A 72,089-nucleotide genomic window follows, 5' to 3' on the forward strand; every position below is an offset into this window, starting at 1 on the left:
ACACACTGACGGCAGGATCAGACAACACACAGTGCTTATTTGTAATCTGTTACAATGCGTACTCAAAGTTTCAATAAGAGTTTTATATTTAAAATTACATTATGCTATTTGAATATTCTGTGACTTGGTTACTTCATTTCATCTGGATGGTTCCATAACTAAGGGTCCATATGCATATGTGATGATCCTGCATAATCGTTGAACTGAGACAGCCTGGCAGGCCCAAAAATTAGTAACATAGTAACATAGTTTATGACTGAAAAAAGCCCTCTGTCCATCCAGTTCAGTCTGTTATCCTGCAAGTTGATCCAGAGGAAGGCAAAAAGAAACCTGTGAGGTAGAAGCCAATTTTCCTCACTTTAGGGGAAAAAAAATTTCTCCCTAACTCCAGTCAATCAGAATTACTCCCTGGATGAATGACCCATGTCTAGTAGCTATAACCTGTTGAGTTTCTGTACAAACTTGCTATAGCTTATTGTCTTCATGCTGGCATTGGTATCATGATACAGAAACTGTGTTATAGTCGTCCCTGACAATGAAGGGAGGAGAGTTTGTCAAGCAGTGCAGTGCATAAAATTTCAAGATTGTCCTGTCCTTTGTCCACCACCAAAGCTATTCTCTCCTGTCCTCTGCACTTCCCGCCACCTGCTCTCCTGTACTCTGCCCCACCCAAGGTGTTCTCTTCTGTCCTCTGAATCCCATTTCCAGATAATTTGATACCAACTGGTGGTGGAGATGTCTTGGTTTAGGGATAATTTGTTGCATCAGGGCAAAGGCAGCACATCATCATATAATAAAATATGAATTTTTTATACCATAGGTTGCTTGATTACCGTATATTGTGAAACAATCTGTTAAGAGTTTATCGCTCAGCTGAAAGAAGACCTTGCAATGTAACAAAAACCCTAAACTTATCAGTATTTCCACCAATAAATATTGTGTGGATTGTGGTGAAGCATAGAGGGTTCATAGAATCCATTAGACACAAGCTCTATGGCCTGAAAGGCTCTGGGGCTAAGGAGCTTCAAGTTACACTTTGGTGTGGGTTATGTGCATGCAGAAGATTCCATAAACATGTCAACTAAAAAAAAATGTCTAAAGAAACTGGGAAAGCAATTTCTGAGAAAGGTGGAAATTGATGGATCTGTCTTTGGTTTTTTTTCCTTTCTTTTTTTAAATTAAACTAAAATCTACTTATTCTGTACCATCTTGGACAGTATTGTGAATTGTCTTCTTCTAAACCTTCATGGTTAAATCTACCTCAGCCAGCTATACCCACAACATGCAGAGTGCAGCTGAATTCAACTAATCTGCATTATGAAAAAGTGTTGCCTCAAGGGATAAGCAAATCAATTCTAATTGAATCAAAGTCATTTACAATTTCACAAAAAATTCTGCATCTAAACCTTAGCAATTTGATTCTTGCAAATGGCTTAAAATGGTGTCTGCCGTTTTACTTATGAAATTCAGTATTCAGTAGTGAGCACTGCAGGGTAGATGGCCCTGTTCAGCTGGTTTGCCCATAATGCCTTGCATTTGGCTTACAACCAATAAGGAGGGACGATATAGACATGTGTAGGCACCAGAGACTGGGAAGATATATTTAGTTAGGTAAATTGAATTAATTGATAGAAAGCCAGGTTTTAACATTAGGGACAGGACAAGGTCAGTGTATTGTGGGTCTGTTACAGGGCTTTTGCTGTTAACATACATAAAGACTGTGCTGCACTGAACACCAGCATTTAAAGATACAGTAGTAGTCAATTTGTATGTGCAGGAGCCAGCCAGCAGTCCAATTAATACAAAACAAATCTACTGGCTGATGATGTTTGAACCCCTTAAGTACCGGGCTCGTTTTTAGTTTTGCATTTTTATTTTTTCCTGCCCATGTTCCAATAGCCATAACTTCTTTAATATTCTGTTCATATAGCCATATGAGACCTTTTTGCTGGATTTTTAAGGTCACCATGATGACATGACATCCTTATTCTGTGGTTCAATACGAAAAGAGAGATACTAAAGTTGTATAGTTTTTTTCGCATTGCTACTTTTTAAAAAAATATAACCCTATACCAATATAAATGTAAATTTTCTTTGCATCACCATTTTTTGAAGGCCATAACTTTTTTAGATTTCTCCACAGAGCTGTATGAGGGCTTGTTTTTTGCAAGATAAACTAGTTTTTTTTATACCATTTTTTTTATACGTACAACTTTTTGATCACTGTTATTCAATTTTTTTGGGGGGAAAGGTGACCAAAAAATTGAGAATTGTGTTTTTTTTCCGTTATGGCATTCACCACACAGAAAATGAAAAAATATTTTAATACTTCAGACATTTTGGAGCTGCATCCCTCTTCAGCGTCTGAGGGGTTAACCCCTTAAGGACCGGGCTCATTTTCACCTTAAGGACCAGGCTCATTTTCACCTTAAGGACCAGGCCATTTTTTGCAAATCTGACCAGTGTCACTTTAAGTGCTCATAACTTTAAAACGCTTTGACTTACCCAGGCCGTTCTGAGATTGTTTTTTCGTCACATATTGTACTTCATGACACTGCTAAAATTGGGTCAAAAAAGTTAATTTTTTTGCATAAAAAAATACAATTTTTACCGTAAATTTTGAAAAATTAGCAAATTTCAAAGTTTCAGTTTCTCTACCTCTGTAATACATAGTAATACCCCCAAAAATTGTGATGACTTTACATTCCCCATATGTCTACTTCATGCTTGAATTGTTTTGGGAATGATATTTTATTTTTTGGGGATGTTATAAGGCTTAGAAGTTTAGAAGCAAATCTTGAAATTTTTCAGAAATTTACAAAAACTCAATTTTTAGCGACCAGTTCAGGTCTGAAGTCACTTTGCGAGGCTTACATAATAGAAACCACCCAAAAATGACCCCATCTAAGAAACTACACCCCTCAAGGTATTCAAAACTGATTTTGCATACATTGTTAACCCTTTAGGTGTTGCACAAGAGTTATTGGCAAATGGGGAGGAAATTTGAGAATTTCATATTTTTGTCAAATTTTTCATTTTAACCCATTTTTTCCACTAACAAACCAAGGGTTAACAGCCAAACAAGACTGTATCTTTATTGCCCTGACTCTGCCGTTTACAGAAACACCCAATATGTGGCCGTAAACTACTGTACGGCCACACAGCGGGGCGTAGAGTGAAAGGTGCACCATATGGTTTTTGGAAGGCTGATTTTTATGGACTGGTTTTTTGACACCATGTCCCATTTGAAGCCCCCTGATGCACCCCAAGAGGAGAAACTCCCTAAAAGTGACCCCATCTAAGAAACTACACCCCTCAAGGTATTCAAAACTGATTTTACATACGTCGTTAACCCTTTAGGTGTTGCACAAGAGTTATTGGCAAATGGGGATGAAATTTGAGAATTTCATTTTTTTGCCTAATTTTCAATTTTAACCCATTTTTTCCACTAACAAAGCAAGGGTTAACAGCCAAACAAGATTGTATCTTTATTGCCCTGACTCTGCCGTTTACAGAAACACCCCATATGTGGCCGTAAACTACTGTACGGCCACACAGCGGGGCGTAGAGTGAAAGGTGCACCATATGGTTTTTGGAAGGCTGATTTTTATGGACTGGTTTTTTGACACCATGTCCCATTTGAAGCCCCCTGATGCACCCCAAGAGGAGAAACTCCCTAAAAGTGACCCCATCTAAGAAACTACACCCCTCAAGGTATTCAAAACTGATTTTACATACGTCGTTAACCCTTTAGGTGTTGCACAAGAGTTATTGGCAAATGGGGATGAAATTTGAGAATTTCATTTTTTTGCCTAATTTTCAATTTTAACCCATTTTTTCCACTATCAAAGCAAGGGTTAACAGCCAAACAAGATTGTATCTTTATTGCCCTGACTCTGCCGTTTACAGAAACACCCCATATGTGGCCGTAAACTACTGTACGGCCACACAGCGGGGCGTAGAGTGAAAGGTGCACCATATGGTTTTTGGAAGGCTGATTTTTATGGACTGGTTTTTTGACACCATGTCCCATTTGAAGCCCCCTGATGCACCCCAAGAGGAGAAACTCCCTAAAAGTGACCCCATCTAAGAAACTACACCCCTCAAGGTATTCAAAACTGATTTTACATACGTCGTTAACCCTTTAGGTGTTGCACAAGAGTTATTGGCAAATGGGGATGAAATTTGAGAATTTCATTTTTTTGCCTAATTTTCAATTTTAACCCATTTTTTCCACTAACAAAGCAAGGGTTAACAGCCAAACAAGATTGTATCTTTATTGCCCTGACTCTGCCGTTTACAGAAACACCCCATATGTGGCCGTAAACTACTGTACGGGCACACAGTAGGGCGTAGAGTGAAAGGTGCGCGGTTTGGTTTTTGGAAGCCAGATTTTGCTGGACTGGTTTTTTGACACCATGTCCCATTTGAAGCCCCCCTGATGCACCCCTAGAGTAGAAACTCCATAAAAGTGACCCCATCTAAGAAACTACACCCCTCAAGCTATTCAAAACTGATTTTACAAACTTTGTTAACCCTTTAGGTGTTGCACAAGATTTAATGAAAAATAGAGACACAATTTCAAAATTTCACATTTTTGGCAGATTTTCCATTTTAATATTTTTTTTCCAGTTACAAAGCAAGGGTTAACAGCCAAACAAAACTCAATATTTATGGCCCTAATTCTGTAGTTTACAGAAACACCCCATATGTGGTCGTAAACCGCTGTACGGGCACACGGCAGGGCGCAGAAGGAAAGGAATTCCATACGGTTTTTGGAAGGCAGGTTTTGCTGGACTGTTTTTTTTGACACCATGTCCCATTTGAAGCCCCCCTGATGCACCCCTAGAGTAGAAACTCCAAAAAAGTGACCCCATTTTAGAAACTACGGGATAGGGTGGCAGTTTTGTTGGTACTAGTTTAGGGTACATATGATTTTTGGTTGCTCTATATTACACTTTTTGTGCAGCAAGGTAACAAGAAATAGCTTTTTTGGCACGTTTTTTTTTTTTGTTATTTACAACATTCATCTGACAGGTTAGATTATGTGGTATTTTTATAGAGCAGGTTGTCGCGGACGCGGCGATACCTAATATGTATACATTTTTTTTTATTTATGTAAGTTTTATACAATAACTTCATTTTTAAAACCAAAAAAATGTTTTAGTGTCTCCATATTCTAAGAGCCATAGTTTTTTTCAGTTTTTGGGCGATTATCTTGAGTAGGGTCTCATTTTTTGCGGGATGAGATGACGGTTTGATTGGCACTATTTTGGGGTGCATATGATTTTTTGATCGCTTGCTATTACACTTTTTGTGACGTAAGATGGCAAAAAATGGCTTTTTTTACACTGTTTTTATTTTTATTTTTTTACGGTGGTCATCTGAGGGGTTAGGTCATGTGATATTTTTATAGAGCCGGTCGATACGGACGCGGCGATACCTAATATGTATACTTTTTTTTTATTTATGTAAGTTTTACAGAATGAGTTCATTTTTGAAAAAAAAAAAATCATGTTTTAGTGTCTCCATAGTCTAAGAGCCATAGTTTTTTCAGCTTTTGGGCGATTATCTTGAGTAGGGTCTCATTTTTTGCGGGATGAGATGACGGTTTGATTGGTACTATTTTGGCGTACATGCGACTTTTTTGATCACTTTTATTACTTTTTTTGGGAAGTAAGGTGGGCAAAATTTCAATTTTCTCATAGTTTTTATTTTTTTATTTTTATGGCGTTCACCGTGCGGGGAAAGTAACATGACCATTTTATAGATCAGGTCGTTACGGACGCGGCGATACCTAATATGTGTAGTTTATTTTATTTTTTTAATTTTTATTCAGTAATAAATGTTTTTTTTTTTATCTTAACTTTTTTCACTTTTTTTTACATTTTTGTGACCCAGACCCACTTGGTTCTTGAAGATCCAGTGGGTTTGGTGTCTGTATAATACAGTACAGAACAATATATATTGTTCTGTACTGTATTTTACTTACACTGAACAGATCTGTGCTTTTAGCATAGATCTGTTCAGCACCATGGACAGCAGGACGCCTGAGCAGGCGTCCTGTTGCCATGGGAACCCTCCCCGTCTGCTCAGAACTTCGCAGACGGGGAAGGGTAAGGACGGGGCTGAGGGGGGCTCTCTGGGGGCTCTCTCCCTCTCCATCGGGGGGCTGCAAAGGCACAGCAGCCCCCCGATGGAGAGGGAGGGAGCTCCCTGACCGATGACAGTTAACTTTTTCCATACAGCGGTCCGTACGGACTGCGGTATGGAAAGGGTTAAACGGCTGACATCTGCACAGATGTCAGCCGTTTATACCAGGGTGCCAGCAATGTGCTGGCACCCTGGTATACCCACTAGAAGCCAACGATCGTTCATGGGGAGGCGGGCGGGGGATCGCGATCCCGCCTGCCGCACCGCCCGCCTCCCGCAACGCCCCCACCGCCTGCGACACCCCCCCCGCACCACCCTCCGGCATAAAATCGTGCAGGGGTGCAGGGGGGGGTGAAAAATAATGATTTTAGCCACTCTAAAGTTTCTGATCCCCGCGGTCAGGGACCGCGGCGATCAGAAACTGCAAAAAGCGCAGCAAACCGCAGGTCTGAATTGACCTGCGGTTTGCTGCGATCGCCGATACGGGGGGGTCAAATGACCCCCCCCTGCATTGTTACGGGATGCCGGCTGAATGATTTCAGCCGAAATCCCGTTCCAATTAACCCCTGGGGCGCCGGAATACAGATTTTAAGTCAGGACGTACCGGTACGTCCTCGGTCCTTAAGGACTCGGGAAATAGGGCGTACCGGTACGTCCTAGGTCCTTAAGGACTCGGGAAATAGGGCGTACCGGTACGTCCTAGGTCCTTAAGGGGTTAAATGATGGGGTTCAGCGTGATCATCAGTCCCTGTCATTGCGGCTGGGTGCCTGTTGTGATACAGCCGTCACCCGCCGTGTATGGAGCAGGCTCGACTTTATCCAGTTTTATTATTTTCATATCTCCTTCTATCTTAAACAACCACTTGATTTCAACAGATATATAGAACATAAGCAAACATGGAGTATGAGATCAAACAAATTGGCAGATCTATTATTATTGCCTAAATAAAGACAGCATAAATCTAAAAGAGACAAACAGAAGATGCAGCCCATTTATCACAACAGTACACAAAGTGTAATAGATATTGTGCGTCATCATTAGAGATGAGCCAAGTTATAAAAAATTTGATTTGGCTGCTTTGCTGAATTTCACAAAAAATTTGATTTGTGATAAATTACTTTGTCACGAAGCGCATTACTTCGCATGTAGCGAGTGCAATAAAAGGAGCGGCGATTACGCCATTCCCGGTCATTGAACCCCTTAGATGCCGTGTTCATTGCTGATCCCTGAGGCTATAATTTAGACCTTTTTAGGGGTTGATCAGGGTAAAAATAAATACTGTATTTTTTGCCCCATAAGACGCATTTTCCCCCAAAAAAAAGTCGGAGGGAAATGCCCCTGTGTCTTATGCCCCTGTGTCTCATTAGTGGGGTAAATACTAATGAGCGCTTCCATTATTAGTACCGGAGGACCAAGGAAGCAGTGAAGGCTTTGTACTCATCGCTTCCTGGTCCTCAGCTCTCGGCTGTGCAGGGCTGCACACAGCGTGAGGGGGCACTGTGACCTCCCGCTGTGCATGCCAGTTCATAGCACAGCCAGCAGCACAAGGAAGAGGAATCCGTTGGAGGAGAGGGGCGGGTGGCGTCCGGAGCGGGAAAGGTAAGTGCTTTTTTATTTTATTACATATGAGGCTGATAGGGGCTAATTTAAGGATACTGATGCTGGGGGCTAATAAAACATTGCTGGGGGCATAATGACAGGCATTGGTGGCTAATATAACGCTGCTGGGGGCATGGTGACAGGCAATGGAGGCTAATATAAAGCTGCTGGGGCTGGTGACAGGAAATTGGGACTGATATGAGGATACTGGGGGCTAATGAGAGGTAATGGGGGCTGAAGAGAGGCTGCTGGGGGCTGGTAAGAGGCATATGGGGGGCTGATATGAGGCATGGGGCTCTCATCTGAGGTCTGATTGGGGGTCATTCACATTGGGAGTCTGATCTGAGGTCTTATTAACATTAGGGGTTTTATTTGGGCTGTCAGCTCAGGTCTGATTAACATTGGGGGTCTGATTGGTGGTCTGACCAGAGGTCTAATGAAAAAAAAAAAATCTTATTGTCCTCCTCTAAAACCTAGGTGCATCTTATGGGCCGGTGCGTCTTATAGGGCGAAAAATACGGTAAATAAATACTCACCTTATCCATTTGCTCCCCTAGAGGCCATCGCGGCCATCTTGATTGAAGACACAGTGCAAAATCTTGCGCAATGATGTCATCATGTCATCACGCTGGCCGGGTGTGGTGACATACTCACTGATAATATTTAAAATGAAGATGATGGCAGCATCTCCAATCCAACAAAGTTTATTCACAAGTGGTGCATGAGACAGTACAAAAGGTCCAAAAACAGCAACGTTTCGGCTACATAGTAGCCTTTATGTAGCCGAAACATTGCTGTTTTTGGACCTTTTGTACTGTCTCATGCACCATTTGTGAATAAACCTTGTTGGATTGGAGATGCTGCCATTACCTTCATTTTGAATATTGTCGCATTGACGCCTATAGATCTGGGGCCTTGGATTGGCTGATGCATTCCTAGAATTCCATGCAAAGCTACTGTTGTGCTGCTCTACATAATTTATTGTCATACTCATTGATAATGTCACTGTGCTGGCCAGTGCCCTGGTAAGGGGACGTCATACATCACCCTGTGTGTGATTTCACACGATTACTGCAATCGAGATGGCCTTTTCACTCACAAATGGATGAGGTGAGTAAGTATTTTTGTTTTACCACCATTTCAGGGAAAATTGATCCATTAACACGAAGCGCTAGGAAATCCGGCTTTGGGGCGAATCGAGTTTTTCCAGAAATTCGGATCGAAGGCAATCAAACTCAATCTTCATAGACATATAAGAGCATTTTTCTCTAAGTTATGCCTTCTCTTGGCTGACTTACTTTAGACCAGTATTTTGTGTCAATATTGTGCACAAATCATTAGGAAACATGGTGCATTGTAAGACTTCATTTAACCATGTACCCTTTTCTAGACACGATAAGAGTGTCTACAATGTCGAACAAATCTGGTATAGGGCACATGTGCTAGTTTTTCTGGTACAATTTGCACCAGAATAGTAAATTGTGCTAAATTAAATGAATAGAAGAGAGAGAACATGTGAGTATATGACTGTGGATCTTCATGCATACATGTTTCAAAGGGAGTCATTTATAAAAATATGTGTACTTACCAGCAAGAACAGCATAAACACATGATGATGTATCCTGCTACAAAAAGGGCTGCATATGCATATTTAAAAATCAAGATACCAAATGCAAATTTGTATAAAGTATCATTACAGTCTCTGGGGTCAGTCTGGTAGATTCTAAATACCCAAACACTTCCTAAAATTAAAAAAATTAAAAAAATTAAAAACTTCTGTCAACCAAGGAAACTTTTTATGTTTTCGAAGATGAATGTAAAGTGGGAGAAAAAGACTTTGTAAGTTTCAGGCAGCTTAAGATACAGCAGTTAAACTTTACTAAACTCAATTGCAAATACAATGGCACACACGCTTGTTGGTTTCTGTCACTTGAAAAGACAGTTCATATAGGTTACAATAAACAAGGTGGTGTAGTTTCTTAAACACAGAAAGCAAACAATAAAATGAATAGTTGTAGAACTTACCACACAGTCTTTTTCATGCCCACACACACAACACAGTCTTTCTTCGCCCTAACCACACCTCACATCACACCTTGGTCTCTTACTTCTTCTCGCCCTGTTCTCACTGGTTTTCCAACAGTTTCCCAAGTCTCAAGGGTCCTTTCCCTCATATGCTACTATCAATTACATCCAATGGGCAATCCCCTTACAGGACACACCAACTACATTTCAACTCTTCACCGTTCTATTGCTTGGGCGCACAGATCCCACCTGGTCACCTGGTTTTGAAGGGCTACAAATTTTATTTTTCTGTCGTGTCTCCCACTTAAAACTACACAGCAACTCTGTGCTCCTGTCAGCCTGATGTTACATATCAACCATTTCAGATGCAGCCCACATGAAATGCCATTAGGCAAATTGACAAGATTGCTCACAGGTAAACAGAAAGATCTGGAGGGCCAACACTCAGGAAAACTAGAATGGACTTTGAAATATTTTCTTTGTTGGTTATTGTTCCTACATTCAAAGCTAAGATCTGCCAAAATATACTGTAACAATGTAGCTGCGTATATATTTTATTTATCTTGTAAGGAGTATAGGGTATGTTTGACAGTTTTTTTTCCCAGCAGATGGTTTCTTTGAATGACCTGTGGATATTGGTCATAAGTGACCATTAAGGTTTCATGTTCTATAATTTTGGCTGATTATGTTTAATTATAAAAGGGAAAATGGCCATTGATGGTCTAGTGCTGGGTCAGTAGCCAATAATGTTTGTCAGTGCATATGTCCATGGAGAGTAGGAATAAAGTGGCACATGACAACACTCCTCCCATAAGGGTGGACCTTTGGTTAACAAAAGGAATGGAGGACACTGAATTGATAGGGGAAAGGACATGTGAGAATGTCATGTATCTCATCTGGGAGAAGTCCAGGTGATGTAATTTGGCTATTTGATGTTACTGATTGAGAGGTCCGGAAGGAGTTATAATGGCATTCTGGTCGTTACAAGTTACCCCCTATCCACAGGATAGAGGATAACTATTAGATCAGTGGGGGTCCTATTCTTTGGACTGCCACCGATCAAGAGAAAGGGGAACCTGTACTTTCGAGTCCCTCTAAATGAATGGCACTGCAGGTCAGGCACTGCCACTATTAATTTCTATGGGAGTTACGGAAATTGTCAAGTGCTCAGTGGAAGTTCCAGAGATAGGACCCACACCAATCCAATAGTTACCACCTATCCTGTGACTAGGGAATAACTTGTAACACTAATAACCAGAATGCTACTTTAAGGGGTTAGAACTTTTTGAAAGACACTGATACCTAAAAATCCAGAAGGACTCTCTTGTTTTCAGTTTCCGAATATTTCTTATCTCTGGTGTTTTCTCATTGGGGGCTAATGGTGATATTTGACAAATTGACAGCCAAGTGTTTTGAAACACTATGGGGAGAGATTTTTCAAACCTGTGTTTTTTACGGCAGATACACTTAACTTATGATGAGGTGCATGCCTCATCGTAAATTAGGTGCATCCTCCGGCAGCCATGCACCTAAGCTGCCGTTGATTTCTGGCTTTATCTAAGCCAGAAAACTGGTGTAAACGAAGATAGATTTGTCATGGTGGTTGGCCACACTCCTTTCTCGCCCTTGCCACACACACTTTTGAAAAAGTGGCGAGGGAGGCACTGGCAACTTTTTTCAAAAGGTCACCTTTAAAAAGTTGCACACACAGCTTGTGACGTAACCAGTTTTCTGGCGAAAGGGAGATGATAAATCTTTTTCTATGAGAGAGATTTTTGTTTAGTCTACTCTAGAGAGTTTTCTTTGTGCTGCACACATATGTAGGCCAGATTTACATCCAAATTTTTTTAATTATTGTACTACTGATTTCAAGTTCAAGGCTCTATGGAAGATCATATTGGGTTTTAAAGTAAGATTTTGTTTCAGATGAAGGTCAGCTTCTAAAGTATGCCAAAATCTAAAGATAATATTTTATTTTACTGTATCTTTGTTATGTGGCTCCGCAGACTTTATTGATTGCTCCACTCCCAAAAGCTTCTTCCAATCGGCTCAGACATTCTTCCTAAGGGCTCATGCACATGACTGTATGTATTTTGCGGTCTGCAAATAACGGATCCGCAAAAAATATGGATGACGACCGTGAGCATTCTGTAATTTGCGGACTGGAACAGCTGGCCCCTAATATAACAGTACTATCCTTGTCCGTAATGCGGACAATAATAGGACATGTTCTATTTTTTTGCAGAACAGAAATACAGACATACGGAAACAGAATGCACATGGAGTAACTTCCTTTTTTTTGTGGACCCATTGAAATGAATGGTTCTGCATACAGTCCGCAAAAAAAATGGAACGGACATGGAAAGAAAATACGTTCGTGTGCATGAGCCCATAACCTGTGAAATGGGCTATACAGAATATAAGCTAATGACTATTTATCTTTACGGACTTGTTTAAAGTAACTTTTCACAGTAAGCTGTTATATGTGTACATCTGTACTTTATCTGTCCATTATCCAATGGGTAACCTGTATTTTTCAGCAGTTTTACAATTTCTAGGCTTTCTGTCTCTTATTGTCAGCTTTCTGTGAGCTAGTGGGTAGAGGTTAGGAGGTATGAGGTTTCCCATACACAGCACTCAGAGAAGATTCTGCTCCCCTATTGCTCTGTAGCACATCCTGAGGTGGAGCAGCAGCGCATATTCTTGTCTAGAACAATGGCTGGTTTTGTAATAGAAACCAGGTACCATTACAGTCAGTGTGGTCCGTCAGGAGCCATTAATTTTATAGTCAGTGTGCAGACCCTTAGGGGGCTGGCTTTAGTGATAACAGTAGTGATAATGGTATAACAGTAATATGTGTGCCTTCTGTAGTGGCATCACTGGCAATATTGACTTTGCATATTGGGTTTCTCTATTATTCCTATTAGAAGTTTATGGAAAAATCGACAACTGGGTGATACCAGTTTGGGGGGAAGGGGGGTGTCCCTGCACAGTCTGAAGCTGTCCAATCAGTGTTGTCAGTGTCTCAGCACTGTGTAATGTATGTTCAGCTATATAATGACAAATGAAAATAATCTTTATTATATTTACCTGCAATGAACCAGGCCAGTGTAAAGAGGCCTAGTACTCCATCTATGGTATATGCTACTCTGGGAGCACATAGCATCAGAGGCCATAACACAACTAAAAGTAAACTAACTGCACCAGCCACTACTAGGTAAATTGGAATATTTGGCTCTATTGCACAGTCGTGAATATGAATGGATCCTGTAAAAACAAAACCATAAACATTTAGGATTAAATATAGCATATTTTATAATAACTACAAAGAATAATACACTTTCAAATAAAAAAATGTATGCGTTACCTATAACAATCATGGCTATGCCGAGAGCTGCCCATATTACTAGGTTAATAAGTTCTGATACTGCAATTAAATAATAAAAAAAGGTAAATTCTTGATGTTTTAGAAGACAGCAACAACATTATTATTTTTGGTAATAAGAATATTATTAATAGAAGTAATTAAATTACAACAATAAAAGCAATAGCTTAAATAAGTGTAAAGGAAATACATCAGGTTCTTATTAGAAATGTATTTTTAATTCCCTGGACTTTATGTGGCTGTCATGGCCCATAAACAGGTAGGAACAAGTGTTAGGGACCACTCCAATGAGACGACCTTGACGCGGTGAGTGGCTTATTACGCTTTGGCCAAAATGTACACCAATGTCTCATCCAGCATGGAGGCAGGGCAGAATGCTGAATGTAGTGTGCGATCACATTTGCATTTTCCGTTTGTATATGTATTTCGCCATAGTGATATGCACCTACATGCGGGTTGTGCGGACTCAACCCCCCACATTTTTTCTTTGTAGCTTATATTGGAGGCGTGGCGATCTCCTTTGAGTCATGCACACCTGACCAGTCAATCTGTCCTGGAGGCTGGTTTTAAAGTCAGTATAAAACTTAGTCTGCTTATATAGAACCTACCATTAGCCATCTGGCTCCAGGAGAAGTATATGGTGGGCTCAGCATGCATGTTGGTACTTGCATCCCTGGATCTGATGAAAGCTGTAATGGCACCGGACGGGGTTAAAAGCATAGTGTGCTTGGCTTGCATGCTGACCTGCATTCCCTGGACTTTATGTGGCTGTCATGGCCCATAAACAGGTAGGAACAAGTGTTAGGGACCACTCCAATGAGACGACCTTGACGCGGTGAGTGGCTTATTACGCTTTGGCCAAAATGTACACCAATGTCTCATCCAGCATGGAGGCAGGGCAGAATGCTGGATGTAGTGTGCGATCACATTTGCATTTTCCATTTGTATATGTATTTCGCCATAGTGATATGCACCTACATGCGGGTTGTGCGGACTCAACCCCCCACGTTTTTTTTTTCTGTCCACATAATTTTTCTATTCAAAGGGAATCTGACACCAGTTTTATGTTGCCTTGTCTGAGAACAGCATTAACTGGTTACAAATTTATTTTACAAAACTCTGGTTCATTAGAAATCTATGGAGTAAAAACAACAATAAAATACAAATAGCCACCAAATATAATGGACTCCACAGGACATGTTCTATTTTTTGTGGGGCTATGGAATGGGCATACAAATGCGGCCACACACAGTCTGCTGTCTGAATTTTTTACGGCCACATTGAAGTGAATGAATCTGCAACCAACCCGCAAAAAATGTACATTAGATGCAGAAATAAAAAAGTCTTGTGCATGAGCCCTAAGGGAAAAAGATTAGCCTGCAAATTAAAATGAGGTTGTTATTATGGAAGACTTCATCTAGCCAGATATAAATTGGGAAACTTAACTGGATTTAATATTAACCAACAGACCTGACAAAATAACAAAGGTTCCAGTTGGGAGACACCTGGGATTTAGCGACTGAAAATAATACATGGTTGATAAAAAAAAATGGCTGCACAACATTTCACATACAAACAATAGAGCTGAGAAATGGGGATCATTCTAAATTAAAGTGGTATTATGCCTACTATAAATGGAAAAAAAGAAGCTCTTTGCGCACATTTTTGATCAAACGTGTGTCGGGCCCATGACTGTGTATATGAATGTGCTAGTCTTAATTTTCTTGTAGTAATTAAAACTAAAACATGTCATATAACAGAGTGTTTTAAGGCGAAAATTGAGCAGCTTTAATTTCCCGATTTTCACCCAGGCAGCCCCCCTGATATAAGCCTTGGAGCATTTCGTAGTCCAATGCTCTCCTATGCCCTGAGATGAATTGTTTTTTCTGGATATCTGGTGACATCACCTGCACCAATGCGTGGGCTTTAGCGTTGCCCTAGCCTAGGGCATCACTAAAGGCCGCCCATCAGTGCTGGGTGACATCATTGACAATACTGCTAGGTTGAAGCTTCCGCCTAGAAGTGAGAAAATATAAACAAGCATGAACTGGGCATAAAATGCTCCAATGCTCATGTCAGAGGGGCCAGAGGGGTGAAAATGGGGATATGTCTGAAATCAGCTCTGAACCTGGACAACCCCTGTAAGGTTGATTTAGATGGCAAATTATCGTGAATGAACGTTCCTGTGAACGCTCATTGCTGACCATCTGCCATGTAAAGGTGCTGCCGATCACCTGATGAACAAGCGAAACATGCTGTCCAAACAGTACTCTGCTGCCTAGAAACAATACAGCTGTATGAGGACTAGTGATCACAACAACGACCGCTCGTCCTCTTCCTGTGGAGGTGATTGCTGCATGTAAATGCATCTCTTCACCTCCACTTAGCGAGCAGCTGACTGTTGGGAAGGAGCGCTTCCTTCCTGACAATCTGCTGCTCATTGGAGCGTGAAAATTCATCTTTAGAGAAACTCTTAACCTCATTAACTGGGACCATGTCCTCAACAATAATGCTTCATTTACACTGGCCAATTGTCAGGCAGATTATGCGGAATGAACATTCTTATGAATGTTCATTCCCCATAATCTACCTATGTAAAGGTGCAGCAGATCATCAGATGTATAAGCGAAACGCTCATTCATCAGAAGAAATGATCTTTGGTTCGGACACCTCGATCATCGTTTGTGGGCAGCGAATTGTGCTGTGTGAAGCTGTGTGGAGGAGAAGCAACAGAACATGTAAAAAAGAGATAAAGGCAGCAAACCGGAAGACAGACTCATTGCTAAAGAAAGAAAAAATAACCCTAAAATGTTCTTCAATTATATAAATCATAAAAAGGTTAAAATGAAAAGTGCTATCCCTTGAAATAGTGATGAGGGAGGAGTTTATTAAACATTTTTTCTCCTCCTGGCTGCTGAATGTAAGTGGTGTATATTTGAGACTGGTTATCACACAGGTATTCTGCCCAGACGCGTTTCGAGATAACTTATCTCTTCCTCAGTGGGGAAGAGATAAGTTATCTCGAAACGCGTCTGGACGGAATACCTGTGTGATAACCAGTCTCGAATATACATGGCCATGTACTAAAGTATATTGTTAAAGAAGCACAGTATCCTTCTACTCTACTCACGAAAGTAAGACACGAACGAACTCTCACGAGAACTGGGACGAGATCCCGGCGACGCTGCAAACCGAAACCAACGCCGCCGGAGCGAAGAGCGGCTGGAGTGTGTAGCTGTGGGACGCCACAGTAGGAATCTCCGCACACTGATTAAGGTGGACCAGTGAGGTATACCGTGAGTACAGAGTAAAACACAATCCGAAACAATTTATGTTCCATATACGGACAGACTGAATTGGGACTACATAGAGAACATATCTCCGATATAAAAGAACAAAAGTTCTGCACATGTGGGTTGACCACACTGACCATACTTTTTGAACCATATGTATGGTGTGCCCCGATTCCTGAGAGAGTCGAAACAGAAGTATTGTTTGAACATTGTTTAATATGGAGTTATACTTATACACAGTGATCCATTACCTGATGCACCGTATGAATTTAACTATTTTGAAGAAACAGTACGCCGCACGGGATTTGAACGTGTTAAATTTATACTATGTATATCACCTGCTAGTATAATGAGTATCGCAACCTAAAATACACCGGTGTATACGTCATCCAAGGTGGGATCTCACTCTATCACATTAGCTGTGATCCACGAGAACCATCCCCACCGGGAGGAAACGGATACAGCTTTTTTGATACAGAGAACCTTGGCCACGACGTTTTCATATTATTGCAAAATTCAGGTCTTGGATATATCCATACTCCCTTTTTTATATACTTTTATATATTTTTATAATTTCTGGTGAATTTTATTTAATGTATACATGTTTGATGTAGAGATATATATTTTATGACAATAATAAATCCATTTTATACTATTCCACGTGATCTCCAACTGTTCTGAGTGCCGGTTCAACTTCTTAACTATTACATACCTATTAGGGCCTGCTACATACAGTATGTGTTAAGGTGTTGGTTAAAAACTGACAGTTACACTGCAATATTACAGTGGATTGCAATCTGACTACAGTCCCCTAAAAGGACATTTTTAAAAATAAAAGTTTTTTTTTTTTTTTTTATCTAAATTTCAAGTAAAAAAAAAATCATCCTCTTCACTTATCCAGACTTTTTATTATTAATAAAACCTGAAAAAATATAATAATAAAGTAAACATAACTGGTATTGTTGCATCAGAAACTAAAAAAGATTATGTTGCTTATCCCACATGCCATAAAAATGAAAAACTGATTGAATAGCTGTTTTTGATCACCTTATCACCTTAACACCCAAAAAAGTAGCGAGGGACTCAGAAAAAGGGAAAAGTTGCAATTAATTTGAGACTTGAAACAATAAAATTAATGTTATACATAATGTAATATTATTGCCCAGAAAATAGAAACATCAGTCGGCTGACACTAACCCACCACTGTCACACAGTCCATACATGCATATTTCTGGAACTGAAGACATGAAGTTGATTTCTAAATATATATATTTTGGCTCAAACATCTACAAGCACTACTTATATTTTTGGACGTATCAGTGTCTTACATTTATATGTCACGTATAGGGCATATGAACTGTAGTTTTCATAGTGAGAAACAAACCCCTTAATGCAACCAGCATTAGACTGGCTCATGAGAGTACCAGAGGATCTCCGGTGGGTCCAGACTCAGATATCATAGTGGGCCCCTAAGATGCAGGAGAAAAACCTATTTGGAGCTGCTTTGGAGCCAGTCACTTGTCACTAGGGTCTATTTCTTTTAAGCAAAACCTATTAAACATTACTGATAATATGGGAATTCAGCCACAAGAATAATGTCCTCTGCTGGGCACAAGGAACCCCAGTCTGACACTGATTTCAAGTTCTGTGTGGAGACACGCCAGTTCTACGCTATAGAAAAGTCACACATTTTGGTGCAGTTTTTCCCTGAAAAATTGCATCTATTCCCTTTTTCCGACTTCCTCACCACTGTTGTGGGCTGTTTATTCCATCTGATTGTATACAAGCTGTCTGGATTGTGAAGTCATTGTATTGCTGATGTGAGTCAATTATAGTCTATTACCCATTCAGTAGACATGGATATTCCAGGGGAGCAGTGAGGCTTCTATTCAATTTTTTCTTCCTAGTAAATTCCTTTATCTTGGTGCTCCGCTATCACATTAGGGTGTACTAGCGTGTACCAGGCACAGTATTGGCATGTGAAGCCCCTTTGGGGGTGATCACTCTGTCCTTTAGGGTGTATTAGGTGGTTTATTAGGATGAGTTACTACAGTATTTGGCTTTTTTAGGGTAGATTTAGATGGAAAGTCTATCTGCCGTATGTTTCATTTATGGAGTCCCTGGGGTTCAATCAAATTGGAAAACATCAAGAAGTGACCCCTAAAGAAATGTATTTTTGGGGGTAGTGAATGTTTTACCCCACATGTGTTTGATAGAATGTTTTAACATGCTGGGCATGTACTGTAGTTTTAGCCCTGAGGTGAAATGAGAAAAGTCCAGAAGAAGTGACCCCATTTTAAAAACCACACCCTCAAGCAATTTATAAAGGTATGTAGTAAGAATTTTTACCACACAGTTTTTTTTTGCAGAAGTTAACCACCTCAGCCCCCCTAGCTTAAACACCCCCACTTTTTACACTTCTGACCTACACTACTTTAACCGTTTATTGCTCGGTCATGCAACTTACCACCCAAATGAATTTTACCTCCTTTTCTTCTCACTAATAGAGCTTTCATTTGGTGGTATTTCATTGCTGCTGACATTTTTCACTTTCAGTTGTAAAATTTTGCAAAAAAACCGACATCCATATATAAATTTTTCTCTAAATGTATTGTTCTACATGTCTTTGATAAAAAAAAAATGTTTGGGTAAAAAAAAAAAAATGGTTTGGGTAAAAGTTATAGCGTTTACAAACTATGGTACAAAAATGTGAATTTCCGCTTTTTGAAGCAGCTCTGACTTTCTGAGCACCTGTCATGTTTCCTGAGGTTCTACAATGCCCAGACAGTAGAAAAACCCCACAAATGACCCCATTTTGGAAAGTAGACACCCTAAGGTATTCGCTGATGGGCATAGTGAGTTCTTAGAACTTTTTATTTTTTGTCACAAGTTAGCGTAAAATGATGATTTTTTTTTTTCTTACAAAGTCTCATATTCCACTAACTTGTGACAAAAAATAAAAACTTCCATGAACTCACTATGCCCATCCTGAAATACCTTGGGGTGTCTTCTTTCCAAAATGGGGTTACTTGTGGGGTAGTTATACTGCCCTGGCATTTTAGGGGCCCAAATGCGTGCAAAGTAGTTTGAAATCAAAATCTGTAAAAAATGGCCGGTGAAATCCGAAAGGTGCTCTTTGGAATGTGGGCCCGTTTGCCCACCTAGGCTGCAAAAAAGTGTCACACATGTGGTATTGCTGTACTCAGGAGTAGTTGGGCAATGTTTTTTGGGGTGTCATTTTACATATACCCATGCTGGGTGAGAGAAATATCTTGGCAAAAGACAACTTTTCCCATTTTTTTATACAAAGTTGGCATTTGACCAAGATATTTATCTCACCCAGCATGGGTATATGTAAAATGACACCCCAAAACACATTGCCCAACTTCTCCTGAGTACGGCAATACCACATGTGTGACACTTTTTTGCAGCCTAGGTGGGCAAAGGGGCCCACATTCCAAAGAGCACCTTTAGGATTTCACCGGTCATTTTTTACACATTTTGATTTCAAACTACTTACCACACATTAGGGCCCCTAGAATGCCAGGGCAGTATAACTACCCCACTAATGACCCCATTTTGGAAAGAAGACACCCCAAGGTTTTCCGTGAGGGGCATGGCGAGTTCCTAGAATTTTTTATTTTTTGTCACAAGTTAGCGGAAAATGATGATTTTTTTTTTTTTCTTACAAAGTCTCATATTCCACTAACTTGTGACAAAAAATAAAAACTTCCATGAACTCACTATGCCCATCACGAAATACCTGGGGGTGTTTTCTTTCTCAAAATGGGGTCACTTGTGGGGTAGTTATACTGCCCTGGCATTTTAGGGGCCCGAATGCGTGAGAAGTAGTTTGAAATCAAAATCTGTAAAAAATGGCCGGTGAAATCCGAAAGGTGCTCTTTGGAATGTGGGCCCCTTTGCCCACCTAGGCTGCAAAAAAGTGTCACACATCTGGTATTGCCGTACTCAGGAGAAGTTGGGCAATGTGTTTTGGGGTGTCATTTTACATATACCCATGCTGGGTGAGATAAATATCTTGGTCAAATGCCAACTTTGTATAAAAAAATGGGAAAAGTTGTCTTTTGCCAAGATATTTCTCTCACCCAGCATGGGTATATGTAAAAAGACACCCAAAAACACATTGCCCAACTTCTCCTGAGTACGGGGATACCAGATGTGTGACACTTTTTTGCAGCCTAGGAGGGCAAAGGGGCCCACATTCCAAAGAGCACCTTTCGGATTTCACCGGCCATTTTTTACAGATTTTGATTTCAAACCACTTCTCACGCATTCGGCCCCTAAAATGCCAGGGCATTATAACTACCCCACAAGTGACCCCATTTTGGAAAGAAGACACCCCAAGGTATTTCGTGATGGGCATAGTGAGTTCATGGAAGTTTTTATTTTTTGCCGCAAGTTAGTGGAATATGAGACTTTGTAAGAAAAAATAAATAAAAAAATCATCATTTTCTGCTAACTTGTGACAAAAAATAAAAAATTCTAGGAACTCGCCATGCCCCTCACGGAATACCTTGGGGTGTCTTCTTTCCAAAATGGGGTCACTTGTGGGGTAGTTCTACTGCCCTGGCATTCTAGGGGCCCTAATGTGTGGTAAGTAGGTAAATGACCTGTGAAATCCGAAAGGTGCTCTTTGGAATGTGGGCCCCTTTGCCCACCTAGGCTGCAAAAAAGTGTCACACATGTGGTATCGCCGTATTCAGGAGTTGGGCAATGTGTTTTGGGGTGTCTTTTTACATATACTCATGCTGGGTGAGAGAAATATCTCGGCAAAAGACAACTTATCCCATTTTTTTATACAAAGTTGGCATTTGACCAAGATATTTATCTCACCCAGCATGGGTATATGTAAAATGACACCCCAAAACACATTGCCCAACTTCTTCTGAGTACGGCGATACCAGATGTGTGACACTTTTTTGCAGCCTAGATGCGCAAAGGGGCCCACATTCTTTTTATGAGGGCATTTTTTGACATTTGGATCCCAGACTTCTTCTCACGCTTTAGGGCCCCTAAAATGCCAGGGCAGTATAAATACCCCACATGTGACCCCATTTTGGAAAGAAGACACCCCAAGGTATTCAATGAGGGGCATGGCGAGTTCATAGAATTTTTTTTTTTTTTGGCACAAAATTTATTTTTTATTTTTTTTTCTCACAAAGTCTCCCTTTCCACTAACTTGGGACAAAAATTTCAATCTTTCATGGACTCAATATGCCCCTCAGCGAATACCTTGGGGTGTCTTCTTTCCGAAATGAGGTCACATGTGGGGTATTTATACTGCCCTGGCATTCTAGGGGCCCTAAAGCGTGAGAAGAAGTCTGGAATATAAATGTCTAAAATTTTTTACGCATTTGGATTCCGTGAGGGGTATGGGGAGTTCATATGAGATTTTATTTTTTGACACAAGTTAGTGGAATATGAGACTTTGTAAGAAAAAAAAAAAAAATTCCGCTAACTTGGGCCAAAAAAATGTCTGAATGGAGCCTTACAGGGGGGTGATCAATGACAGGGGGGTGATTAGGGAGTCTATATGGGGTGATCACCCCCCTGTCATTGATCACCCCCCTATAAGGCTCCATTCAGATGTCCGTATGTGTTTTGCGGATCCGATCCATGTATCCGTGGATCCGTAAAAAACATACGGACATCTGAATGCAGCCTGACAGGGGGTTATCAATGACAGGGGGGTGATCAGGGCGTCTATATGGGGTGATCTGGGGTGATCAGGGGTGAATAAGGGGTCCCCTCCTCTACAGCATACTTACCTGCTCCCCGGCACCTTCATCCATCTGGATTCCTTGCACTAGTAGGGTGGCTGCAGGGCCGGATTAAGAACATCATGGGCCTGGTGCTGAGGATTTTGCTGGGCCTTTTTATGGAACTGCACTCAGTGTCTTAATTACATATATATTTTATCGATACCATTAAAGTATTTTGTTCCTGCAACTACCCCTTCATTTGGCGTCTATCTTGGCAACATGGAGGGGGACCACGGGAGGGGGACCCTGAGGGTGGGGCACCCTCAGGGCACTATAGTGTCAGGAAAACCGCTTTGTTTTCCTGACACTATAGTGATCATTTAACATTACTATGAAGATTACTGTTTTCTAGCTGCTGTGGACTGTGGACAACAGCAGCTAGAAACAGTAATTTTCATAGAGCTGTGTTATGATTTATGGACACAGCACTCAGCATGCTTAGCCAGTCAGATAGAAGGCTGGCTAAGCATGCTGAGAGCTGTGTCTAAATAACATAACACATTAAAGGGATTCTCTCACCAGGTTTGACCCCTGTCAGCTAAAAATATGCTGATGTTCAGGGCGTCTTCACGATTCCTAATGTGGGCTTATAAATGTCATCTGTGGGCTTATTTAGCTAAAAAACAGCTTTTACTAACCTGTCAGTCAAACAAATAAGGTGCCCAAGGGGATGTTAATGAATGCAAGGTGTCGGCCGCACCCGCCGCCGTTCGTGCCCAGCGCCGCCTTTCCGGACTTCTGCGCCGCCTCCTGATCCTCTGTGCCGCCTCTCGCTCTCCCTCCCTCCCCCCTCCTCCTGCTGTAAGATCTCGCGCATACAGGGGTTGAGCGAAGTGCCGGCGCATGAGCACTTCGCTGTAAGAAGCCAAATGGAGAAGTCTGCACGGGCGCATCAGGCAGAGCCCTGTGCGCAAGCGCGAGATCTTACAGCAGAAGGAGGGGGGAGTGAGGGAGAGCGAGAGGCGGCACAGAGGATTAGGAGGCGGCGCAGAAGTCCGGAAAGGCGGCACTGGGCACGAACGGCGGTGGGTGCGGCGGGCATCTTGCACCCATTAAAATCCCCTTGGGCACCTTATTTGTTTGACTGACAGGTTAGTAATAGCTGTTTTTTTAGCTAAATAAGCCCACAGATGACATTTATAAGCCCACATTAGGAATCGTGAAGACGCCCTAAACATCAGCATATTTTTAGCTGACAGGGGTCAAACCTGGTGACAGAATCCCTTTAAAGAAATTACTGTTTCTAGCTGCTATGGACTAGCAGCTAGAAACAGTAATTTCTTTAATGTGTTATGTTATAGAGACTGAGCTCTCAGCATGCTTAGCCAGTCAGTAATTTTCATAGTGCTGTTATGATTTATGGATACAGCTCTCAGCATGCTTAGCCAGCCTTCTATCTGGCTGTGCTTCTTGAGAGTCACAGTCCACAGGCTCAGAAATAGCCTGTGGACTGTGACTCTCAAGATGCAAAGCCAGATAGAAGGCTGGCTAAGCATGCTGAGAGCTGTGTCCATAAATCATAACAGCACTATGATTGCCCTCCCTTCCAACTGGATGAGTTTATCTGATACCTGCCCTGCTCCAGAAGCTCCTGCTGTCTCACGGGCTGGTGTGGCTGAGCGCTGTGGGCCGTGTGCTGGTCGAAACTGCTGAGTAGGTTGTACACAGCGCAGCGTGCAGGAGGGATAACCGCGGGCGCACTGAGGTCATATCCGGCGGGCCGCGGCATTACAGGAACTGCACCAGCTGCTCTGACGTCCTGCCGCCGGATATCCTGTGACCTATATCCGGCATCAGGACGTCAGAGCAGCTGGTGCTGTTCCTGTAATGCCGTGGCCCGCCGGATATGACCTCAGTAGTGATAGGAAGTTCGGATCTTTCAGATGAATCGGTTCATTTGAATCAGCTCATTCAAATGAACCGATTCATGAATCGGATCTTCGGTTCAATTGCTGAGTCACTGACTGCTGAGCTGACTCGCAAGTGAACCGAAGACTCTAGGTGCCGGTGCGCATGCGTAGATGCTATCCATTCGATTCACTTGCTGCTGCTGACACAGTCGGCTCTTCAGCTCTCTAATGAGTGAGTCAGGATCAGGAAGAGTGATTGATTATAGTGATAGTGAAGGGAAGCTGAGGCTGACGCCGGACAGGAGGACTCAGGACAGGAGTCAGGAGCTGTCACTGTGGTGTGAATTGTTGTCTGCTGTGCATTGTTACCCACAGTGACAACAGTCTGACACTGACAGTAGTACAACGAACCAAGTGAAGTGAAATGTGAATGCACGCACAGGGAAAACTATGTGCTAAATTGATAACAGTATTACAGTAACACAGTCACTGGCTGATAATAAAATAGTCCCCACAGTCCCCACTTAACGGAATCCATAAAGGAGATGTGAACCCACCCTTAGTTATATAGCTACTGAATGAGATGCCTTTAACATATACACTCACCTAAAGAATTATTAGGAACACCTGTTCTATTTCTTATTAATGCAATTATCTAGTCAACCAATCACATGGCAGTTGCTTCAATGCATTTAGGGGGGTGGTCCTGGTCAAGACAATCTCCTGAACGCCAAACTGAATGTCAGAATGGGAAAGAAAGGTGATTTAAACAATTTTGAGCGTGGCATGGTTGTTGGTGCCAGACGAGCCGGTCTGAGTATTTCACAATCTGCTCAGTTACTGGGATTTTCACGCACAACCATTTCTAGGGTTTACAAAGAATGGTGTGAAAAGGGAAAAACATCCAGTATGCGGCAGTCCTGTGGGCAAAAATGCCTTGTGGATGCTAGAGGTCAGAGGAGAATGGGCCGACTGATTCAAGCTGATAGAAGAGCAACATTGACTGAAATAACCACTCGTTACAACTGAGGTATGCAGCAAAGCATTTGTGAAGCCACAACACGCACAACCTTGAGGCGGATGGGCTACAACAGCAGAAGACCCCACCGGGTACCACTCATCTCCACTACAAATTGGAAAAAGAGGCTACAATTTGCACAAGCTCACTAAAATTGGACTGTTGAAGACTGGAAAAATGTTGCCTGGTCTGATGAGTCTCGATTTTTGTTGAGACATTCAAATGGTAGAGTCCAAATTTGGCGTAAACAGAATGAGAACATGTATCCATCCTCTGATGGCTACTTCCAGCAGGATAATGCACCATGTCACAAAGCTCGAATCATTTCAAATTGGTTTCTTGAACATGACAATGAGTTCACTGTACTAAAATGGCCCCCACAGTCACCAGATCTCAACCCAATAGAGCATCTTTGGGATGTGGTGGAACGGGAGCTTCGTGCCCTGGATGTGCGTCCCTCAAATCTCCATCAACTGCAAGATGCTATCCTATCAATATGGGCCAACATTTCTAAAGAATGCTATCAGCACCTTGTTGAATCAATGCCACGTAGAATTAAGGCAGATCTGAATGCAAAAGGGGGTCCAACACCGTATTAGTATGGTGTTCCTAATAATTCTTTAGGTGAGTGTATATCTCCTGAGAAGCCAATTTGATCCTAAAGGGTTAATTCAACCTGTAATCTAAACTCTGTGTCATCTGTCACTTCTCTTATGTCTCTGCTCCTGTCAAAGGCGTACATAGAAATCACTGGGCCCCATAGCAAGAATCTAAATTGGGCCCCCATTCCCCTTTTATAGCCTCTCCCACTACCCATTCCAGGCCTCTCTCTTTGTTCCATGAACTATGTCCGCTGCTGTTTTATAATTTATGCCATCAGGGCCGGATTGAGATTACAAAACAGGCCTGGCACACAAAAGAGGCATAATAGATACAGTGTATACAGATGTATAGTGTATACAGCAGTGTACTGATATGTGAGGAACGTGGTATAATATATGGAGTGTGTTCAGGTATATAGTATATGCAGCAGTGTACTGATATATGAGGTATAAATTACAGCTCGTACCTCACATATCAATCCAATACTGTATATACTATATACCTGTACACACCATCTATTATACCTCGTACCTAACATATCAGTACACTGCTGTATATACAATATATCTATACACACTGCATATATTATACCTTGTACCTCACATATCAGTACACTGCAATATATATTATATATCTGTACATATTGCATCTATAATACTGTTTAATATATGCAGTGTGTGTGTGTATATATATATATATATAGATGTGAGGCATACAAGGTATAATACTGTAGATGCAGTGTTTATAGAAATATGTGGTCAGTTATACATTATGGTCATTGTGCGTCAGGTACATGAGGTAGTGGTCACTGTACCTGTCTGAAATATTATACATGAGTGAGCAATGAGTAAAAACAGGGCATGGAGGGGGGGGGCTAAATGATGAAAAGTGGAGGACCTCCTCTTACCACTCTATTCCAGTCTGTATGGATCAATGCAGAGCTGATTGTGAACTTCTAATACTTGCTGTTAGGGGTTGAAGGACCTGTGATGATGTCATCACAGGTCCTGGCAGATGTACCTTTCAAACCTAGGAACTACACCATTTTTGGTGCAGTTCCTTTGCTAGATTCTGCAGGACCTGTGATGCTGAAGATGATGTCAGCACAGGTCCTGGAAGATGCACTGTTCTAACCTGGGAACTACACTTTACACTGTGCAGTTCCCTTACAGGACCTATGAAGACTCCCTGTACTACTCAGATGACTCAGAGCTGCTAGTGCTTGCCTTGCCTCAGCTCTGATTGGTTGGTGGGCGGGGAGGGGAGGGGCTGGCAGAAGCAGCTTCCACTCTAGAATCATATTACGCTCCTCCCCAGTCCCTCCCTCAGGCTCCCTGCTGCCAGCGTGAGGTGAGCGTCTCTGCATTGTCTGTGTGATATGTGACGCTGCGCTGTGTACAACAGAGGACTTTTGGCTGGCAGATGGGCCTATTTTATGGTAGGGGCCTGGAGCTGCAGCTCCATCAGCCCCTACGTTAATCCGGCCCTGGGTGGCTGGTCACCGTCACTGCCTGCTATTAGCTGCACCCCTTCTATCCCAGCCATCTAGGGATCCAGAGCTACGCAAGTGTCGGGGAGCCGGTAAGTATAATCCATACAAGGGGCCCACAGATTCTGGGGGTCATTATAGAGATTGGATAACCCCTTTAAGGCCTCATGCACACGACCGTTGTTTGGGTCCGCATCCGAGCCGCCATTCTGGCGGCTCGGATGCAGACCCATTCACTTCAATGGGGCTGCAAAAGATGCGGACAGCACTCCGTGTGCTGTCCGCATCCGTTGCACCATTCCGTGGCCCCGCAAAAAAAATATAGCATGTCCTATTCTTGTCCATTTTGCGGACACGAATAGGCATGTCTACAATGGGCCGTCCGTTCCGTTCTGCAAATTGCGGAAGGCACACGGGCGGCTTCCGTTTTTCCGAATTTCTAAACTTGTCAACTGCCAAAACATAAAAAGCACCCTCTATATAATAACCCCCCCCCCCCCTCTGTTGGGTACTGTTGGGTACAGTAGTGATATTATAACTTGCTCTTTAAAATTGAGAAAAGAAAACAGATTTCCAGATTCTTTGTATACCACATAAGAATTGTATACTGCTAACTTCAGCAGACACAGAGAAACCTTTTTGTACCAATGTATGGCACTGTGCTTGGTAAGCTGCGGGAAGGCAGCGGCGCTCACAGGAGTGCTGCTCTCTCCTCATAGAGCTGATCGGCAGGGGAACAGATACTGGTGACCTATCCTGAGGATAGGACATCAGTATTAAAATCCTGGAAAAACCTTTAACCACTTCCCATCTGGGCCATTTGCCCCCTTCCTGACCAGGCTAAATTTAGCAAAACTGACATATCTCACTTTATGTGGTAATAACTTTGGAACGCCTTTATTTATCCAAGTCATTCAGAGATTGTTTTCTCGTGACACATTGTACTTCATGATAGTCATAAATTTGAGTCAAAATATTTCACCTTTATTTATGAAGAAATCCCAAATTTACCCAAAAATTTGAAAAATTCGCAATTTTCTAAATTTCAATTTCTCTGCTTTTAAAACAGAAAGTGATACCTCATAAAATATTTATTATTTAACATTCCCCATATGTCTACTTTATGTTGGCATCATTTTGGAAATGTCATTTTATTTTTTTAGGACGTTAGAAGGCTTAGAAGTTTAGAAGCAATTCTTCAAATTTTTAAGAAAATTGCCAAAACCCACTTTTTAAGGATCAGTTCAGGTATGAAGTCACTTTGTGGGGCCTACATAGTGGATACCCCCATAAATGACCCAATTGTAGAAACTACACACCTCAAGGTATTCAAAACCGATTTTACAAACTTTGTTAACCCTTTAGGCGTTCCACAAGAATTAAAGGAATATGGAGATCAAATTTTTAAATTTCACTTTTTTGGCAGATTTTCCATTTTAATCAATTTTTTTCTTTAACACATCGATGGTTAGCAGCCAAACAAAACTCAATATTTATTACCCAGATTCTGCGGTTTACAGAAACACCCCACATGTGGTCATAAACTGCTGTATGGGCACACGGCAGGGCGCAGAAGAAAAGGAACTCCACATGGTTTTTAGATGCCATGTCCCATTTGAAGCCCCCTGATGCACCCTTACAGTAGAAACTCCCAAGAAGTGACCCCATTTTGGAAACTAGGGGATAAGGTGCCAGTTTTATTAGTACTATTTTTGGGTACATATGATTTTTTGATCATTCATTATAACACTTTATGGGGCAAGGTGACCAAAAAATTGGTTGTTTTAGCACAGTTTCAATTTTTTTATTTTTACAGCGTTAACCTGAGGGGTTCAGTCAAGTGACATTTTTATAGAGCAGATTGTTACGGACGTGGCGATACCTAATATGTATACTTTTTCTCATTTATTAAAGTTTTACACAATAATAGCATTTTTGAAACAAAAAAAATATGTTTTAATGTGTCCATGTTCTGAGAGCTATAGTTTTTTTTATTTTTTGAGAGATTTTCTTATGTAGGGGCTCATTTTTTGCGGGATGAGGTGACGGTTTTATTGGTACTATTTTGTGGGACATACGCATTTTTGATCACTTGGTGTTGCACCTTTTGTGATGCAAGGTGACAAAAATTGCTTGTTTTGACACCGTTTTTTTTTTTTTTTTTTTACGGTGTTCACCCGAGGGGTTAGGTCATGTGATATTTTTATAGAGCTGGTTTTTACGGATGCGGCAATACCTAATATGTATACTTTTTTTTATTTGTTTCACTTTAACACAATAATAGCATTTTTGAAACCAAAAAAATGATGTTTTAGTGTCTCCATGTTCGGACGCGGCAATACCAAAAATGTCTATTTTATTTTATTTTTTCTATTTTTAATTTTTTTTTTTTATTCCTTACTTGGGAACTTTTTTTTTTTTTACATGTGAAACTTTATTTTATTTTATTTTTTCAACCCTTTATTTTTTTTATTTTTTTTTACACTTTTCGTCCCCCATAAGGTCATACAAGACCTCTGGGGGACATTTGCTTCACTTTTTCTTTTTTTTTTCACTGTTGATTTCTCCTGTAACTGGGGCTGACATAGTAGCCCCAGTTACAGGACAAATGCACCCCCAGAGAGGCTGTACAGCAGCAATCCAGCGCTGTACAGCCTCACAGCAGGGCTGATCGAGGTCTCTGCAGACACAGCGCTCGGTGAGCGCTGTGTCTGCAGCGATCGTGAAGGCAGGGACACCTGGGAACTGTCCCTGCCTTGTCTTAGGGTTGCCCTGCTGTCACTGACAGCGGGCAACCCGATCAGCAGCTGCACGATTAGCGTGCAGCTGCTATTTCTGACAGGACATTTTAAAACGTGCTGTCAGAAATAGACGTCCACCCATAGGACGTTTATAGTCTATGGGCGGACGTGAAGCGGTTAATGACTTCTTGGGAGGATATAGTATGTAAATAATAAAATATAAAAATAAAAAACTATGCAAAAAAGGTGATTCTGTGTAAAGTACATTTAGGGTGGGTTCGCACTAGCGTTATGGCATTTCGTTATAGGTTCTGTTCATAACGGAATGCCCAGACAGAATGCAAAATAGAAGCCTTTTTACAGGCATTCCATTTTGATCCATCACAATAGCCTATGGCCAAGCATACGTCTGGTTTCCGTTATGCAGGACGGAAAACAAAGTCCTGTCGACAGGACTGTTTTCTTTTCTAATGGAATGCTATAACTAGAAAAGTGGAATTTAATCCGAATTTCAGAAAAAATTTGATTCGCACCAAAGCCTAAAATGGCTGCTGCACGTGTGAGGACATGGAGCAAGAAACTCTGGGAAGGTGCAATCACCCATAATGCTAGGCATGCAGCCAATCAGCAGCCAGCCAGCCCTGTGATGTCACACCCCTATAAATTGCCTCAGCCATCTTGAATTCTGCCATTTACCAGTGTACTTAGTGCAGGGAGAGACGTCAGCAGGCGCTAGGGACAGTGTTAGAAAAAACTTCATTGTGCTTAAAAAATGTTTCAAGTGCAGTGAAAGATTATTAAAGGTGTAGGGAAAGGATAGGGAGGAATCATTCCACAGCATTTATGTTGAACAGGGTTCAGTAGGAGGTTACAGTCTGGGTAATAGGAACAATCCTATTACACCTTGTTGCACTGATTGGGCACCCAAACTGCCATTATACCGCTCTGTAATTCCAGCAAACCATTCTTTTTATTGGGGTGTTACAGCCATTAACAGAGTTTATTACAAAAAAATATTTCTACTGTACGTCTTATTTGCCATTCAGCGGTGCAGATATATGTTCTAAAGCCCTTTTGTGGCGTGTATTAGTGGCAAAAAAAAAAAGTTATATGTTATATAGCAATTTTTGTCGGGTAATAGTGAAAAAATAAAAAATATATTTGCCGTTCAGTGGTCCAGTTATATGTTATAAAGCCTTTTGTAGCATGTATAAGTGGAAAAAGTAAAATATATTTGCCGTTCAGTGATGCAGTTATATGTTCTAAAGCCTTTTGTGGCGTGTATTAGTGGCAAAAGAAAAATATATTTGCTGTTTAGTGGTGCAGTTAAATGTTATAAAGCCCTTTTTGTCGTCTATTAGTGGTAAAAGAAAAATCTATTTTCCGTACAGCCGTTCAGTTATATGTTCTAAAGCCTTTTGTGGCGTATATAAGTTGAAAAAGTAAAATATATTTGCTGATCAGCAGTACAGTTATAAGTTCTAAAGCCTTTTGTGACGTGTATTAATGGCAAAAGAAAAATATGTTTGCCGTTCAGCGGTGCAGTTATATGTTATAATGCCCTTTTTGTCGTGTAATAGTAACAAAATAAAAATATATTTGCTGTTCAGCGGTGCATTTATATGTTCTAAAGCCTTTTGTGGCGTGTATAAGTGTAAAAAGTCAAATATATTTGCCGTTCAGAGGTGCAGTTATATGTTCTAAAGCCTTTTGTAGCATGTATTATTGGCAAAAGAAAAAATATATTTGCCGTTCAGCGGTGCAGTTATATGTTATACAGCCCTTTTTGTCATGTAATAGTGACAAAATAAAAATATATTTGCCGTTTAGCAGTGCAGTTGTAAGCTCTAAAGCCTTTTGTATAACAGAATATAACAGCAATATCTAACGTGTGTATTTCACACTGACAGAAGAAGCAAATGCCTCAAATTTAGTATTTTGCCCAAAATGGGTGTTTTTTTAATAACAGAAGATAACAGCAGTATCTAACGCGTGTATTTCACACTGACAGATTCAACAAGGGCTGAAAAATTTTGTATTTTGCCCAAAAAGGGTGTTTTTTAAAACCTAGAAAATGATTGCAGTAGTTCAATCTTAAATTTCACACTGACTAATGGTGCATAGGCCCCAGATGGAGGGTATTACCAAAAAGGGGTGCTTTTTTAAACTCATAAAATTATTGCAGTATTTCAAGCTTGTATGTAACAATGACAAATGCAGCAAACGCCGCAAAATTAGGATTTGGCCCTAAATGGGTGTTTTTTTCAATAACAGAATATGACAGCAGTATATAACGCTTGTATTTCACACTGACAGATGCAGCAAGGGCTGTAAAATTTATTCTTTTGCTTAAAAAGGGTGTTTTTTAAAACCCAGAAAATCATTGCAGTATTTCAAGCTTAAATTGCACTCAGACAAATGCTGCAAAGGCCACAGGTGGGTGATTTTTTTAAACCCAGAATATAATTGCAGTATTTCAAGCTTCTATTTGACTGTCACAAATGCACATATGCTGTGCTGGTGCACAGAACTTGCATAAAATGGCCGTCGCCGCCAACCTATTCTCTCCCTCACAGCAGCAGCATCCTATCCCTACACTAATCAGAGCAGAATTACATGCAGCGCTACGTGACTCCAGCTTATATAAAGGCTGGGTCACATGCTGCACTGGCCAATTACAGCCATGCCATTAGTAGACATGGCTGTGATGGCTTCTAAGGGCACACAAGTTAAACGCTTGTTGATTGGCTGCTCTGCAGCCTTTCAAAAAGCGCCATTAAATCGCAGAACACCGAACCCGAACTTTTACTGAAAAGTTCGGGTACGGGTCTGGGGTCCAAAAATCCTAAAGTTTGGTACGAACCCGAACTTTACAGTTCAGGTTCGCTCAACCCTAGACACAACTTGCCAAGCTCCAAAGCCGACACCAAGTTACGGCCATTATCAGACACAACCATGCCTGGTTCTAGGTTGAGTGGCGATAGCCACAGCTCAGTCTGGTCCCTTATACCCTGCCACAGCTCTGCGGTGGTGTGCTGTTTGTCACCTAAGCAAATAAGTTTCAGCACGGCCTGTTGCCTCTTCCCCACTGCAGTGCTACACTGCTTCCAGCTACTGACTGATAGCTGACTGGTGATGCAAGATGACAATTCAGAGGTGAGGTGGAGGAGGAGAAGGGGGGGTTTGCAGCAGCCACTAATGTAGGTAGTAGAGGAAATCCTGATGCAAGTAGGGCCCGCAATCCTTGGCATCGGTAGCACCTGTGCCATCCCAGGGTACGACTCGGTCCCGGCCTCCACAACGTTCACCCAGTGTGCCATCAGGGAAATGTAGCGTCCCTGGCCACAAGCACTTTTCCATGTGTCAGTTGTTAAGTGGGCCTTCCAATAACTGCGTTGGTCGATAGTGGCGGCTGGGGACTGAGTAACGAGGGATGGCCACCGCCATCAGGCTGTTGAAAGCCTGTGCCCACAAGCCTAAATGGCAACATTTCCATGCCAGCAATTTGGAATGTTGCGCATTTAGTGCTATGGCCTGTGGGTGGGTGGCTGGGTATTTGTGCTTTCATTCCAAGGCCTGGGGTATGGACATCTGTACGCTGCGCTGGGACACAGAAGTGGATGTGCTAGCTGATGGTGCTTGGGCAGGAGGCATCCAGGCCTGCGTCTTAGACAAGGGATTGGCCAGCACGTAACACAGGGGAAGAGGAGACAATGGTGTGACCCGCAGACACTGATTGTTGACCCAGCCGTTCGGCCCACCTATTAGGGTGCTTTGATCCCATGTGGCGGATCATGCTGGTGGTGGTGAGGTTGCTAGTGTTCACGCCTCTGCTCATTTTGGTAAGGCACAGGTTGCAAATGACAATTCTTTTATCATCCGCACTTTCCTCAAAAAAGCGCCAGACTGTGGAACACCTACCCCTTGGCAAGAGTGTACTCCGGGGAACAGGTACGGGCCTGTTCGGTGTAGCCCGCCTTCTCCCTTTTGCCACCCCACTGCCTCTTCCAGCCTGTTGTGGTGCTGCGGATCCCTTCCCCTCTGTACTGCTGTCCTCACTCGGCTTGCCACCTTCCCAGAATGGGTCAGTGATTTCATCATCCACCACCTCCTCTTCCACTTCCTCACTCTGGCCATCCTCCTGACTTGTTGACCTAACAAGAACCTCACTTATTAACAACTGTGTCTCATCCTTATCATGAACCTCTTGAGACACTAATTGCAGTTGACTTATTGGCAACTGTGTCTCATCATCATCATTCACCTCGTGAAACACGAATTGCCATTCCTCACTGATATATTTTTCTGATTGTGGATGCTCAAGAGTTTGGGAATCAGCCCACAAGATCTCCTCATGTCCCTCTTCAAGCGGCCTTGGCGTGAGGGCCAAATCAAGCTCCTCGGAATATCCGAGTGTGGGATCACTTGTTTGCCAAGACTCTCCATGGTGGGAGGAAGGAGGATAAGGGTGAGGATTCTGTTGACCAGACTCTTGGCTACTGAGACTGGACTTTGTGGAAGACAGGGCGGTGCTTAACCGACTGGAAGCATTATCTGCTGCAATCCAACCGTCCACCTGGTCGCACTGGTGTGACGTCGAGAGTGGTGTCCTGCGCCGCCCTGCAAACTGGTACATGAAGCTAGGTATCGTGGATGAGTGTGTTTCTTGTGCTCTGGCAGCAGGCACAGTTTCACCGCTCACAGGGCCTCTGCCTGCACTATCAGCAGCATAACCACTTCCACGTCCCTTACTGCTCGCCTTCCGCATATAAAATGGTATATATGCTTGCAAGTATGTCACACGTACAGTAGCGCAGGTTTTGTAAGTGTATGCGCAAATAAATTAGACTGAATGTCACTGATATTTACGATGGGCAAACGTTATACAGGAGATGTAACGCAGGTAATGTCGCTGCCACCAGCAGCAAAAAAATTACACTGAATGTCACTGATATTTCATATGCGCTAACGTTATACTGGAGATGTAGCGCAGGAATGTCGCTGCCACCAGCAGTGAAAAAATTTGACTGAATGTCACTGATATTTAGGATGGGCAAATGTTATACAGGATATGTACCAGAGGTAATGTCGCTGCCACCAGCAGCAAAAAAAATTACACTGAATGTCACTGATATTTCGGATGCGCTAACGTTATACTGGAGATGTAGCGCAGGTAATGTCGAGGTAGCAATGCAGCAGCCAAGCAATTTCACGCAATTTAGCGCAGGTTGCGCTAAAAATATATATTGCTACCAGATACAATAGTCCTTAAAAGGACTTTTGGGTCTCTACAATTGCACGCAATTTAGCGCAGGTTGCACTAAAAATATATATTGCTGCCAGACACAACAATAGTCCTTAAAATGACTTTTTGGTCTCTAACCCTAACCCTGCCTAACAAAAAAACAAAATTCAATTGAATCAATTCCCTACACCAGGGATCAGCAACCTCCGGCACTCCAGATGTTCTGAAACTACAACTCCCAGAGTGCTCCATTCACTTCTATGGGAGTTGTGAGAACAGCCGAGCATGTTTGCATGCTGGGAGTTGTAGTTTCACAGCAGCTGGAGTGCCGAAGGTTGCTGATCCCTGCCCTACACTATCTGTCCCTTCTACAGCACAGCTCTCCCTGACTAACACTGAGCCGAACCAAGTGTCATCGGGTGCTTTATAGCACCCGATGACGTGTTCCAGCCAGCCAATCACTGTAATGCCAGTAACCAACATGGCTACGGCTATACAGTGAGTGGCAGTACTTACCTGCACGTTTATTGGCTGCATAGCAGCCAACAAACGTGTGGGAAGGAGATTCGAGCATCGCTCTGAAGCACAAGCGGTATTTGGCCGAACACTGGATGTGCCTAGCATTGTGATTCTCGAGCCGAACTAGTGTTCGGCCGAGCATGCTCGATCAACACTAGTTAAAATCTCAACAAAATTTGGAAACGTGACTTCACAGACATAAAAATTGGCATTTGATGTATAAGATTTGTTGACCAGTAGGATGTCAGCTCAGCTTCTGGAACATTAGTTGGCCTCCAAAATTTGGGTTTTGCATACAATGAATTTGGATTTTCTGCCAAATATTGTCGGGCATATAAATTTGTCTGACACACAATTTCCTCTAAAAGTTCCTTGGTAATAAAAAGTTAAAAAAATCAAGTGTTGAAATTTTTTTCGTTTGCACATTAATGCCAGCTTGTGATGAAAATGGTGGAATGTTTGGCGTATGGAGCACCATACCAGATTTATGTCACTGAGGGAAGATGGTGTTTGAGGCTGACTATGGACCTCAGCACCGGTAGTTTCACTCACAGATTCACCACAGTTGTGACTTGCTCTTTGTGCCACATGGCTTGTAGATGGCCTGGGCACATCTCTGCTGGTACTCACCAAACATTCCTTATCACTGTCAACTAAACTCTGCTGTCTTCTCTGGATATTTTGTGGCATGTGGGTGTCACAAACAGAGCCACCAGAGCTTGAAGTTAATGTGTTGCTGCCTTCAATTGGTTTATACTCCGAACTGGACTCTTTCCCACAACTTTCCTCACTGGAGGAACATACAAAAGCATACAACTCTTCAGCGCTAAATCATCTGCGTGCCATTTTATTTTATATGAATTTAAAAAAAAGATAAAATATACGTATGTGTGTTTTTTATGAAAAGAACACCTATCTGTATACATCACACGCACCAAAAACACCACTATTCGAATTATTAGCAATAAAACCTTTGTTCTCTTTTTCTTTCTAAAGAAGAATTATAAGCAGATAATTATGCTCTGAAAAGAACTCTGCATATTTTTTTTTTTATCTAAAAAAAAAGTTTATACACAAAAAATATATAGATGGTAATATAATTTACGTAAGACCGCTATACAGTAATGATACGAAGAAAACTTTCACACAAAAAAAACGTATACTATGTTGTTGTTTGTCCCTTGACATCTGATATAGATCTTCGGCCATTAGCAATGGCTCCTTAGATGGCTAATAAGGCCTATGTTAGCATTACATGTTTTGTTTGTTACATACTGAACAGACAAATATAGATGTTTTTGTTTCAGCATTTGCATTTGCAGCTTTATGTTTACGAAGTGTACGCTTCTCCTGTGCTAGGATTGTCCTTCTGGATTCGTATGTCTGGCAACCCTGATGGATCAGGGAACACCATGTATAACGATCATGCGCCATAGATTCCCACGAGGTGATGTTGATTTCCAGGGACTTGAGAGACTTCAGTGTATCTTTGTATTGCTTCTTTTGCACCCCATGCGATCGCTTACCTTTGGACAGCTCACCATAGAAGATCTGTCTAGGGATGCGATGATCTGGCATCCTTACGACGTGGCCTGCCTAGCGCATATGGGCTTTAGGTCGAGATGTCAAGACTTGCGCTTGAATTGGATTTAAGTGAGGGAGAGGTGCGCAGAGTCAGCCTCACTCTCTCTTCCCAGATTACATCTTGCTCCAATGGCAGGACAGAAGTTGAGACGGTTAGAGATGGGCTGGGCGCAGTGGTTGACCAGGGCATCTTTCGTGTCATGCCGTGCTCTTCGCGTACCACATCAATTGCAGATACTGCCTTCATGACCGTTGGTCCTATTTAGCAGTGCTCATCCGCTCACTCCGCCAGACTCTGTCTTCACATGCTCAAGATAGAGAAATCCTTCTGTTACCGAAGGTCAATGACCCGACGGCTACTCTCAACCTGGTTTAGCCAGCCTGTCGAAGCTGTTGCCCGTGGTGTGGCTGCTGTGCATGTTACATCTGCTAGGAGCCACAGGTGAGAGCTGAGTGTCAGGTGGGGACCAAAGGTGTACCAGCTGCCCTGAAAAGAGCACGACATGCCCTCCACCAGAGGTACTACCCCTCCCTCGACACCCCTGACACCTATAGATTTATACTAACTACGCTAAAACTAATAACTATAACTGCACTATGACAAAATGTGCTCGTGTTTGAATATTTAATGTACGCACACCAACGAACACTTACACTAACTATAGCTTAAACTAATGATTATTACCTGATTCAGAACCTCACTCAGGCTCCACAATTATATCCACATAAGCCACTCAGTCGTATAAGGCTACTTTCACACTGGCGTTTCTGGGTCCGCCTGTGAGATACGTTTCAAGGCTCTCACAAGCGGTCCAAAACGGATCAGTTCAGCCCCAATGCATTCTGAATGGATAAGGATCCGTTCATAATGCATCAGTTTGCCTCCGCTCAGCCTCCATTCCGCTCTGGAGGCGGACACCAAAAAGCTGCTTGCAGCGTTTTGATGTCCGTCTGACGAAACTGAGCCAAACGGATCCGTCCTGACTTACAATGTAAGTCAATGGGGACGGATCCGTTTTTACTGACACAATATGGTGCAATTGAAAATGGATCCGCCTCCCATTGACTTTCAATGTAGGTTAAAACGGATCCGTTTGCATTATCATGAACAAAAAAAAAATATATATATTTTTTTTTTTTCATGGTAATGCAAACGGATCCGTTCTGAATGGATACAAGCGTTTGCATTATAGGTGCGGTTCCGTCTGTGCAGATACCAGACGGATCCGCACCTAAACGCAGGTGTGAAAGTAGCCTATGTCTAATTGAAAAGGTTATTCGTGAGGTATAGGCTACTTTCACACTGGCGTTTTGGCTTTCCGTTTTTGAGATACGTTTAGGGCTCTCAGAAGTGGTCCAAAATGAATCAGTTTTGCCCTAATGCATTCTGAATGGAAAAGGATCCGCTCAGAATGCATCAGTTTGCCTCCAATCAGTCTCCATTCCGCTTTGGAGGCGGACACTAAAACGCTGCTTGCAGCATTTTGGTGTCCGTCTGACGAAACGGAGCCAAGCGGATCCGATCTGACACACAATGTAAGTCAATGGAGACGGATCCGTTTCCTATGACACAATCTGGCACAGTAGAAAACGGATCCGTCCTCCATTAACTTTCAATGGTGTTCAAGATGGACCCGTCTTGGCTATGTTAAAGATAAGGCCTCCTGCACACGAACGTGTGCGCCTCGTGGCCGTGCTGTGGCCTGCAAATTGTGAGCCGCAATGCACGAACACCGACCATGGGCACCTGCAGTGGATCGTGGACCCATTCACTTTAATGAACTTTATTTTTTCAGTTTCCGTTCCGTTTTTCGCGTTCCGTATACGGACCGTATACGGAACCATTCATTTCAATGGATCCACAAAAAAAACGGAATTTAGGCCTCATGCACACGACCGTTCTGTTCTTTGCTGTCCGCAAAGCGCGGATCCGCAAAAAACGGAAGCCTCCCATGTGCCTTCCGCAATTTGCGGAACGGAACGGGCGGTCCATTGTAGAAATGCCTATTCTTGTCCGCAAAACGGACAAGAAAAGGACATGCTATATTTTTTTTGCGGGGCCATGGAACGGAGCAACGGATGCGGACAGCACACGGAGTGCTGTCCGCATCTTTTGCGGCCCCATTGAAGTGAATGGGTCCGCACCCAAGCCGCAAAAAATGTGTCTCGGATGCGAACCACAACAACGGTCGTGTGCATGAGGCCTTACTCTGTATGCCTTCCGTTTCCGTATTTCCGTTTTTCCATTCCGTTCAGAGATAGAACATGCTCTATTATTGTCCGCATAACGGACAAGGATAGTACTGTTCTATCAGGGGCCAGCTGTTCCATTCAGCAAAAAAAGGAATGCACACGGACGTCGACCATATTTTTTGCGGATCCGTTTTTTATCATGTTTTAATAATCCCCAATATCTATTTATAGGATTTTTTATGAGAGTTGCGTGTCTATTATAAGTCCCTATTACATGCAGCGATTATCCTTGGTCTTTTTTTCTTTTCTGACTAATAGATCTTCACGTGAAATTTTGTCTACTTCACTACTAATGTTTTTAATCAATCTCCCTGGGTCACCACGATCGGTGAATTTTTTAGCTAATTTTTTTTATGCTGGTCATACTCGTGGTCCGTTTTAGTGATGCATTTTGCTCTAATAAATTGTCCTTTTGGTACATTTTTGAATACGTGTGAGGCGTGATAGCTGGAATGTAGCAATATGTTATTTCAATGAGTTGGATTGGTATGCAATGTATACATCTAGGAACTGTATAGTATTAATGCAATTGAAATTTTATAGTTTCATGGCAGGAATTGAGATAATCGTTGAATTCCATCAGTGACTGTTCCATACTCTTCCACAGTAGAAATATATCATCCACATAGCGTAGCCATGTGGATGATGTTTTTAATTATCCATAATTGAAAATATGTTCATTGTCAAATGCCGCCATTAAGATATTTGCTAAATTTGGCACAGCGGAGGACCCCCATTGAAGTCCCCAGTAGCTGCAAGTAGAGATCTTCATTAAATCTACAATAATTGGCATCAGGAAGGCAATCATGCAGACTGTCCAGACGGGCAATCTTGCATCAATATCTCCCTAACACATTGGAGTCCTTCATGTTGGGGAATATTAGTGTACAAATGCTGTACATCTAATGTACATAAAAAGGTGACATTATCACATCTCTCTTTTTCTAGTTGTCTAAAATAATCAGTAGTATCAGATAGACATCTCTGTAGTGTTTTTACTTTTCTCTGTAAGGCCTCATGCACACGACCGTTGTGTACATCCGTGGCCGTTGTTCCGTTTTCCGTGATTTTCTGCGGACCCATTGACTTTCAATAGGTCTGTTGAAAACTCGGAAAATGCACCGTTGTTCATCCGTGGCCGTGATCCGTGTTTGCTGTCCGTCAAAAAAATATGACCTGTCCTATTTTTTTGACGGACAACGGTTCACGGACCCATTCAAGTCAATGGGTCCATGAAAGAACACGGATGCACACAAGATTGGCATCCGCGTCAGTGATCCGTGGCCGTAGGCTACTTTCACACAGACGGATTCGCAGATCCGTCTGCATAAAAGCTTTTTCAGAGCTGAGTTTTCACTTCGTGAAAAGTCAGATCCGACAGTATATTCTAACACAGAGGCGTTCCCATAGTGATGGGGACGCTTCAAGTTAGAATATACTACGAACTGTGTACATGACTGCCCCCTGCTGCCTGGCAGCACCCGATCTCTTACAGGGGGCTGTGATCCGCACAATTAACCCCTCAGGTGCCGGACCTGAGGGGTTAATTGTGCGTATAATAGCCCCCTGTAAGAGATCAGGTGCTGCCAGGCAGGAGGGGGCACACCCTCCTCTCTCCCCAGTTTTAAATTCATTGGTGGCCAGTGCGGCCCCCCCTCCCTCCCCTGTATTACTGTACATTCATTGGTGGCCAGTGGGCCCCCCTCCCTCCCCTGTATTACTGTCCATTCATTGGTGGCCAGTGGGCCCCCCTCCCTCCCCCTTATAATTAAAATCCCCCCCCCCCATCATTGGTAGCAGCGGAGACTTCCGATCGGAGTCCCAGTTTAATCACTGGGACTCCGATCGGTAACCATGGCAACCAGGACGCTACTGCAGTCCTGGTTGCCATGGTTACTTAGCAATTTTAGAAGCATTATACTTACCTTCGCTGTCTGTGACCGGCCGGGCGCTCCTCCTACTGGTAAGTGACAGGTGTGTGCTATAAGCAATGCGCCGCACAGACCTTTCACTTACCAGTAGGAGGAGCGCCCGGCCGGTTACAGACAGCGAAGGTAAGTATAATGCTTCTAAAATTGCTAAGTAACCATGGCAACCAGGACTGCAGTAGCGTCCTGGTTGCCATGGTTACCGATCAGACTCCCAGCGATTAAACTGGGACTCCGATCGGAACTCTCCGCTGCCACCAATGATGGGGGGGGAGGGGGGAATTTTAATTAGGAGGGGGAGGGGGGGCCCACTGGCCACCAATGAATGGACAGTAATACAGGGGAGGGAGGGGGGGCCCACTGGCCACCAATGAATGGACAGTAATACAGGGGAAGGAGGGGGGCCCACTGGCTACCAATGAATGGACAGTAATACAGGTGAGGGAGGGGGGGCCCACTGGCCACCAATGAATGGACAGTAATACAGGGGAGGGGGGCCCACTGGCCACCAATGAATAGACAGTAATACAGGGGAGGAAGGGGGGGCCCACTGGCCACCAATGAATTTAAAACTTGGGAGGGAGGGGGGTCTTCCCCCTCCTGCCTGGCAGCACCTGATCTCTTACAGGGGCTATGATACGCACAATTAACCCCTCAGGTCCGGCACCTGAGGGGTTAATTGTGCGGATCACAGCCCCCTGTAAGAGATTGGGTGCTGCCAGGCAGCAGGGGGCAGTCATGTACACAGTTCATAGTATATTCTAACTTGAAGCATCCCCATCACTATGGGAACGCCTCTGTGTTAGAATATACTGTCGGATCTGAGTTTTCACGATCTAACTCAAATCCGATGGTATATTCTAACATAGAGGCGTTCCCATGGTGATGGGGACGCTTCAAGTTAAAATATACCATTGGATTGGAGAAAACTCCGATCCGATGGTATAATAGGGACTCCTGACTTTACATTAAAAGTCAATGGGGACGGATCTGTTTGCAATTGCACCATATTGTGTCAACGTCAAACGGATCTGTCACAATTGACTTGCATTGTAAGTCAGGGATCCGTTTGGCTCCGCACGGCCAGGTGGACACCAAAACGACTTTTTTTTTCATGTCCGTGGATCCTCCAAAAATCAAGGAAGACCCACGGACGAAAAAACGGTCACGGAACAACGGAAATCCGTTTTGAGGACCGCAAAAAAAAACGTCCGTGTGCATGAGGCCTTAGAAAGAATCTACATAAAATTGCTATATTGACTCCACCTGAGGAAGCGAGGCGGCGAAACGTGCATCGAGGAGCTAGCTAAGACCAGTCCAACCTAATATAGGTATGTAATCAACATTTTCTGTGGCATATAACCATGCCATTATTACTTTGAGGTAATGAGTAGGTGAGAATTTGTAGAGTCCAGTATAGGTTAGAGGGGGTGGATGCCCCACATTCATGGGATTTTTTTCTACTTTAATCTAGTCACCATTTTTCTACTAAGCGGCTTGTTAGCAGTATTTTAGACATATTGATGGCAAATGATACTAAGTATTTTGTATTTGATTAGGAATTGCAAGGTGGTGCGGTTATTTGGATTTCCCTTTGAATATTATTACTTATTACTAATGAATTGTGAAATTGTCATTTTAATCATGTTTAATAAAAATTATTTTACTGATTAATGGAAATTCATTTCACAAATTTTTTTTGTACTTGAATTTATTATTGAGTGTTACGGTTAAGATAAATTGAAATAATTTTGGACCTATTGTGGTGTTAATTATAAATTGCTGTAAGTTGCAACAATGAACCAATGCAGTAAACTATAGGGCATCCAGGGGGGTTCAATGTGTCCTGTCCTTATGGATTTTAGGCAATAAATATAGTATTGTCCCTTTTGGACTTTCGCATATTAGGGCATTCGCAATTTTTTCTTCTATAATTCCACTTTGAATGAACTCATTCAATAATATTCTAAGTTCCTTCAGGAATATAGGAGTAGGATTTCCTTTTAATTTTTTATATACATTATTATTATTCATATACAGCTGCGCTCTGGGAAACACCTCAAACAGGGAAAAAGGATAATCAGCAAAGAAAAACTACGAGACATTGACAGAATCAGAAACCAGCCAACAGTCAGAAGCAGAGAAAGAAAACAACATGGTGCAAAATAAACAAAGCAAAGTAAAGAAGAAATAACAAAAAGAGAAAAAAGTGGATCCCTAGTGGTAAATATTTCCAAAGGCAGACTATCTGAATATGAATATGAATCAGCGATACTGGATAAAGGTTTGGGATTTGTACCTAAAAATGATATTACTGATTTTGACTTTCTTGTTGATTTTTATAGATTCTGTAGACAAATGCGGATAAAAATGTTTTGGTCTGAGAAAAAATATAAAAATAAACAGGTAATGTCCCATTTGAATGAACTGCAGTATTCTTTAAAAAGAGGCGGAGCGAGTATTCGATCTGGACATACCTAGTGATATGTTGAAAGCCTTTGAGCAAGTGGTTATCAGTGAAGTCATATCTAAGTGGATGGAGGCTCCAAAAGGTTATAATAACTGTATAATAAATGAAAGAAAGGCATTGGATTCTTTGAAAAATGACACATTAATACTTACACATTAATTAAGAGGGCAGACAAAGGGGGAGCAACTGTCATTAAGGATCGAGAAGCATATATAGCAGAGGCAATGAAGCAATTGAATGATAATAATGTATATAAAAATTAAAAGGAGATCCTACTCCTATATTCATGAAGGAAGTTAGAATAGGTCCGCGATCCTTCCGTTCCACAAAAAGATAGAGCAAGTTCTATCTTTTTGCAGTGCGGAAGCACGGAACGGAACCCCAGAAAGCACTCTGTAGTGCTTCCGTAGTGTTCCTTTTCGTTCTGCATCTCCAGATTTGACTACCCATTGAAATGAATGGGTGTGCATCCGTGATGTGAAATGGCCATGGAACGGTGCCCGTGTATTGCGGATCCGCAAATGCGGTCCACAATACGGCAACGGGCAGCACACGTTTGTGTGAACGAGCCCTTATAGCGATTTATTTATATGGAAAATAAAACTGAAAAATACAAGCAAAGCTTCAAAAGAGTGAGTATTATTTAAACCTCAAGAATAACCTTTTGAATAAGGCCTCATGCACACGACCATTGTGCGTCCGTTCCGTGCATTAGGGACCGCAATTTGCGGTCCCCAATGCACGGGCAACGTCCGTGCGGAGACGGGGATGGATCGAGACCCATTCAACTTGTAGAGGCGTAGAGGCATGGGCAGAAACACCACGGAAGCACTCTGTAGTGCTTCCATGGGGTTTCGATCTGTGCATCCATTCAAGTGAATGGGTCTGCATCTGTGATGCGGAGTGCACACGGGCCGGTGCCCGTGTATTGTGGACCCGCCGTATGCGGGCTGCAATACGGTAACGGGCACACAACGGCCGTGTGCATGAGGCCTAAGACTAATACGACTGAGTGGATTATCTGGGTATAATTGGGGAGCCTGAGTGAGGTTCTGAATCAGGTCGTGGTATACTACAGGTGGAGCAACATTTAATGATTGAAGCTATTCTGGAGATAGGACATCAGTTACAATGTCTCAGACGTCGCGGCGGTAGGATCGTATCTGTAACATGATGTATTTTCTAATCAGGTTACAGAAAAAAGTGGTGGCGCCACCTAGTGGTGGAGATAATTGTGGCTACGCTGTTAACATATAGCAGTGGCCTCAGTGAGGATCCCGGGAAACAATGAAAGTGGTTCCCGGGCTTTTCGTCCCTCTGACAGACGGTCTCTTTTCAGTTTCGTTTTGGTGCTTGGAGAGAGAGAGAGACCTTGCTGACTTATAAAGTTACCTGAGGACACAGCTGATACAGTGTTCTTGCTGTAACAGTCTTTTAACCCCTTCCTGTCCTCACTGTTGAAAACCCACATTCCCCCTTTTAAAAAATAAATATATAAAAATATTTAAAATAATTATTAGTTTTAGCTATAGTTAGAGTAGGCGTTAGTTTGTTTGCGTACGTAAAATATTCAAACGCATGCACATTTTGTCATAGTGCAGTTATAGTTATTAGTTTTAGCGTAGTTAGTATAAATCTATAGTATAAGTTTTTTGTGTGTGAAAGTTATTTTCTTCGTATCGTTACTGTATAAGCGTTCTTACGTAAATTATATTACCATATATCCGTTTTTTTAATGTATAAACGTCTTTTTTTTAGATAAAAAAAAAGTATGCGCAGAGTTCTTTTCAGAGCATACCGTAATTATCTGCATATAATTCTTTAGAAAGAAAAAAGAGAACAAAGGTTTTATTGCTAATAATTCTAATAGTGGTGTTTTTGGTGCGTGTGATGTATACAGATAGGTGCAGGGGCATTGCTAGGTTAAAACATTCAGGGCCTGGGCTCCTAATGTTTTGTCCCAGGCCCCGAATGTACTGCCTGCCAGATAGATACAACTGTATTGCCATCCTCAGGACGGCAATATAATTCAATCTAATGCCCTGCAAGAGCTTCAGAACCTGTGATGACATCACAGTCCATGTGATCAGTTCTAAATGCAGTAGCTGAAAAGGACCTGCGATGATGTCACCATCATCTGACCAGTGCAGGAGAGGATGGCACAGCAGTGAAGAGAATTCCTGGGAAGAAGCTGTGGTGAGGTCTGCTACATGAGGAGAGGTAAGTGAAGGGAGAGGCAGAGCAATGCTGTGAGTTGTTATTTAACTGGGACTGTATGTTAGGGCTGAAGGGAGGGAAGGTATTTACATTGGACAGTGGGGTGAAGTGATGTTATTTACATGGGAATGCATGTTGGAGGTGGCTGGGGCACGATGATGTTATTTACATGGGACTATATGTTGAAGGCAGCTGTGGGAGGGAGTGATATTACACTGCTCAAAAAAATAAAGGGAACACTTGAACAACACAATGTAACTCCAAGTCAATCACACTTCTGTGAAATCAAACTGTCCACTTAGGAAGCAACACTGAGTGACAATCAATTTCACATGCTGTTGTGCAAATGGGATAGACAACAGGTGGAAATTATAGGCAATTAGAAAGACACCCCCAATAAAGGAGTGATTCTACAGGTGGTGACCACAGACCATTTCTCAGTTCCTATGCTTCCTGGCTGATGTTTTGGTCACTTTTGAATGCTGGCGGTGCTTTCACTCTAGTGGTAGCATGAGACGGAGTCTACAACCCACACAAGTGGCTCAGGTAGTGCAGCTTATCCAGGATGGCACATCAATGTGAGCTGTGGCAAGAAGGTTTGCTGTGTCTGTCAGCGTAGTGTCCAGAGCATGGAGGCGCTACCAGGAGACAGGCCAGTACATCAGGAGACGTGGAGGAGGCCGTAGGAGGGCAACAGCCCAGCAGCAGGACCACTACCTCCGCCTTTGTGCAAGGAGGAACAGGAGGAGCACTGCCAGAGCCCTGCAAAATGACCTCCAGCAGGCCACAAATATGCATGTGTCTGCTCAAACGGTCAGAAACAGACTCCATGAGGGTGATATGAGGGCCCGACGTCCACAGGTGGGGGTTGTGCTTACAGCCCAACACTGTGCAGGACGCTTGGCATTTGCCAGAGAACACCAATATTGGCAAATTCGCCACTGGCGCCCTGTGCTCTTCACAGATGAAAGCAGGTTCACACTGAGCACATGTGACAGATGTGACAGAGTCTTGAGACGCCGTGGAGAACGTTCTGCTGCCTGCAACATCCTCAAGCATGACCGGTTTGGCATTGGGTCAGTAATGGTGTGGGGTGGCATTTCTTTGGAGGGCCGCACAGCCCTCCATGTGCTCGCCAGAGGTAGCCTGACTGCCATTAGGTACCGAGATGAGATCCTCAGACCCCTTGTGAGACCATATTCTGGTGCGGTTGGCCCTGGGTTCCTCCTAATGCAAGACAATGCTAGACCTCATGTGGCTGGAGTGTGTCAGCAGTTCCTGCAAGACGAAGGCATTGATGCTATGGACTGGCCCGCCCGTTCCCCAGACCTGAATCCAATTGAGCACATCTGGGACATCATGTCTCGCTCTATCCACCAACGTCACGTTGCACCACAGACTGTCCAGGAGTTGGCAGATGCTTTAGTCCAGGTCTGGGAGGAGATCCCTCAGGAGACCGTTCGCCACCTCATCAGGAGCATGCACAGGCGTTGTAGGGAGGTCATACAGGCACGTGGAGGCCACACACACTACTGAGCCTCATTTTGACTTGTTTTAAGGACATTACATCAAAGTTGGATCAGCCTGTAGTGTGTTTTTCCACTTTAATTTTGAGGGTGACTCCAAATCCAGACCTCCACGGGTTGAAAAATTTGATTTCCATTTTTTAATTTTTGTGTGATTTTGTTGTCAGCACATTCAACTATGTAAAGAACAAAGTATTTCAGAAGAATATTTAATTAATTCAGATCAAGGATGTGTTATTTTTGTGTTCCCTTTATTTTTTTGAGCAGTGTATTTACATGGGACTGAATGTTGAGGGGTAATGTTATTTACATGGGACTGCATGTTGGAGGTTGCTGGGAAGGGGGTGATTTTATTTACATGGGACTGTATGTGGAAGGTGTCTGGCGGAGTGATGTTATTTAGATGGGACAGAATATTAAGGGGGTGATGGGACTGTATGTTGACGGTGGCTTGGGAGGGGGTGATGTTCTTTACATGGGACTACACCCTGTACAGAATTATTAGGCAAATGAGTATTTTGACCACATCATCCTCTTTATGCATGTTGTCTTACTCCAAGCTGTATAGGCTCGAAAGCCTACTACCAATTAAGCATATTAGGTGATGTGCATCTCTGTAATGAGAAGGGGTGTGGTCTAATGACATCAACACCCTATATCAGGTGTGCATAATTATTAGGCGACTTCCTTGGGTCAAAAGAAGGACTCGACAGGCTCAGAAAAGTCAAAAATAGTGAGATATCTTGCAGAGGGATGCAGCACTCTTAAAATTGCAAAGCTTCTGAAGCGTGATCATCGAACAATCAAGCGTTTCATTCAAAATAGTCAACAGGGTCGCAAGAAGCGTGTGGAAAAACGAAGGCGCAAAATAACTGCCCATGAACTGAGAAAAGTGAAGCGTGCAGCTGCCAAGATGCCACTTGCCACCAGTTTGGCCATATTTCAGAGCTGCAACATCACTGGAGTGCCCAAAAGCACAAGGTGTGCAATACTCAGAGACATAGCCAAGGTAAGAAAGGCTGAAAGACGACCACCACTGAACAAGACACACAAGCTGAAACGTCAAGACTGGGCCAAGAAATATTTCAAGACTGATTTTTCTAAGGTTTTATGGACTGATGAAATGAGAGTGAGTCTTGATGGGCCAGATGGATGGGCCCGTGGCTGGATTGGTAAAGGGCAGAGAGCTCCAGTCCGACTCAGACGGCAGCAAGGTGGAGGTGGAGTACTGGTTTGGGCTGGTATCATCAAAGATGAGCTTGTGGGGCCTTTTCGGGTTGAGGATGGAGTCAAGCTCAACTCCCAGTCCTACTGCCAGTTTCTGGAAGACACCTTCTTCAAGCAGTGGTACAGGAAGAAGTCTGCATCCTTCAAGAAAATCATGATTTTCAAGCAGGACAATGCTCCATCACACGCGTCCAAGTACTCCACAGCGTGGCTGGCAAGAAAGGGTATAAAAGAAGAAAATCTAATGACATGGCCTCCTTGTTCACCTGATCTGAACCCCATTGAGAACCTGTGGTCCATCATCAAATGTGAGATTTACAAGGAGGGAAAACAGTACACCTCTCTGAACAGTGTCTGGGAGGCTGTGGTTGCTGCTGCACGCAATGTTGATGGTGAACAGATCAAAACACTGACAGAATCCATGGATGGCAGGCTTTTGAGTGTCCTTGCAAAGAAAGGTGGCTATATTGGTCACTGATTTGTTTTTGTTTTGTTTTTGAATGTCAGAAATGTATATTTGTGAATGTTGAGATGTTATATTGGTTTCACTGGTAAAAATAAATAATTGAAATGGGTATATATTTGTTTTTTGTTAAGTTGCCTAATAATTATGCACAGTAATAGTCACCTGCACACACAGATATCCCCCTAAAATAGCTAAAACTAAAAACAAACTAGAATCTACTTCCAAAAATATTCAGCTTTGATATTAATTAGTTTTTTGGGTTCATTGAGAACATGGTTGTTGTTCAATAATAAAATTAATCCTCAAAAATACAACTTGCCTAATAATTCTGCACTCCCTGTATATGTTGAAGGTGGCCGGGGAGGAGGCGATGTTATTTACGTGGGACTGTATATTGGAGGGGGCATGAGAGATGGTGTGATGTTATTTACATGGAACTGTATTTTGGAGGGGGCTGTAGATAGAGAGGGATGTTATTTACATGGGATTGTATATTGGAGCGGGCTGGAGAGATGGTGTGATGGTATTTACATGGGACTCTATGGCGGAGGGAGGGAAATAATGTTATTTACATGGGACTGTATTGTGGAGGGGCTGAGGATTTATAATTTCTTAGGACACTAAACTGAGGAATATAAATACTGTAGGCACTTCAGGGCGAGCATTATAACAGTAGGGGACAATATAAATACTGGGGCACTGTATGGGTATTATAACAGTAGGGGGCGATATAAATACTGGTGCACTGTAGGGGCATTATAACAGTAGGGGGGCGATATAAATACTGGGGAACTTCAGGGTGAGCATTATAACAGTAGGGGGCATTATAAATACTGGGGGCACGGGGGGCGTGGCCAAGCTGCCGAGGGAGATGGACGCATAAACCAGAGCTCCCGCTCCTGCACTGCGACTAACACTGCAAAAGCCCTTCAAAAGTGGTTGTTTTCACAGAGCACACCGACGGCCAGAACCTGGCAAATACCCTCATGATGACGCGGAGTAAAAGAGCGTCCAAAGCGCAAGGAAAGCTAGAGTTTTTCTTTAGCAAAGACCGGATCCAAGATGGCGCCGACCGGGAGGCCTCCTCCATCGCCTCGAACTCAAGCTATCCTAAAAGCGCCAACACACCATCCCCAAGACAGGTGGAGGAGGGGGTGAACGCACACCCGAGCTCAGACAAGGAAGCTGTCTCCCCAGCATTGACGTCTCAATCTCCCCGTTCAACCTCTCAGGTCAGTCGGCCTAGCTCTGGCGCGGGATCCCCGCTTGTAGTGCACACTGCACAGACCTCACCATCGGCCAGCCCAGAAAAGCGGAGGCCCAGGATCCAAGAATCCGGTCACCCTGGGAGCAACTTAGTGGATTCCCCGGAGACACTAGAATCTCCCTCCACGATTGAGGCTTTACACTCCTTTCCCACTAATGATTTACCCGCATCCAGCAGTTTAATGAAAAAAATGCTGCTAGCATTTAACCATTCTATGACCGCACACATGTCAAACCTGATAACGCCATTGCAGGCTACAGTCATAGATCTGGGTAACAGAACACAACATGTAGAGGAAAAAATGGGGGAGTTTGCTTCTTCTCACAATAATCTGATTGATGAACATGAAGCACTTGCTGCTGAAGTGTCGCACCTCAAAGCCAAAGTTGCAGATCTAGAAGATAGATCCCGCAGAAATAACCTTAAATTGCGGGGGATCCCAGAAAGTGTTATCCCAGCGGATCTGTCCGATATATCAAGAGCCTACTAAAATTGTTGCTACCCTCTTGCACAGATCGCGACCTGATCATTGATAGAGCACATAGGGTTGCCAAGCCTAAACACCTTCCTGAAGAAACCCCCAGAGATGTCCTTGCAAGGATTCATTTTTATCACATAAAAGAAAATGTGTTGGCGAATGCCAGGAAGCGGGACTGTATGCCAGACCCTTACCAGTCGGTTCAGCTTTTCGCGGATTTATCAGCAGCCACTCTGCAACTCCTCCGCACGCTACTCCCCATTACATCTGCCTTGCGGGCGCATTCCATCGCATACCGCTGGGGATTTCCAGTCAAGCTGCTGATCCGTAAAGATGACTCTTTTATTGTGATTAAATCCGTGGAGGAAGGAAAGAAATTGCTTTCTACCTGGAACATCCAGACGGATCCTACCCAGGACCTGCCGTCTCGAAATAGAATCTCGACAGAGGAGGAATGGCAGTTGGTGGAAGGCAGGCGCAAGAAAAAAAGCCGTTGAAGGACTTGCCACCATCTTGATTCTGATGACACAGGAGTGGATGAGTATTCATTACTCTGTATTGGTTGACTATGTTAGCCCCCACCGTATATGAGAGGCAATTACACCTGCCTCTAACCTCTCAACCTGACCTCTCTAATAGCGAATAGAATAAAGGCAAGATCCTCTAAATCTCGGATTGCATATTTATGGAATTCCACTAAATCCCAAAAACGATATGATCCTAAACAAATTGCCAATAGGTTCATGGACTTTTACTCCCATCTCTATAACCTGTCAAAAGACCCCCATGTCACCCCTCCTTCTCCTAAGGATATAGATACATTTCTAGACTTCCTTTCTCTACCTGCTCTTGACGCGACACATAAAGACTCTCTCACCTCTCCTATAACTGTAGAATAAATCTTTTGCATAATTCGCCAACTCCCAAGTCACAAGAGCCCAGGCCCAGACGGCCTATCTAATATGTATTACAAACTGTACGCCTCAACGTTAGTACCCCATCTCCAGGCATCCCTGTCTCGTGCCGCATCGGAGGGCAAGATGCCAAAAGAGATGTTGGAAGCGGTCATGGTGACGTTGCTGAAACCGGGAAAAGAACCAACTACCCCACAAAACTTCCGTCCAATCTCACTCTTAAATGTGGACCTCAAAATTTATGTAAAACTGATTGCAAATAGGTTGGCCCCTATTATTCCATCTTTAATCAACCCAGACCAAGTGGGGCAGAGGCAAATCACAGACAACTCGAGGAGAGTCCTCAACCTTATAGATTTCGCTAATAGGTCCTCAAAACCGGCGCTTTTCATCACCCTAGATGCCGAGAAGGCATTCGACCGGGTCAATTGGTCGTTTGTCTTCTCGGTGCTCGATAAAATGGGTTTCCCCTCCCAAATGCTAAACGCTATCAGGGCACTATACAAGGACCAAAGGTTTTAGCAAACGGTATACTATCTGATTCATTCGCATTGTCTAACGGCACAAGACAGGGATGTCCTCTATCCCCACTTATTTTTATTTTATCCATAGAACCTTTAGCCCAAGCTATCCGGAGGACCCCAGACATAATGGGCATTATAGATAGACAACACCGTATCTCATTGTACGCAGACGACATCATTCTTATGCTCACTAATCCTGCTACTTCATTATCTGCGGCGATGAATATAATACAGGAATTTGGTGCCCTTTCATACTACAAGATCAATGAGACCAAGTCACAGGTCCTCCCGTTGGGTATACCTGTAGACGAACTAACTCATTTACAGCAGAAATTCTCCCTCAACTGGCGATCAGACAACATTCTGTATTTAGGGATCCATCTTTGCTCTACCCCTGAAAACTTGTACAAAGCTAATTTTTCTCAATTAATCCCAACACTACAATCTGAACTTAACAATATAGCGAAAACGGAATTATCATGGCTTGGGCGAATAGCTGCTTTCCAGCAACACATTCTCCCAAAAATGTTATATCTGTTCCGGACTATCCCCATTTCGATCCCAAACTCCTTCTTTAAGCTGACTAATAAAATGCTTAACAAATTTGTGTGGCAAAAGGGCCCACCAAGGATAGCCAGGTCCACAATGAATAGACACAAGAAAAAAGGTGGCCTCAGTCTGCCTAACATCTTTGACTATTATCTGGCCTCTAGAATCAATCAGCTACGGGCTTGGTGGGTGGGCGATAAGTCCATAAATTGGGTCCATATTGAGCAGTCCCAAGCTCCCTCACACAACCTTAAAGCCTTACTACTAGCCTCTATTAGTACAAAATCACCCATCCCAACTCATTCATTTTTCATCTCATCTTCGTTAACCTTATGGAAAACATATGTAGATAAAGTGGCAAATAATCCAGTTTCATACACACACTTGGCCCCAATAGAATGTCTATTATTGTTAACTCCCGACCTGACATTGTCATCCTGGAAAAAGAGGGGAATTCTTACTGTGGGTGATCTGTTGATAAACTCATTGCCCAAACCTTTTGCGGATATACAACAGACCTATGGCATTCTGGTGGAGAAGTCTTTAAGTATCTGAGAATAAAGCATATCCTGAATGTTAGTCCCAGGTCAATTGGTAACGGGATCTTACAGTTGTTGTAACATTGGAACCTCCCCAACACTACCTCTTCAGGAATTAAAGCTATATACTCCCTCCTAGGAAATAAACTTTCCTTCATCAAATCTGCCCCATTCTTGGCCTGGGAGAAAGAGATGGGTCAGTCCTTCTCTCACACCCAATGGTCCACTGCCATTGGATTTGCCACGACTCACCTTCATTGTGCTACCCTCTTGGAATCATATATGAAAACTATGCTGAGGTGGTACTTCACCCCCCTCAGACTTAGGCTAATTTATCCAGGCGTTTCTCACACTTGTTGGAGGGGGTGTGGCAGGAAAGGGTCCCTGTTTCATATCCTGTGGGATTGTCCCAATCTTAGGGAATTATGGACCAAGATCTTTCAAACAGTTTCTCTATTGACCAAAGACCCAATTTTGCCAGACCCTGCTCTCGCCCTTTTATTCTTAAATATAAATGAGATCCCCAGGGAGGCAAGAGTGATCTGCTTACACATTTTTCTAGCTACAAAGTTACGTATAGTGACCAACTGGAAAAGCACAAAGATACCAACCCTTTCAGAGATAATAGAATCAGTGGCTACCACTTCTGTTTATGAAAAAATTATGGCACACAAAGATTTTAGTATACACAAGTTTGAAAAAGAATGGGTCAAATGGGAGGTTGTCCAGACTTACCCCATCAGACCTTCCTGCTAAACATAGAAGCACCCCAAGCTAATTCACACCTTAAAATATCTCCTCAAAATTTTCCCATTTAGTTATTCTCATAAAGGCTGGTATACTTTGAATATGTTCATATGTAATGATGTGATTCTTACGATATCCACACTCTACTCATGTACCCCATTTCCTCTTCTTACTATTGGTGGGACTATGAGGAGCACTATTACTATGGGAAAGATTATCTGTATGGCACAAGTTTTTCTTCAGGATAGTATTTGGGGGTACAGAAAAGTAAGGAAGCTAAGATGTCCATGTTTTACACTCTGCAGAGACGAGGCAGCTGAGAGAAGTTGTCCGGACTGAATGGAGAAGATGATGACAGAGAAGATCTACATCAGAGGAGACGTCACCTGAGAGGCACATGATGTGGGAGGTACGTGCTGCTGTATAGCTGTATAGCAAGTACAGTAGAATGTCTTCAGTACTAGTGTTTGAGGGGGAGGGGGTGGTTGGTTGACATAGAGAATTGGGCCATATGCATTGGGGCTTGGGCCCCAGATCTTTTGAGACCCTAGCAACGCCCCTGGATAGGTGATCTTTTCATAAAAAACACACATACATATATTTTATCTTTATTTGAATTCATCTAAAATAAAATGGCACGCAGACAATTCAGCGCTGAAGAGTTGTATGCTTTTTTATGTTTCTCCAGTGAGGAAAGTTGTGGGGAAGAGTCCAGTTCGGAGTATGAACCCATTGAAGGCAGCAACACATTAACTGCAAGCTCTGGTGGCTCTGATTGTGACACCCACATGCCACAAAAAATCTAGAGAAGGCAGCAGAGTTTAATTGACAGTGATGAGGAATGTTTGGTGAGTACCAGCAGAGATGTGCCCTGGCCGTCTACAAGCCACGTGGCACAAAGAGCAAGTCACAGCTGTGGTGAATCTGTGCGTGAGTTCCATAGTGAGCCTCAAACACCATCTGCCCTCAGTGACATAAATCTGGTATAGTCCCCCTCAAATAATACACCAAACATTCCACCATTTTCAGCACAAGTCAGCATTAATGTGCAAACTAAAAAAAATTCCCCACTAGATTTTTTGAACTTTTTATTACCAAGGAACTTTTAGAGGAAATTGTGTGTCAGACAAATTTATATGCTTGGCAATATTTGGCAGAAAATCCAAATTCATTGTATGCAAAACCCAAATTTTGGAGGCCAACTAATGTTCCAGAAGCTGAGCTGACATCCTACTGGTCCACAAATCCTATACATCAAATGCCAATTTTTATGTCTGTGATGGCTAGGTCAGGTTTCCAAATTTTTACATTTCAACAATAACTCTATTTGTCGCAGTGACAATCCAGCTGGGCAAGACAGACTTTACAAACTGTCTCATAACTTAGGCCTCATGCACACGACCATTGTTCTGGTCCGCATCCGAGCCGCAGTTTTTGCTGCTCGGATGCGGACCCATTCACTTCAATGGGGCCGCAAAAGATGTGAACAGCACTCCGTGTGCTGTCCACATCCGTTGCTCTGTTCCGTGGCCCCGCAAAATAAATATAACATGTCCTATTCTTGGCCGTTTTGCGGACAAGAATAGGCATTTCTACAATGGGCCGCATTTTCCGTTCCGCAAATTGCAGAAGGCACACGGGCGGCTTCGGTGTTTTGCAGATCCACAATTTGCAGACCGCAAAAAATGGAACGGTCATGTGCATGAGGCCTTAATAGGAAATTTAGGCCTCTTTCACACGGGCGTTGCGGTTGCTTTGTGGTAAAAGATGTGGGTGCGTTGCAATAAAATGCGTGATTTTTCCACGTGAGTGCAAAGCGTTTTAATGCGTTTTGCACACGCATGAGAAAAATCGGCATGTTTGGTACCCAGACCCAAACCCGGACTTCTTCACAGAAGTTCAGGTTTGGGATAGGTGTTGTATAGATTTTATTATTTTCCCTTATATGGTTATAAGGGAAAATAATTCTTAATACAGAATGCTAAGTAAATTAGGGATGGAGGGGTTTAAAAAATAAAAAAATAAAAATTCAACTCACCTCATCCGGCTCATCTTCTTTCTTCTTCTTTGAGGACCTGGAAAGAAAAGGACCTTTGGTGACGTCACTGCACTCATCACATGGTCCATCACCATGGTCCATCATACAGAATGATAAGTAAATTAGGGATGGAGGGGTTAAAATAATAATAATAATAATGGTGATGGACCATGTGATGAGCGCAGTGACGTCACCAAAGGTCCTTTTCCTCCCAGGTCTTTAAAGAAGAAGAATGAAGATGAGCCGGATGAGGTTAGTTTAATTTTTTATATATTTTTTTTAACCCCTCCATCCCTAATTCACTAAGCATTCTGTATTAAGAATGCTATTATTTTCCCTTATAACCATGTTATAAGGGAAAATAATAAAGATCGGGTCCCCATCCCGTTCGTCACCTAGCAACCATGCGTGAAAATCGCACTGCATTCGCACTTGCTTGCGGATGCTTGCGATTTTCATGCAGCCCCATTCACTTCTATGGGGCCTGCATCGTGTGAAAAACGCACAAGTGATGCGTGAAAATAGCCGCTCATCTGCACAGCCCCATTGAAGTGAATGGGTCCGGATTCAGTGCGGGTGCAATGCGTTCACCTCATGCATTGCACCCGCACGGAATTCTTGCCCGTGTGAAAGGGGCCTTAGAGAAATGTATACCGTCAGGAAAAATGTCACAGCTGATAAATCCCTGATCCACTTTACTGAACAACTGTCGTTAATTTCAATTGGTTCTAAAAACAGTGGAGCCTTAAAGTGTACCTACAACCAAACATGTAGACTTGATTGTCCTCCTAAACAGAGGCACAGAATTTCTTTCTGTGATAACCTGTGATTGTCTATAAGAAAACATGTTGGCACGCTCTACTACATGCTGTCTTCTAGGAGAAATATGGGAAATACTAAAGCCTTTTGTTTAGACCTCTTGCACACGTTCCGTTTTTTGCGTTCCGTATACGGCTCCACAGACAATTGAAGCCAGCAGGATGGTATTTCATTTATGGGCTGTGCAAAGAACCTGTGTGGCAGAGCATGACAGTTGCCTGGTAACTTAATGCTTCCTCCATGTATTTCCTAACTTATAAAAATATTTTCCTATGTTGTGGCTGTTTGAGGTGTCGTTTTATGCAGGAGAAATTGTGTTATCTTTCTACGCTGTTTGGGGTACATTCAACTTACTGTGTAATTTATAAAAAAAATGCTTGCAATGCAAATGTTGAAACAGCGATTCTTCTTTATTTTTTATACTGTTTGCATTTCACACTAAATAATCTTTGGAACTAATTCTTCAGATTATTACGGTGGGTTAGATACCTCTCAGTGTGTTTTTTTACGTAATGTTCATGCAAGTAAGGGCTCATGCACACGGCCATTGCTTTAGTATGCATCCGAGCGGCTCGGATGCGGACCCATTCACTTCAATGGGGCCGCAAAAGATGTGGACAGCACTCCGTGTGCTGTCCGCATTCGTTGCTTCGTTCCATGGTCCGCAAAAAAATATAACCTGTCCTATTCTTGTCTGCGGTTTGCGGACAAGAATAGGCAGTTATATTAAAGGCTGTCCATGCGGAACGCACACGGACGCCATCCGTGTTTTGTGGATCCGTGATTTGCGGACCGCAGAACACACAACGGTCGTGTGCATGTAGCCTATGGCTACATGCACACGACTGTATGTGTTTTGCGGTCCGCAAAAAAAAAAAGGATGACATCCCTATGCCATCCATTTTTTTTTTTGCGGATCCATTGTAACAATGCCTAAAACGAGTAGGACATATTCATTTTTTTTTTTTTGCGGGGCTACGGAACGGACATACTGATGCGGACAGCACATGGTGTGCTGTACGCATTTTTTGCGGACCCATTGAAATGAATGGGTCCGCATCCTATCCGCAAAAAAAAAAAAGGACACAGAAACAAACAACGTTCGTGTGCATGTAGCCTAGGGTGAGCTCGCCTTTAAGAGGCATTAAATTTTGATCTGTCACAATGGAAGTCTATTGCCAAGCATAACGGATCCGTCTGGTTTCCATTATGCAGAAAGGAAAAAAGTCCCGTCGACTGGACTTTGTATTCCATCCTGCATAATGGAAACCAGACGGATCCGTTATGCTTGGACATAGACTTCCATTGTGACGGATCAAAACAGAATGAATCTTAAAGACTTCCATTTTGCATTTCGTCTGGCCAGTTAATTATAAACGGAACCTATAACAGAATGCCATAACGCTAGTGCGAACCCACCCTTACTTGCATGAACATTACATAAAAAACTACACTAATTAGGTATCTAACCCACTGTAATAATCTGAAGAATTAGTTCCAAAGATTATTTATTATTTATTAAAAAATAAAGAAGAAAACAGGCCACGAATCGCTGTTTCTACATTTGCATTGCAAACATTTTTTTTATAAATTACACAGTAAGTTGAATGCACCCCAAACAGCGTAGAAAAATAACGCAATTTCTCCTGCATAAAACGACACCTCAAACAGCCACAACACAGGAAAATATTTTTATAAGTTAGGAAATACATGGAGGAAGCATTAAGTTGCCAGGCAACTGTCATGCTCTGCCACACAGGTTCTCTGCACAGCCCATAAATGAAATACCATCCTGCTGGCTTCAATTGTCTGTGGAGCTGTTTGATTTTCAGGGTTAGCTACTATTTGCTAAAAGGACTTGCCTTCTGCATTCATAGGATTTTTGTGCATTCATATCTTGAATATCTGTCACGGCGGACAGGAACTCAGATGCACAGACAACCTGGACTGACATCTCTATAATAATACACACACCTAGTATTCTTTCAAAGCTTAGCCTAAACAAAAGGCTTTAGTATTTCCCCAAAATTTGGTAGAGAGTGCAAAATGTTTTCTTGTAGACAATCACAGGTTATCACAGAAAAAATTCTGTGCCTCTGTTTAGGAGGACAATCAAGTCTAAATGTTTGGTTGTAGGTACACTCCAATGTTTTTAAAACCAATTGAAGTCAATTGGGCTATTCATATGGCCGTTTTTTTAATGACCGGTGAATAGCGGCCGTCAAAAAATAGGTCATGTCCTATTTTGTGTCTGTTTTCATGGCCAGACAGACCCCATTGAAATTGAGAGGACCATTTATAATAGCCATTAGAGAGGATTGCACCCATCTGATAGCTGTTAAAAACTGGTACACTAGTGAAAAATTTCCTTTTAGGGCTATTTTAGGGGTTTAAAAAATAAAAATGACTCCTCTCATTCACTTTCAGGTGCAGAGAAAGTCTCTCCTCTCTTGATGCTGAAGGGCCTGCTGTCCCAGCATGATGATGTTACCATGCGCTCCCATCATTAGGAGCACATGGTGACGTCATCACGCTGGGAGCGCAGGTCATTCTGCATCAAGTGAAGAACGAATCTCCCTGCGCGTGCAATGTGCTGGGGACATTATTACTGTTGGGAGACAATATGTTATATATAATTATGAATGATGGGGCCACTATGAGGGAAATTATGTATACTGCAGGAGTTGGGATTTAAACGGATGCAAAAGGGCTGTTAAAAACATCCAGAAAATGGATGTAAAACTGGTGGAAAAATGGACATGAGAAACTGACAGTGTGTCTGTTTTTCAAGGCCATTTTTTTGCTGTCATGTGAATGTAGCCTAAAGGAGTCCTCCCCTTCCCACTTCCCTGTCTGTCAATTTCTAAATGGATGGGCTCACATGTGCCGCTGCAACCAATGACTGGGCTCAGTGGTGATGTGTTCCCAAGAGGCACGTGATCCAGCAGTGACATATCGCTTGGGGAGACTTCACCTCTGAGGACAGTCATTGACTGGAATAGTGCATATAATTATGTCCACGTGGAAGTTGACATACGGGGACAGGAAGTCCAGGAGCCACAGATCCAGAATGGAGTAGCAGGAACCAGGTAAGTATAGGTTTCTTCACAGATATCTGGACAGCGGGATCATAAAACAGGTACCGTACACTAAATAACAGACTGGTTTAATGTAATAGAATTATTTTCTAGTTTCACCCCAATTTTTTTTTAATACATTACAGAGTTAGAGAGGTTTGCAGTTTTTCTGTCTTTCATATGTTTCATGTGGTAAACATTTGAAATGTGAAACTCACCTACACGGCATGTTAATTCCATTACAGCTCTAAAGGAACAAAAATAATAGTTACTGTACATGGACAAAAATCTTTTCTCAGTACAAAAAAAAGGGTGTGAAATCTTGTATTATAGCACAAACCTTACTGTTATTTATGCAACCTGGCTCATCATAAATCATACTTGCATCTAATATGAGGTGCTGATCAAATACATTTGCCCCCGAAATTGTGATAAAATAATAAAAGAATATAATCACCACTTAAGACCCCCACCATTTCAAGCAATGCCACTAGGGATGAGCGAACCCGAACTGTATAGTTCGGGTTCGTACCGAATTTTGGGGTGTCCGTGACACGGACCCGAACCCGAACATTTTCGTAAAAGTCCGGGTTCGGTGTTCGGCGCTTTCTTGGCGCTTTTTGAAAGGCTGCAAAGCAGCCAATCGACAAGCGTCATACTACTTGCCCCAAGAGGCCATCACAGCCTTGCCTACTATTGGCATGGCTGTGATTGGCCAGTGCAGCATGTGACCCAGCCTCTATTTAAGCTGGAGTCACGTAGCGCTGCACGTCACTCTGCTATGATCAGTATAGGGAGAGGTTGCAGCTGCGACGTTAGGGCGAGATTAGGCAGATTAACTCCTCTAAAAGACTTCATTCTGTGATCGATCTGCAGCTGTGGATCATTGAAGTGCTATTATTGACTTGCTCACTTTTTTGAGGCTGCCCAGAGCGTTTTTAGATCACTTTTTTTCTGGGGTGATCGGCGGCCATTTTGTGACTTGTGGTGCGCCAGCACAAGCTATCACCAAGTGTATTTAACCATCGATAGTGTGGTTATTTTGTGCTATATCCTACATCAGCTGCAGGCTGAGCCTGTGTCACCGAAGTGCATTTAACCATCAACAGTCTGGTTATTTTTTGGCCATATACTACATCTGGTGCAGGCTGAGCCTGTGTCACCCAAGTGCATTTAACCATCAACAGTGTGGTTATTTTTTGGCCATATATTACATCAGGGGCAAGTTGAGCCTGTCACCCAGCGCCTAAAAAATAGACCTGACATTTCTATTCAACCAAATCTGTACTGTTTTAGCTGGTCAAGTTATTTGTAGTGACCGTAAAAGCACACTTTTTTTTCTGGGTTGAAAAACCATTCCCAAATTTGCCATTCTCAAAATAACTAGTTTCTGGTATTTGAGGCCTACTTGAAATCTATCCCAAAAAGTATATCTTACATTGAAGCTAGTGATAGTGTCATTCAGAAAAACCTAAGACACACGCTAGCGTGCAGATAGAAGTCTGATTCTGAGATTAAACCTTAACCTGTCACACAGTGCAAAAAAAAACAGGTCTCACATTTCTATTCAAGCAAATCTGTACTGTTTTAGCTGCTCAAGGTATTTGTAGTGACCGTAAAAGCACACTTTTTTTTCTGGGTTGAAAAACTATTCCCAAATTTGTCATTCTCAAAATAACTAGTTTCTGGTATTTGAGGCCTACTTGAAATCTATCCCAAAAAGGATATCTTACATTGAAGGTATTGATAGTGTCATTCAGAAAAACCTAAGACACACGCTACCGTGCAGATAGAAGTCTGATTCTGAGATTAAACCTTAACCTGTCACACAGTGCAAAAAAAAACAGGTCTCACATTTCTATTCAAGCAAATCTGTACTGTTTTAGCTGCTCAAGTTATTTGTAGTGACCGTAAAAGCACACTTTATTTTCTGGTTTGAAAAACTATTCCCAAATTTGTCATTCTCAAAATAACTAGTTTCTGGTATTTGAGGCCTACTTGAAATCTATCCCAAAAAGGATATCTTACATTGAAGGTATTGATAGTGTCATTCAGAAAAACCTAAGACACACGCTACCGTGCAGATAGAAGTCTGATTCTGAGATTAAACCTTAACCTGTCACACAGTGCAAAAAAAAACAGGTCTCACATTTCTATTCAAGCAAATCTGTACTGTTTTAGCTGCTCAAGTTATTTGTAGTGACCGTAAAAGCACACTTTATTTTCTGGTTTGAAAAACTATTCCCAAATTTGCCATTCTCAAAATAACTAGTTTCTGGTATTTGAGGCCTACTTGAAATCTATCCCAAAAAGGATATCTTACATTGACGGTATTGATAGTGTCATTCAGAAAAACCTAAGACACACGCTACCGTGCAGATAGAAGTCGGATTCTGAGATTAAACCTTAACCTGTCACACAGTGCAAAAAAAAAACAGGTCTCACATTTCTATTCAAGCAAATCTGTACAGTTTTAGCTGCTCAAGTTATTTGTAGTGACCGTAAAAGCACACTTTTTTTTCTGGGTTGAAAAACTATTCCCAAATTTGCCATTCTCAAAATAACTAGTTTCTGGTATTTGAGGCCTACTCGAAATCTATCCCAAAAAGAATATCTTACATTGAAGCTAGTGATAGTGTCATTCAGAAAAACCTAAGACACACGCTAGCGTGCTGATAGAAATCTGATTCTGTGATTAAACCTATACCTGTCAAACAGCGCAAAAAAAAACAGGCCTCACATCTCTATTTAACCAAATCTGTACTGTTTTAGCTGGTCAAGTTATTTGTAGTGACCGTAAAAGCACACTTTTTTTTCTGGGTTGAAAAACTATTCCCAAATTTGCCATTCTCAAAATTGTGGTGAACGGGAACAATGAGGAAAACATCTAATAAGGGACGCGGACGTGGACATGGACATGGTCGTGGTGGTGTTAGTGGACCCTCTGGTGCTGGGAGAGGACGTGGCCGTTCTGCCACAGCCACACGTCCTAGTGTACCAACTACCTCAGGTCCCAGTAGCCGCCAGAATTTACAGGGATATTTGGTGGGGCCCAATGCCGTTCTAAGGATGGTAAGGCCTGAGCAGGTACAGGCATTAGTCAATTGGGTGGCCGACAGTGCATCCAGCACGTTCACATTATCTCCCACCCAGTCTTCTGCAGAAAGCGCACAGATGGCGCATGAAAACCAAGCCCATCAGTCTGTCACATCACCCCCATGCATATCAGGGAAACTGTCTGAGCCTCAAGTTATGCAGCAGTCTCTTATGCTGTTTGAAGACTCTGCTGCCAGGGTTTCCCAAGGGCATCCACCTAGCTCTTCACCAGGGGTGGAAGAGATAGAATGCACTAACGCACAACCACTTATGTTTCCTGATGATGAGGACATGGGAATACCACCTCAGCACGTCTCTGATGATGACGAAACACAGGTGCCAACTGCTGTGTCTTTCTGCAGTGTGCAGACTGAACAGGAGGTCAGGGGTCAAGACTGGGTGGAAGACGATGCAGGGGACGATGAGGTCCTAGACCCCACATGGAATGAAGGTCGTGCCACTGACTTTCACAGTTCGGAGGAAGAGGCAGTGGTGAGACTGAGCCAACAGCGTAGCAAAAGAGGGAGCAGTGGGCAAAATCAGAACACCCGCCGCCAAGAGACTCCGCCTGCTACTGACCGCCGCCATCTGGGACCGAGCACCCCAAAGGCAGCTTCAAGGAGTTCCCTGGCATGGCACTTCTTCAAACAATGTGCTGACGACAAGACCCGAGTGGTTTGCACGCTGTGCCATCAGAGCCTGAAGCGAGGCATTAACGTTCTGAACCTTAGCACAACCTGCATGACCAGGCACCTGCATGCAAAGCATGAACTGCAGTGGAGTAAACACCTTAAAAACAAAGAAGTCACTCAGGCTCCCCCTGCTACCTCTTCTGCTGCTGCTGCCTCGGCCTCTTCTGCTGCTGCCGCCGCCTCGGGCCTCTTCCTCCGCCTCTGGAGGAACGTTGGCACCTGCCGCCCAGCAAACATGGGATGTACCACCAACACCACCACCTGCGTCACCAAGCATCTCAACCATGTCACACGGCAGCGTTCAGCTCTCCATCTCACAAACATTTGAGAGAAAGCGTAAATTCCCACCTAGCCACCCTCGATCCCTGGCCCTGAATGCCAGCATTTCTAAACTACTGGCCTATGAAATGCTGTCATTTAGGCTGGTGGACACACACAGCTTCAAACAGCTCATGTCACTTGCTGTCCCACAGTATGTTGTTCCCAGCCGGCACTACTTCTCCAAGAGAGCCGTGCCTTCCCTGCACAACCAAGTATCCGATAAAATCAAGTGTGCACTGCGCAACGCCATCTGTGGCAAGGTCCACCTAACCACAGATACGTGGACCATTAAGCACGGCCAGGGACGCTATATCTCCCTAACTGCACACTGGGTAAATGTAGTGGCGGCTGGGCCCCAGGCGGAGAGCTGTTTGGCGCACGTCCTTCCGCCGCCAAGGATCGCAGGGCAACATTCTTTGCCTCCTGTCTCCTCCTCCTCCTACTCAGCTTCCTCCTCCTCTTCTTCCACCTGCTCATCCAGTCAGCCACACACCTTCACCACCAACTTCAGCACAGCACGGGGTAAACGTCAACAGGCCATTCTGAAACTCATATGTTTGGGGGACAGGCCCCACACCGCACAGGAGTTGTGGCGGGGTATAGAACAACAGACCGACGAGTGGTTGCTGCCGGTGAGCCTCAAGCCCGGCCTGGTGGTGTGCGATGATGGGCGAAATCTCGTTGCAGCTCTGGGACTAGCCGGTTTGACGCACATCCCTTGCCTGGCGCATGTGCTGAATTTGGTGGTGCAGAAGTTCATTCGCAACTACCCCGACATGTCAGAGCTGCTGCATAAAATGCGGGCCGTCTGTTCACGCTTCCGGCGTTCACACCCTGCCGCTGCTCGCCTGTCTGCGCTACAGCGTAACTTCGGCCTTCCCGCTCACCGCCTCATATGCGACGTACCCACCAGGTGGAACTCCACCTTGCATATGCTGGACAGACTGTGCGAGCAGCAGCAGGCCATAGTGGAGTTTCAGCTGCAGCACGCACGGGTCAGTCGCACTGCGGATCAGACACACTTCACCACCAATGACTGGGCCTCCATGCGAGACCTGTGTGCCCTGTTGCGCTGTTTCGAGTACTCCACCAACATGGCCAGTGGCGATGACGCCGTTATCAGCGTTACAATACCACTTCTATGTCTCCTTGAGAAAACACTTAGGGCGATGATGGAAGAGGAGGTGGCCCAGGAGGAGGAGGAGGAGGAAGAGGGGTCATTTTTAGCACTTTCAGGCCAGTCTCTTCGAAGTGACTCAGAGGGAGGTTTTTTGCAACAGCAGAGGCCAGGTACAAATGTGGCCAGACAGGGCCCACTACTGGAGGACGAGGAGGATGAGGAGGAGGTGGAGGAGGATGAGGATGAAGCAAGTTCACAGCGGGGTGGCACCCAAAGCAGCTCGGGCCCATCACTGGTGCGTGGCTGGGGGGAAACACAGGACGATGACGATACGCCTCCCACAGAGGACAGCTTGTCCTTACCTCTGGGCAGCCTGGCACACATGAGCGACTACATGCTGCAGTGCCTGCGCAACGACAGCAGAGTTGCCCACATTTTAACGTGTGTGGAATACTGGGTTGCCACCCTGCTGGATCCCCGGTACAAAGACAATGTGCCCACCTTACTTACTACACTGGAGCGTGATAGGAAGATGCGCGAGTACAAGCGCACATTGGTAGACGCGCTACTGAGAGCATTCCCAAATGTCACAGGGGAACCAGTGGAAGCCCAAGGCGAAGGCAGAGGAGGAGCAAGAGGTCGCCAACGCAGCTGTGTCACGGCCAGCTCCTCTGAGGGCAGGGTTAGCATGGCAGAGATGTGGAAAAGTTTTTTCACCACGCCACAGCTAACTGCACCACCACCTGATACGGAACGTATTAGCAGGAGGCAACATTTCACTAACATGGTGGAACAGTACCTGTGCACACCCCTCCACGTACTGACTGATGGTTCGGCCCCATTCAACTTCTGGGTCTCCAAATTGTCCACGTGGCCAGAGCTAGCCTTTTATGCCTTGGAGGTTCTGGCCTGCCCGGCGGCCAGCGTTTTGTCTGAACGTGTATTCAGCACGGCAGGGGGCGTCATTACAGACAAACGCAGCCGCCTGTCTACAGCCAATGTGGACAAGCTGACGTTCATAAAAATGAACCAGGCATGGATCCCACAGTACCTGTCCATCCCTTGTGCAGATTAGATATTAACTACCTCCCCTTAACAATATATTATTCTACTCCAGGGCACTTCCTCATTCAATACTATTTTTAATTTCATTTTACCATTATATTGCGGGGCAACCCAAAGTTGAATGAACCTCTCCTCTGTCTGGGTGCCAGGGCCTAAATGTGTGACAGTGGCCTGTTCCAGTGGTGGGTGACGTGAAGCCTGATTCTCTGCTATGACATGAAGACTTATTCTGTGCTGACATGAAGCCAGATTCTCTGTTACGCGACCTCTCTCCTCTGCCTGGGTGCCTGGGCCTAAATATGTGACAGTGGCCTGTTCCAGTGGTGGGTGACGTGAAGCCTGATTCTCTGCTATGACATGAATACAGATTCTGCGCTGACATAAGGCCAGATTCTCTGTTACAGGACCTCTCTCCTCTGCCTGGGTGCCTGGGCCTAAATGTGTGACAGTGGCCTGTTCCAGTGTTGGGTGACGTGAAGCCTGATTCTCTGCTATGACATGAAGACAGATTCTGCGCTGACATAAGGCCAGATTCTCTGTTACGGGACCGCTCTTCTCTGTCTGGGTGCCGGGGCCTAAATGTGTGACAGTGGCCTGTTCTAGTGGTGGGTGACGTGAAGCCTGATTCTCTGCTATGACATGAATACAGATTCTGCGCTGACATAAGGCCAGATTCTCTGTTACGGGACCTCTCTCCTCTGCCTGGGTGCCTGGGCCTAAATGTGTGACAGTGGCCTGTTCCAGTGGTGGGTGACGTGAAGCCTGATTCTCTGCTATGACATGAAGACAGATTCTGCGCTGACATAAGGCCAGATTCTCTGTTACGGGACCTCTCTCCTCTGCCTGGGTGCCTGGGCCTAAATGTGTGACAGTGGCCTGTTCCAGTGGTGGGTGACGTGAAGCCTGATTCTCTGCTATGACATGAAGACAGATTCTGCGCTGACATAAGGCCAGATTCTCTGTTACGGGACCGCTCTCCTCTGTCTGGGTGCCGGGGCCTAAATGTGTGACAGTGGCCTGTTCCAGTGGTGGGTAACGTGAAGCCTGATTCTCTGCTATGACATGAATACAGATTCTGCGCTGACATAAGGCCAGATTCTCTGTTACGGGACCTCTCTCCTCTGCCTGGGTGCCTGGGCCTAAATGTGTGACAGTGGCCTGTTCCAGTGGTGGGTGACGTGAAGCCTGATTCTCTGCTATGACATGAATACAGATTCTGCGCTGACATAAGGCCAGATTCTCTGTTACGGGACCTCTCTCCTCTGCCTGGGTGCCTGGGCCTAAATGTGTGACAGTGGCCTGTTCCAGTGGTGGGTGATGTGAAGCCTGATTCTCTGCTATGACATGAAGACAGATTCTGCGCTGACATAAGGCCAGATTCTCTGTGACGTGACCGCTCTCCTCTGTCTGGGTGCCGGGGCCTAAATGTGTGACAGTGGCCTGTTCCAGTGGTGGGTGACGTGAAGCCTGATTCTCTGCTATGACATGAATACAGATTCTGCGCTGACATAAGGCCAGATTCTCTGTTACGGGACCTCTCTCCTCTGCCTGGGTGCCTGGGCCTAAATGTGTGACAGTGGCCTGTTCCAGTGGTGGGTGACGTGAAGCCTGATTCTCTGCTATGACATGAAGACAGATTCTGCGCTGACATAAGGCCAGATTCTCTGTTACGGGACCTCTCTCCTCTGCCTGGGTGCCTGGGCCTAAATGTGTGACAGTGGCCTGTTCCAGTGGTGGGTGACGTGAAGCCTGATTCTCTGCTATGACATGAAGACAGATTCTGCGCTGACATAAGGCCAGTTTCTCTGTTACGGGACCGCTCTCCTCTGTCTGGGTGCCGGGGCCTAAATGTGTGACAGTGGCCTGTTCCAGTGGTGGGTGACGTGAAGCCTGATTCTCTGCTATGACATGAATACAGATTCTGCGCTGACATAAGGCCAGATTCTCTGTTACGGGACCTCTCTCCTCTGCCTGGGTGCCTGGGCCTAAATGTGTGACAGCGGCCTGTTCCAGTGGTGGGTGACGTGAAGCCTGATTCTCTGCTATGACATGAAGACAGATTCTGCGCTGACATAAGGCCAGATTCTCTGTTACGGGACCGCTCTCCTCTGTCTGATTGCCGGGGCCTAAATGTGTGACAGTGGCCTGTTCCAGTGGTGGGTGACGTGAAGCCTGATTCTCTGCTATGACATGAATACAGATTCTGCGCTGACATAAGGCCAGATTCTCTGTTACGGGACCTCTCTCCTCTGCCTGGGTGCCTGGGCCTAAATGTTTTGACAGTGGCCTGTTCCAGTGGTGGGTGACGTGAAGCCTGATTCTCTGCTATGACATGAAGACAGATTCCGCGCTGACATAAGGCCAGATTCTCTGTTACGGGACCTCTCTCCTCTGCCTGGGTGCCTGGGCCTAAATGTGTGACAGTGGCCTGTTCCAGTGGTGGGTGACGTGAAGCCTGATTCTCTGCTATGACATGAAGACAGATTTTGCGCTGACATAAGGCCAGATTCTCTGTTACGGGACCGCTCTCCTCTGTCTGGGTGCCGGGGCCTAAATGTGTGACAGTGGCCTGTTCCAGTGGTGGGTGACGTGAAGCCTGATTCTCTGCTATGACATGAAGACTGATTCTGCGCTGACATAAGGCCAGATTCTCTGTTACGGGACCTCTCTCCTCTGCCTGGGTGCCTGGGCCGAAATGTGTGACAGTGGCCTGTTCCAGTGGTGGGTGACGTGAAGCCTGATTCTCTGCTATGACATGAAGACTGATTCTGCGCTGACATAAAGCCAGATTCTCTGCTATGGCATGAAGAGACTGATTCTGTGCTGACATGAAGCCAGATTCTTTGCTATGGCATGAAGAGACTGATTCTCTGCTGACGTGAAGCCAGATTCTCTGCTATGGGACCTCTGTCCAATTGATATTGGGTCATTTTTATTTTTTTTATTTTTATTTTAATTCATTTCCCTATCCACATTTGTTTGCAGGGGATTTACCTACATGTTGCTGCCTTTTGCAGCCCTCTAGCTCTTTCCTGGGCTGTTTTACAGACTTTTTGGTGCCCAAAAGTTCGGGTCCCCATTGACTTCAATGGGGTTCGGGACGAAGTTCGGATCGGGTTCCGATCCCGAACCCGAACATTTCCGGGAAGTTCGGCCGAACATCCAGGTGTTTGCTCAACTCTAAATGCCACTTCTGTTCGCACATCTGATTTCTGTTTACTGACTGTAGGAGTCACATAGATATATAGCAGTTAGGGCGAGTTCAGATCACTGTCATTTTTCTATTCTTCTGATCCGTCAGAAGAACAGAAAAATAAAGAAAAAAACGGATCCTGTAAAAAAGGAAAAAAAAAAATAACCACATCCTGAGCATCAGCTATGCACATTTGGCATCCGTTTGAGCCATTTCTATCAGAATACGTTTTTTATTTCTTTATTTTTACTGATGGATCAGTAGAATAGAAAAGCAACGGTGATGTGAACTCTCCCTTAAAGGGGTTGTCTCACCTCCTGATTTCCGCTCTTCCAGGCAGCGCCGTAGGCCCACTTTCTGAGCTGCAGGGGGTGGTGCATCTTGCTTTGAATGATGGCACAGGGAAGTGGCGCTAGAATAATGTTATCCTGCTACTTACCTGTTGATGCCCGCTCCCGAGGCTTCACATACTTTAAAGGGGTTTTTCCCATCACAGACAATGGGGCATATCGCTAGGATATGCCCCACATTGTCTGACAGGTGAAAGGGGACTAAGAGCTGCACGTGGCGGGGGACTAAGAGCTGGACATGGCGGGGGACTAAGAGCTGGACATGACAGGGGACTAAGAGCTGGACATGGCAGGGGACTAAGAGCTGGACATGGCAGGGGACTAAGAGCTGGACATGGCAGGGGACTAAGAGCTGGACATGGCAGGGGACTAAGAGCTGGACATGGCAGGGGACTAAGAGCTGGACATGGCGGGGGACTAAGAGTTGAACATGGCAGGGGACTAAGAGCTGGACATGGCAGGGGACTAAGAGCTGGACATGGCAGGGGACTAAGAGCTGGACATGGCAGGGGACTAAGAGCTGGACATGGCAGGGGACTAAGAGCTGGACATGGCAGGGGACTAAGAGCTGGACATGGCGGGGGACTAAGAGTTGGACATGGCAGGGGACTAAGAGCTGGACATGGCAGGGGACTAAGAGCTGGACATGGCAGGGGACTAAGAGCTGGACATGGCAGGGGACTAAGAGCTGGACATGGCAGGGGACTAAGAGCTGGACATGGCGGGGGACTAAGAGTTGAACATGGCGGGGGACTAAGAGCTGGACATGGCAGGGGACTAAGAGCTGGACATGGCAGGGGACTAAGAGCTGGACATGGCAGGGGACTAAGAGCTGGACATGGCGGGGGACTAAGAGTTAAACATGGCAGGGGACTAAGAGTTGAACATGGCAGGGGACTAAGAGCTGGACATGGCAGGGGACTAAGAGCTGGACATGGTGGGGGACTAAGAGCTGGACATGGCAGGGGACTAAGAGTTGAACATGGCAGGGGACTAAGAGCTGGACATGGCAGGGGACTAAGAGCTGGACATGGCAGGGGACTAAGAGCTGGACATGGCAGGGGACTAAGAGCTGGACATGGTGGGGGACTAAGAGTTAAACATGGCAGGGGACTAAGAGTTGAACATGGCAGGGGACTAAGAGCTGGACATGGCAGGGGACTAAGAGCTGGACATGGTGGGGGACTAAGAGCTGGACATGGCAGGGGACTAAGAGTTGAACATGGCAGGGGACTAAGAGCTGGACATGGCAGGGGACTAAGAGCTGGACATGGCAGGGGACTAAGAGCTGGACATGGTGGGGGACTAAGAGTTGAACATGGCAGGGGACTAAGTGGGGAGCATATGTTATTTTATTATCTAATGAGAGCACTGAGGGAGAATGATGCTGCGCCACCCACTCACCAGTGTAGCGGGGAGCAGCTCCTGCCACATTCACAGTCAGTGCCCACATTAAGCTCTGTACAGAAATGTACAGTGTGAAGTGGGCACAGGGCAGGCCTTTGGGGTGTGCGACCTGTTCAACCGCACAGGGCCCACTACCTTGCACTCCTGAAGGGGGTGCCAGATGGTCCCCTTTTCTAGGCACCCGATCACCATAAGGCTATCAGCTCCCTGTTTCACTATGAAGCAACCTGTATTTATGTCCCATGTTTGGTTCTGGTTCTGTAATTATGAAATTAGCTTGTTTTAGTGCTTTATTTATGTTCCTTGCTTTGTTCTGATGCTGTATTTAAGTGATGAGCTTGCTCCTGGTGCTGTATTTATGTCATAAGCTTGGTTCTGGGGCTATACTTATGTGATGAAATTGGTTCTGGTGCTGTATTTATGTAGTGAGTCTGGTACTGGTGCTGTAATTATGTGATGAGCTTGTTCCTGGTGCTGTATTCATGTAATGAGCTTGGTTCTGGTGCTGTATTTATGTA

General features: G+C 43.8%; 1 protein-coding gene across 1 annotated transcript; it reads right to left on the reverse strand.

Annotated features, from left to right (window-relative positions):
• Positions 1–7,087: 7,087 nt before the first annotated feature.
• Positions 7,088–37,282, reverse strand: LOC120980066 (transmembrane protein 272-like). The gene is made up of 5 exons (XM_040408935.1): positions 37,231–37,282; positions 13,146–13,205; positions 12,869–13,045; positions 9,342–9,495; positions 7,088–7,094 (listed from the first exon to the last, which is right to left on the reverse strand). Exons 1-5 carry the CDS (start codon positions 37,280–37,282, stop codon positions 7,088–7,090), a joined length of 450 nt encoding a protein of 149 aa, XP_040264869.1.
• Positions 37,283–72,089: the final 34,807 nt, after the last annotated feature.

Source organism: Bufo bufo, chromosome 10 (assembly GCF_905171765.1).
Source record: "Bufo bufo chromosome 10, aBufBuf1.1, whole genome shotgun sequence".
Lineage (NCBI taxonomy): Eukaryota > Metazoa > Chordata > Amphibia > Anura > Bufonidae > Bufo > Bufo bufo.

Coding starts and splice junctions, on each gene's coding strand:
- LOC120980066 (XM_040408935.1), bottom strand. CDS start 37,282: ATGCCAGATCATCGCATCCCTAGACAGATCTTCTATGGTGAGCTGTCC. Junction 13,046..13,145: donor CATAGCCATGATTGTTATAG/GTAACGCATACA, acceptor TTGTTTTTACAG/GATCCATTCATATTCACGAC. Junction 9,496..12,868: donor ACTGGCCTGGTTCATTGCAG/GTAAATATAATA, acceptor TTTTAATTTTAG/GAAGTGTTTGGGTATTTAGA.